General features: G+C 38.0%; 1 protein-coding gene across 1 annotated transcript; it reads right to left on the reverse strand.

The window, feature by feature from the left end:
* Positions 1 to 32,542: 32,542 nt before the first annotated feature.
* Positions 32,543 to 33,545, reverse strand: LOC145051873 (uncharacterized). Its single transcript, XM_078999705.1, has 2 exons — positions 32,795 to 33,545; positions 32,543 to 32,708 (listed from the first exon to the last, which is right to left on the reverse strand). Exons 1-2 carry the CDS (start codon positions 33,282 to 33,284, stop codon positions 32,683 to 32,685), a joined length of 516 nt encoding a protein of 171 aa, XP_078855831.1. The 5' UTR covers positions 33,285 to 33,545; the 3' UTR covers positions 32,543 to 32,682.
* Between the last annotated feature and the right edge of the window lie 38,544 nt (positions 33,546 to 72,089).

A 72,089-nucleotide genomic window follows, 5' to 3' on the forward strand; every position in this document is an offset into this window, starting at 1 on the left:
CATGGGTCATGGTTTAATGTGATAGTTGGTTATAGTGTCATGATAACACCCATGGATGACATATATGGGTCATAGGTCAATGTGGTAGTTGCTTATGGCTCATTGGTCAATGTGGTAGTTGCTAGATTAAAAAGCCATATATCAATTGCGTCGGATGTGTTTTAAAACAAATTGATTTTTTTTAATAATGATTTTTGACAAAGTACTCTTACTAATTAAATATGAATCATTGTATATATGAGAACAATTTGTTAATTTTATAGTCAACATCTTGTAGGCGCCATAATTTTTTTTGACTAATCACGTCGTTTCATTTCTTCAGTCTTATTTTAGTCACATACAATTAACCCCAATTTCAAAATTCTGAAAGTAAAAAAACCCTAAAATTGTTTGTACAGAATCGTTATCTTAATTGAGGAATAATATTTTGGAATCCAGTACTTCTTCGAAGATGTAACCAAGAAAGCAAATCAAATCGCTAACTGACATGTCATTGGAAGTGATTGAGAAGATAATAGTCGAGTTGGGAAAATTTTCAGCAGTCGACGCTTTCAAGATTAAGAGTGTGTAAGTTTTGTCTTCGATCCTTCTACTACACGTGCATATTTGATTTGTAGTTATAGTTTGGGGGCGATATTGTGTATCGTTTGTAGTTGCAAAATCTTGAAATGAGGCAGGAAAAACGGAAGAAACATAAAAACAGATCGAACTAGATGGATTACGATTTTGTCGTTGCTCTTACCAGAATCATGAAGTTGTCAACAAATGCAATGAGATGAGAAATCCAAATATTATGTTTAGGGATGGATTTGTATGTTGTTATATGCAAAGTATTAATTAATTTGTTTCTTGTTTTGAATTACTTTAACAAGAAATTATGTGTTAAATGTTTTTTTTTCAGATGAAGTTATTTTTATTGGAAGCTGATTATGAAGGGAAAACGATGCTTGAAGAAGCATCTGCATTGGGACATTTGGATTCAACATTTCTCCTAGGAATGATGCTAATAGCAGAAGGCAAACAGAGGAAGCAAGAAGCTTTGGAAATGTTGAACAATGCTTACCGCATAATAAAAAGGTACTTGGAATCTTAGAGCAATTTGTTCCAAGGTTCATCTCCACTTAAATAGGTACGGGAGAAGATATGTACACTTCCATTGCTTCCATAGAACTTATGTAATGCATAAGTCTGAGATTAGTGTTGTAGACGCTTTTGTGAATGGATACATATGACTGTTTAGGTGTGAAATTTGTTTTTGGGATGCTTGTTTCGTTAGGTTTTCTAAGGAGATTGCGATCATTTATGAGTAGTTTGTTGATATGTACTTTCATATTATGACAATTACTGATATCTACACTCTTTTGGTTTAGCAGATGAATATATAGTAATTTACTTGATAAGTAGTTGTTTTATTAGTAAAGTGTTGTTAACAAGAGACTAAAATAGTAAAAGTTTGGGAATTTGTGTGGCAAAATGAAAGTCAACAAAAGCTTACTATTCCTAACTTGGTCAAGTTTTAATATATATATATATATATATATATATATATATATATATATATATATATATACACACACACACACACAGATTAGTGTTTATATGTTGTTATTAAAATTAAATGGTTGTGATATAATTATCAAATTTTGACGTATATGTTAATTTAGTGTTTGTTCCTATAAAATTAAATGGTTGTGTTATAATTATCAAATTTTGAGATATATGTTAATTTAGTAAAATTTAAATCACCATTTTAGGGTGTGATTGGATTGAAAATACCATTTTAATGTGTAAACATCACAATTTTAATGTTTTTCCATTGGAGTTGGTCTAGTAACTTGAGTATAATATGTGAAACGATTTGTAGTAAAGATACCTTTGAAAAATTTATATTGTACGCATATAATTACTTGAAATCCCATGTATTAATTTGAATCTACATTAACAAAGACAATATTAAAGTTATTCAATTGTGAGAAAAATAAGGCAATTTAGTTCAGCCAGATGACACGTCTTTCTTCTTTCCCAAAGTTGCGGGTTCGAACCCTACTTCCTTCAATCTTCTTATTTAACTTCGTCTTTTATATTTAAATTGTGAAAGTTCCACTTTGACCCATAAAAGGTTATAATGTTTGAATTATTTTTTTTGACACAACTGCCCTTAGCAATCACATATTTGGAATGATTTCAAGGGCACTTTGGTCTTTTTGCATTGTACATCGTGTAGGCACCATGATGGTTCAAAAGTCATGTCGTCGTTTCAGTGCTTCAACCATTCAGAACGTCTCAAATCTTCCCGATGGTAAAACTGCAGACGAACATATAAACCCCCAAATCGTCAATAGGTAATCGCTCTGAAAATCGATTTTCCCTGATAATATTGACGTTGGTACTTAGTCGATGACCAGAGCATCATAAAGTAAGGTTTTTTTTTCCTTACCCTGTTACACCGTTTTTCACATTTACACCTAATTTAAAAAAAAAATTGAAATCAACTAATGCAATGTGTATTTTGTAAGCAGAATGTCGAATACAAGAAGTTGTAGTTCGTTGGATGATCTTCCAATAGAGATTTTGAGTCGGATTACTGTAGTATTAGGATCAGAATATGCAAAAGACGTCATCTCCATGCACATGATTGAAGGGATGGGTCCGAAACATCGTAATGCTGATTTATTTATACGCACATGTGCAGCGCATAATAACATTGTAGCCATGTTTATACAAGGAGCGGTACGTGTAATTTCAGTAATTTTATGTAATTTAATTTCATTTGTTAACTTTTAATGTCATTGATGTTAATGATATTGTTATTCTGTTAACAGGAAAAGTGCTTATTTATGGCAATTTTGATGTAGGAATGACTTTGTTGAGACAACCAGCATATGAAGATCATCTTGAGGCAATTTATTTGCTTGGAACGGTCTACATTTCAAGAGGGCCTCCTCTGTGTGATCAAGGTATGTATGGTATATATATACCTTAAATTTTGTGTATAGTTAATTAATACTTGTTTATAGTTTGGGGTTAATATTTAGTTTCGTGTTGTATAATATTTACTGTTAAGTTGAAACGGCTACATTGGATTAATTGATAGTTTTTTTAATGTATAGGTGTACAACTACTTGATGCATATTTTGATTGGGCAGTTCTGGATCATGGGGAGTACATAGGTGTTGTTAATAGTGTCAGATGAATAACATCACATTCCAATGTGAAGAGGCACTTAATTCTGTTAAATGGGAATTTACGGTAAGACATGAAGAGGATGAGGATCCACAAAGGTATTGCATGGTTTGTCGTTGGTATGTGGAGTACAATAGGTTTTGTAGTTTTCTTAAATATATACACGGTTGATAATGGAAAGTAATAGTTTATTAAGTATATATTAATGATTTTCAATATCAGTGTTTATATTAATATCAGTGTTTATATTATATTGTATGTGTAGTTAGATATACTTTTATTTCGGTTTATGTTGTTATTTTCTAGTAAAATGACATTTTTGTCATTTTATTATGTTATGGTGTTTGTGTAGTTAGTTGATGTTGTTACTTGATTAGTATATATGTTGTGTTGTTATTAAGGAACTAAAAGTGTAAAAGTTTGGAAATTAATGTGGCAAAATGAATGTTAAATTTTTTTTTACTAAGGGGATAAAAGTGTAAAAGTTTGGAAAGTCTTGTGGCAAAATGAAAGTCAACAAAAGCTTACTATTTCTAGTTTTGTCAAGCTTTAATATATATATATATATATATATATATATATATATATATATATATATATAATAGGGTTTATATTATGTTAGTAAAATTAAATGATTATGTTATAAGTATCAATTTTTACATATATATTAATTTACTGTATGTTACTTCAATAACGATGGGTGAAAATTTGATTTAAGTGAACCCTTTAACGTTATATTTAAACTAATAATTTTAGTATTTCATACTACATGAGTTTTAACCTAGCATTGAATAATATCGAGAAAATACTTTGACTTGGTATCCATCCACCACATCGAAATCAAGGGTATTGAAGGTTCCTCATACACTCTTTCTTTGAATCAGTGTTCTACAATTCTTAAATTCAATTAAACCATTGTACAAATATTCTACGCCATTATCAAATCATCGTAGTGATTCATCCATTAAAAAGAGAAAACTTTAAAGATTGGTTCATCGTTCGGTCATTGAAATTGTAAAAAATTATTCAATATAACATAAACATAATTACTTTACAAAGTATTAATTCCTAGCAGAATTGGTAACAAAAGCTGTAACATATAATTGCTAAATAATAAAAATTCCACGAGTTTTATTGTCGTTGCAAATTTTAATAGCTAAATATTTATGAGTTTGAATTAATCCTTATCAATGTTGATATGGAATATAATTTCGTAACAAAATATCGTCAGAAATTAGCAAGACTTTTTGTTCCATAGCAAAACAAGCAAAGGAAATCAAATTCCATAGCAGAATGCCATAGAAAATACCTACAAATGGTACTTCCATAGCAAAGCAACTATGGAATTGGTTTCCGTTGAAAAAGTCTATTGCATAGTAACTATGATAATCAATTCCATAGCAGCGGTACAACGGAAAGTGATTTCGTAAAAGCTTTCGTTGCAAAATTGCTTCGAATGTTTTTTCCAAAGAAATACCGCTATCATAATACCAACGGATATGGAAATGGTAGCATTTTCCCTAGCAAGTCCCATGCTCGCTACCGGAAAAAAAATTCGCAGACAATGTAGTAGCAACCTTGTTATGGAACTACATTCCATAGCACGATCCATTGCAGATTAACAACGAAAATACGTTCCATAGGACCCTTCCCTATCAAAATCGTGTTTTTCTTTTAGTGTTGTCAATTTTAACCAAAAGATCTTCACATATACCTCTCAGGAATGTAATCGTCTTAATTCCTAGATGAATGGCCATCCAGATTGGACCTGGCTCTAAGAGATTTAAGTTCTTGTAGAACGAATATGGCATTAGGTTCACACTAGTTCCTGAATAGGAAAGAGTGTCACTTGTGGCTAGACTCCTGAATTGACAAGGAAGTGTCGAGCTCCCTAGATCTCCCATCTTCTTTGGTAGTTTGTTAAGCATCGTAGCTGAGCAATTCTCGTTCAGTATCACATTCGAGGCCTACTGTATTTTCTTTAGGTTTGTGAAAAGATCCTTTAAGAACTTTGCATACTTTGGCATTTGAGAAACGAATTTTATAAATAGGATATTGATTTGAAGGGCTTTAATGTGCTCCATAAATTTTTTTAATCTTCAACTTGTTTTTCTTACATTGCCCGACTCCGATACGATAGAGGTGGCTAATAGGCTTTTACCGGGAGGATTTTTTCTCTTCAGCGGTTGGCCATGCCATGGCTGGTTCATCGCCATGTCGTGGCTTCTTGTCAGACTTTTTTTCTTTCTTCTTCTTCCAAATACGGCACATTATATGAACTATCATTAGCTAAAAGAATCTGATTAGTGATATATTTACCACTATTGGTTATCACAGCCTTGATGTGAGCTTTCGGTTTCAGCTTCGTGTTGCATGGAAGTGTGCCCGATAGATGCTCATTGAATTATCTCAAAAAGTTTCCTAATTTTTTGCTTGATGTTGTAGATAGAGGTTTCTTGATTTCGGAGGATAACATTAGTAGCATCATGTCTTTTTTCAAATGCAGCTACAAATAGGGCAAGCATTGCTTCAAAATTGATTTTCTTTTTGGGAGCCAGTTGCTCCTTTTGATAAAACTGTGGTCGTGTTACCTATACTTCTCTTTCTTTTCCTTATTGTACTCATCATTTGGCAGTCACTCCTTGTTGGGTTTTCTCCAATTATCATCGTATATGTCCCCACTCGAATAACAAGCTTATGCCTTCCAGTTTCCCTTCTCGTTGGGATCATAATCCTTAGTTAAGTGTGGCCTGCTATAATTATCAAACCTTACTTGTATAGCATGAATGGATTGTCCAACTTTGGTGATCCTCCAATCCATGTTATCGAGTTTTTCCAACACCGCCGCTAAACTCCCGTTTCTTCTATGTAAACTCCGTTTTCCTTTTGTAACATCTTCACGACAGTTATGATATTCTTGTGAATACTTTGTGCATTCTTCAATCAATTCCTTAATTGTGGTTGGATCTTTCTTCATCATGGGTCCTTGAGATTCATGAATTTTCCTCGTAGTCATGCTTATCCCATCATAAATGATGGACACTTTTTGTTGCACATTAAGGTCGTGCTGAAGGCAATTCCTTAGCATTCCCTTGTACGTATCACATACTTCATATAGAGACTTACCATGCTTTTATTGGAAGTTTTCTATCTTCTTCTTGAGTTTGGCTATCTTCAAAGGAGGGATGGATTGATCAATAAGTGCATTACGAAGATTCCTCCATGTTGTGATCGCTCCAGGGGCAAGTGACTTTAGCCAAATTTTAGCCTCTGCTATAAAAGTCATAGGAAGCATTCAGAGTAACACCACATCCTATGAAACATTGAAAACATTGAGGTAGTTTGCAATGTCCAACACATCATGAATGTGTTGAAATGCTTCTTGATGATCTTTCCTGGAAAATAGGATATCCTTGAGCATCGAGAGAAAGTGTCCCTTGAGCTCAAAGATTGTCTTGGCTGGGATTTTCGGTGGAACAAGACCCAATATATTGTCATCACACATCCTCTTCTTGTATTCCTCTATCGTGATTCTTTTGATGTCCTCCATCTCTTCTTCCTCGCTTTTGATCTCGTCTTCTGGGTCATCCTCGGTTTCTGTTTTTTGCTCGTACCGAATTCCTTTCTTGTTGGGAGTCTTCTCAAAGCTTTTGAGTTTGTCTATTTGAAACTGTTGAGTTATGAGCATAACATCATTCCTATGGTGTACTTGCAACCCTAATGTCTTTGATTTAGGTTTTTCTATGTCACACCCCCAAACCTGAATGGCGGAAACATTCAGGGGCGGAGGACGTCATGTACAGTATCACAACAATTGTATAATAGTAATCAAAGCAACAACAACCATTGTATTAATAACATAGTATTTACATTGTTTTCAAAACATTACTTGTTTAACAATAAAACTACAGCAAAAGGGTAAAACGTAATGCTACTATGCTCCATCTTTGTAACGCCTGAGAGGATACCTGTCTACGAACTCTCCTGAGAATACAAGTGGTTTGAAAAAGTGTCAACATTAAAGCCGGTGAGTTCATAAGTATTTTGTTGGAAAAGATATATTTTTTGTTCTTTGAAAATGTTCGTGTGTTCCTCCAGAAAATCCAATATTTTCTTAGTAAAATCGAATATAATCTTAGTACATTGAAACCAAAAAGTATAAGTTTCTTTATATTTATAATCTATGATTCAAGGTTTTGATTCATGTAATTGGTATGAACCATACTGTTACCTCCTGTGATTACTTAGTGTATACAAATTGTATATAATTAAAATCAAACGGACAGTCGATTGGGTGATTCTGCCTGACGCCCACAACCAAACAAGGAACTGGAAGAAAGGTGGAAATCACACATTCTACTGCCTATCGGATCTCCATTATATAAAATCCTAATGTATACATTAAGTGATCATAGACTTTAGTAATAAGAATATTTGATATATGTTATTCTGAACTTCTGTTTGTACCATATCGGTAAATAGTATAAATTTTTTTTTCATGTAATTGCGTGTAAATCTAGAACTTACATACTATCAAAGTAATGTAACATAGTTTTATATTTAAATAAAACCTTTGAAAGTATATTTGCTCTGAAATCTGAATGTAAGGTTAACACTCAACTATGATTATTTTGTAATATATTATTTGTAAATATGTCTTTGTTTTCTCTTTGTGATTTTTTATGACCGTACTGACCCAGTCGGTCCGATTACGACATTTTTCAGGCGTCGAAACGTTAAAAGCATTTGTCATCCCAGGCCTGCTGACCTGACAGTAGCTAATAGTCGGGATGTGGGATTGTCAGTTCCAAATAGATCTATACACAAATATATCGCTCTCCCTACAAGAAACTCTGGTTATCAATCAATACTTTTGCCCGTACTTAGATGAGCACACGGAAACTGCTCACAAATTGCTTCAACGTTTTTACGAGTAATAGCTGAAAACCCTTTTGTTTATATGTTAACATGTACTCTGTAATATAGATCCTTTGTTCCATAAACTATACTTATTATAGTTTATAAATTTCTTTTTCCATGTTGGTGTGAAAATCGTTGCATCTCAACATATTTTTGATAAATCATTTGTAAATTCAATAGTAACTATATTTTGCAAATTTAGTAAATTTCACGTTTAACGGTATATTACGGTAAGAAAATAAATAAGCAATATATATTTTTAAACACAAGCTTTCTTGTGTTTTACTTGAATCCACCCCCCCCCCCTTTAAAACAACTAAAAATCGTGAAAACGTAGGGGTATGAACTCACCTTATGCGTAGTCGTGGTTTGATAACGAGATAGAAACGGTGGATTTCAGGCTACAATACGGGAAAGTGATCATATCCTACGAGTATTTTAACATATGATTGTGTGTGAATAAGATGTCTTAACAACACAAGTATTCTATAAACACTAAATAATTGAATAATACTTACTATAGTATCTTAGGGATGAAGCTTCAATTATATGATCCAGGGGACTTTGGTCTTTGATTTCTTAAGAATGGAAGAAATATGGCTTGTTACATGAGAGAGAGAAGAGAGAATGTTTTTGTTTACTACTTGTGTGAAATGTGAGAAATGGCTCTAAGTTGTGACTTATGTGTGAAGGAACTTATGAGGCGGTTGCATTGATAAATGAATTCTATCACCTTGGTATGCTGAATTAGGATAATATATGAGATATTTAAGGGTGTTTGCGGCCAATTTCCATCTAGAACACAAGGATTTCGAATCTATATCATTGTGTTTACGACCCTAATGGGCTTTGGGTTGTGTTCACGGTTTGCTCATAAATTTCCAAACTGTGAACTACCTTTGGCTTATTCCCAAAACTGTTAACACCCTCTTGATTTGATACTTTAGACCGTGAACCATTCTTCTAGATGTTTTGGATCGTGAACAATATGCAAATAAATTCCTAGGCCATAAACTCAAAGTGGTGGGTTATTTTATGGCTTAAACATTAGTCTTTTAACTTATATTAACTTATACTTGCTTAATCCAACATAGTTTTCAATCTATTCTTAGTTACTAGTCTATAAACATGTCCTAATTGCCATAGGGGATACAATGCACCAAGGATTGAAATGTAGTATCACTTATGTTTGTTTAGGGTTTAGGCTTCACTGGGTCTAAAATTATGAGTTGTGACATTATCCCCCGGTTAAAGGGAATTTCGTCATGAAATTTGAATTCTGAGTGGTCACTCTTTGAACTAAGGATGGAGGTGGGTATTTCTGGTCCTATTAATTTTCTCATCTCTAAGTGATTTCACGTCTTTTCTTGGAGCTCTAATGGACCTTCACTAATAGCATGCGACCTTGTTTTGTTTAATCTGCCTGTCTCTGTTAGGATGGTAAGTTGTACTTAAGATCGGAGAAAATGTGGGTTTGGTTTACTTGTCTTGAATAATTGTATTCCCACCAGTAGTCTTGGGCAACTTTTCCCTAGAGTTCCTGGTAGGACTTATACCTAGGTCAACTATCTCACTTCGTGTGTACAAGTTGTATATAATTAATATTGGTAAGACGGTCGGATGGGTGACTCTGTCCTAAGTCCACAACCAGACAAGGAATAGGAGGTAAGGTAGAAGCACACATCCTAAGTCCGTAGAATCTTAATTATATACCACCCTCACATATACACTTAGTAGTGATAGGCTTACCACATGGATCCTTAGTCTCTATTCTTGAACTTGTCTTGTTGTACAAGTGGTATTCCTGCAAGGTCTGCTGAGGATACCTCGGGAAAGTTAGGGACTTTCATAACATCTTCGGTGTTTTTTGCTTCAATTTTCTTGTCTACGGAGTAACCTAGGAAAACGTGGTACCCCTCGCATGGGTACTTATGACTTTTGAAGCGAGAGATGATATGGAGATTTATGTTAGATATATCGTTATAGGTTGAAAAAGATTTAGTTTGACGGCCGGTTAAAACGAGGAGTCTTTCCGTAGCATATGGAGTTCGTATGGTGAGGACCAAGACAATCCACGTCGAATGACGACGTCGGAATTTCTTATAGTAACAGATGTTAAGTCGATTTGGAAGGATTAATGTCTTTAGTGCCTTCTGTTTTATTCTTGTTATTACTGTTGCGAATATTTTCACCACATTTAGCTAGTATAGGTAGTAAGAGTGCTCCGATAATTACTGATGAAATATCGTAATATGGTCCCTACAATGTCCCTTCTATAATTGCTTAGTGTATACAAATCGTATATAGTTAAGATTGAGAAGACCGTCGACTAAGCAACTCTGTCCTAAATCCACAATCAAACAAGAAACAGAAAGTAAAGTGGAATCACTCACTCTAAGCCTGCAAAATCTTAACTATGTACGACTTTAATGTTACACTAATCCATCACAGTTCACCTGTAAGGATCCTTCATTTTTATACGAATGATGTGTTAATTTATAATTTTGATTTTAATTGTCAAAAAATTGTATAAAATTTTAATGCTTAATTATTGTTATTTGGAAAACATATCAAAAACTCCAGTATGTTCCTCGTTGCTTCCTTATGGCCTTTCGTTAAACACCTCCCTCTCCTCCGCCAGTCCTCTATATTGGACAATCTCTCTTGAAATGTCCCGTTGCACTGTATGCATGACATACTTGACTTGTACTAGCATCAGTGGGTGAGGTGATGTGTTGGACCGGGGTCCTACAAAAATGAGTAGAGTGTCCATTCTTGTTGCAATTTTTTCAATGCATCACCCAACAGACTCCCTTGTGATGGTAGTCACACTTGATACACTTCGGTAGTGTTCCAGCATATCAACTGGCTGGTATCTGAGCTGCAGATGTTGTAGCTGTAGGGGCTACCACAGGTTGATGTCTCTTGGCAAGTCTTTGAGATAATTTGCGCTCCTTATTGTTCTAGAACTTTCGTTTCTTGCTCTTAGGTTTGTGGTCTAGGGTGCCCTTGATAACCGACACTCATTAATTTTGTTGGTTATTACTACAGTTTGAATTTTCGACACTGTTTTGTTAAGGTTGAATTGTGTCATGATAGCTGTTACGGCGGCTTGGAATGTAACGAAGTCTATATGTAGAATCGGGGTTTCATCGGTTAACCAGTTATTTCCATGTGAAGACATGATTTTGTTGCATGATTTGAAACGAGTTTGTAAGTAACCATGGTCGTTGCTAGTTGTAGTTTATTTATTTAGATATACATATAAAATTTCTCGTTCTGTTGTGCGATTCTCAATGTTTCGACCTACATCCCTATGATATATTCATGGTAGTGAGTAGAAATAGATATTGTACAAAGGTTAATTTCACTCATCCTAGTACTACTCTCGTCCAAGCACGCTTAACTTGTGGAGTTCTGATGTGATCCGGTGTATTAGTGTTGGTATGATCGCACCCTATAAGTCTACAGGAAGGTATCTTTCTACCATAATGTTTAAAAGAATAAAACGGTAGTAAGTCTTTAGTAGTGGCTATAGCTCGTGTGTCGATTGAACTATGTTATCTTGGTTTTGTGTCTATCATGTTCTGACTTTTATAGACTCTTGTAATCAATTCATAACAGACATCTATATAAAATATACTTATGAATTTTTAATAGTTATCATCCTTATACGAAATTTTGTGACTTGATGTACAAGTATTTTTTTCTACGAAAGAAGTGATAAGCCTAATACATAGTGTGAGTAGTATTATCACTAACTCACTAGTTATATTTGTTTATAAATTACTATTGTAATGTATAGAGTGTTTTCTAGTTTGTTCTTGATAAGGTAAGGTTCGTTAATGATCTTTCTAGTGCCTTTCTCTTCGTTCAGTTCTCTGATAGTTAGTTTTGTTTACTTCTTTTTATAGTTTATGTTAGCATATTTCATTCACAATTTAGATAATTTCCATGCATATTTTCCCTTTTGTTATTTTATGACTATTTCGGGTACTTTCGAATCTTGTGAGCATAATTGCAGGTTTTCGGGTCTAGCGGAGCGGGAGTGTTCGGGACGTATGGGAAGCGATGAGATTTGGTAGACAAAAATGATGTTAGGCTTGGTGATTGTGGAGATGATGCATGGAGCGAGCTTGATGGTTATTTGAAGGCTTGGAGAGAAATAAACTTTAAATTTGCAAAACGCGGGAGTTTATTCGAGCGTGCGTAGATTATTAACCGGGCGAGTTTGGAGGATTTGGAGAGGCCAAATTGGGCTTAAAATGAAGAAAAACTTGAAGAAAATGGGCTAGGAGGTGATTGGATTCGATCTGGGCTAGTGCGATATGCTTTGGAGGCCCAAAATCTCAAAGAAGCCCATGTCAGGCACCACCCGCACAGCAGCACGCAGGTCGCGCAAGGCTCTGCAGGGGTAATTTCGGAAATCCATTTGGAAGGCTATTTGAGGAAGGTTGGTGCCCATCTTTTGGAGACTCTTGGACATCCGGTTTTTGGAGATTCTCTCTGGGGTTTTGAAGACTTTTGAAGGCCAAGAACATTTGAAGAACATCATATTTTTTACCTCTTGATTCTTGCTTAATGTTTGGTACAATTTTCTCTAACTTTGTTTCTTTAGGTTTAGCCATGCTTGGCTAAACTAATCTTGGTTGACTTTTGGTTAATCCTTTGAACTTTTGTTGAATGATGAAGAATCCATGAACATGTTCTAAAATCTTTATGGGAATGTTTTGTGTTTTAACATCTTACCACTACTTGTATGTTTTAGTTCATGAGTTTAAATGTGTTTATGGTGATTAGTTGGCTAATTTCTTGATTAAGTAAAGGATCCTCAAATTAGCAAGCAACAAATGATTTTTGTGTTTTTTTTGCTTCACACAATCATAAAAACATTTCCTCCAACATGGTGGTGAAAGCATTTGACCCCTCTTGGATTTGGTGACTTTTTGGTTCTTAATGCTAGTTGACTCTCACTAATTACATGCTATTTGGAATTAGTGACTTTGACTAAGGAAATTGTTATGAGATTCTCTAGCCATTTCAACAATTAAGAAAAGTCTAGGTAATCTCAAGCTCCTTGGATTACTATAGCCAAATTACGGATTTAAATCAAAGTATTGCACCATTGGATTCTAATGATATGTTCATCAAAAGTCAAAGTGAGGAAACTTTAAGTCAAAGTATTGCACCCTTATTGATTTTACATCAAACTCTTATTTTTGTTGCATTTGTCTATTTAAATCATAGTTAATTCTAGTTTGTTTCAAGTATTTCAAAACACCAAAACCCCCCATTTTATTTTTATTGTAATTTTACAAGTATTTTTACAAAGAGATTTTTCATAGAGTTATAAATTGAACCAATCTCTGTGGATTCGATCCTTTTACCACTATACATTATTTTAGTGTGTAATATTTAGGGTTATTATTTGTGTTGGCCTCTACAACCACCAAATTTTTGGCGCCGTTGTCAGAGATTGGTTTATTTTTAATCAATTTGTTTCTCTATGCCCAGATCTCAGCGTACAGGTGACTTGATTTACAACCCAGAAATCGAAAAAGAAGCAACGCGTTTGGCGAAGGAAAAACGAGTTGAACGTGGTCAAACTTCTAACCCCCATGGGGACCTGGAGGTTGAAACCGCTTCATTAAGTGATATAGAACCCGATTCTAGTCCCGGCCCTCGCCAAGAAATTCCCGAAACCCCACCCCTAAAACAAGATCCACCCATTATTGAACCAATTGCAATGGCGGACGGAGGAGAAGTTCCCGAGAGAAACTTGAGGCAAATGATGGAGACCGATGTTACACAAACTCCAACCGGTATCAATTACCCGGTTTTGGAAGGAGGTTCGGAATTGAAGTCAAGTTTAGTCCATCACCTACCAACTTTTCATGGATTGGAGAACGAAGACCCGCATAAGCACTTGAAGATGTTCCACATTATTTGCACTAGTATGAAGCCACAAGGGTCAACCGATGACCTAATCAAGCTAAGGGCATTCCCCTTTTCATTGGCCGATAGAGCAAAAGATTGGTTATTCTATCTTCCAACGGGGTCGATCAACTCATGGACCGACATGGAAAGAGCTTTCCTTGATAAATTCTATCCCGCTTCAAGAGTCTCAAGTCTTAGAAATGAGATTTGTGGAATCCGCCAAGGTTAAAATGAGACTTTCCATGATTATTGGGAGAGGTTCAACAACTTGTGCTATAGTTGCCCACAACACCAAATTCCGGAACAACTCCTCATTCAACACTTCTACGAGGGATTGTTGCCAATGGAGAGAAGACTAGTTGATGCCTCAAGTGGTGGAGATGTCTTTAGTAAAACCCCACAACAAACAAGACAACTTTTCAACACCATAGCCGCGAATTCACAACATTTTGGCCCTCTCCAAGATATGAAAAGAGAAACACAACACAAAGTCAATGAAGTGGGAACATCAAATCTCGAGTCTCAAATCAAAGATCTAACCTCCGTTGTCCAAAAGCTATCCATGGGACAAACTCCACAAGTGATGGTTTTTGGAATATGTGCAACAATGGGATATCCTACGGATATGTGTCCCATCCTTCAAGAAGATGCAGAGCATGTGAATGCCATGGGAGAGTTCCAAAACTACCACAACAAACCATCCGGTTACCAAAATGCATATAATTCAAGTTGGAAGCCAAATCCCAACATGAGCTACAACCCAAGACCATTGCCTCAAAATGCATTGGTTAGACCATCCTATCCACCACCACAACCTCATTACCAACATCAACAACCACACTATCAACCCAAACCGCACCCTCCACATCATCATCAACAACCTCCTCAATCTCAACCAAGTAGCTCCGGAATGTCTCTTGAAGACATTGTCAAATCTCTAGCCACTAGTACCCAACAATTCCAAAAAGAAACAAGGACTATTATCTCCAACCTTGAAGCACAAATGGGAGATATAGTTACATCCATAAGCAAGTTGGAATCCCGTGGTAAACTTCCTTCTCAAACCGAAAAGAACCCAATGTCAATGTGGTGACCTTGAGAAGTGGCAAACAAGTCGGAGAAAGTAGTTCGAAGAAGAAGCCGAGGGAAGAAAAGGAAGAGATAGAAGTTATTCCCGTTGAAGTACATATAATCAAGAATGAGGCACAAACCAGAGTTCCAAAGAAGACTGCCCCTCTAGTAACACCAATAGCCACTCAACCACCGTTCCCCTCCCGACTTGCAACTTCAAAGAAGAATATGGAGGAGAAAGAGATTTTGGACACCTTCCGAAAGGTGGAAGTAAACATCCCTCTACTTGATGCAATCAAGCAAATCCCGAGATATGCAAAGTTCTTGAAAGAACTTTGTACCAACAAGAGGAAGTTGAAGGAAATGAGAAAATTTTGATGAATGAAAACGCATCCGCGGTTTTACAAAGGAAACTTCCACCCAAATGCAAAGATCCCGGGATGTTCACAGTTCCTTGCAAGATTAGAGATGTCACTTTTAGTAGTGCTATGCTTGATCTTGGTACCTCTATCAATGTCATGCCCTATTCGGTGTATGAATCATTGAATGTCGGACCCTTAAGTGAAACCGGTGTCATAATCTCTCTTGCGGATAAATCAAGTGTCTTTTCTAGAGGTGTTTTAGAAGATGTCCTAGTGCAAGTAAACCAATTGGTCTTCCTGGCGGATTTCTATGTGATTGATCTAGATGAGCAAGTGTCCTCCAAATCGGCTCTAATCTTGCATGGGAGACCGGTTTTGAAGACAGCTAGGACGATAAGTTTTAATATTTATGATGTCATGAGATATCCTAGTGATGTTTCATCTTTGTAATTTGTTGATGTTGTTGAGCCAATTACTCAAGAACTTTTTGAGTTGTCTAACGGTGATATGTTGGAGATGATCTTAAGCAAAGGATTCGATTGTGGGAAGCTAGCCGAACAATTAAAGCTTTATTCTTTGGATCCGGAATTTGAGAAGTTGGTAAATAAAATGGAGATGAAAAAATGCACAAGATTAGATGTCAAGCAAATTGAATTGCCCCCAACTCATACAAAATTGCCTCCATCCCTTGTTCAACCACCCGAATTGGAATTAAAGGTCTTACCTCAACACTTGAAGTATGCCTACTTGGGAAAGAATGAAACCCTTCCGGTTATCATCTCAACTCATTTAACCGAATTTGAAGAAGAGCAACTCCTCAAGGTGTTGAAGGAGCATAAAGAAGCCATGGTTTGGACGATTGCGGATATCAAGGGTTTGAGCCCCTCCACTTGTATGCACAAGATCTTAATGGAGGATGAATGCAAGCTAAGTAGAGACGCGCAAAGAAGGTTAAATCTGCCAATGATGGAAGTTGTGAAGAAAGAGATATTAAAGCTTCTTGATGCGGGGATGATCTATCTAATCTCGGATAGCAAGTGGGTGAGCCCGATGCAAGTCGTTCCAAAGAAGACGGGAATCACGGTGGTCGAGAACAACAAAGGTATGATGGTCCTCACTCGTGTGCAAAACGAGTGGAGAGTATGTATTGACTACCGCAAACTCAATGCAAGCACAAGAAAAGATCATTTCCCATTGCCTTTCATTGACCAAATGTTATAAAGGTTGGCCGGGAAATCTCATTAGTGTTGTCTCGACGGGTATTCCGGTTTTCACCAAATCCCGGTGGCACCGGAAGACCAAGAAAAGACGACATTTACATGTCCATTTGGTACTTTTGCATACCGGAGAATGCCATTTGGATTGTGTAACGCCCCGGGCACTTTCCAACGTTGTATGGTTAGTATCTTTTCGGAAGACGTTGAAAACATAATTGAGGTTTTTATGGATGATTTCACGGTATATGGCAACTCTTTTCAAGAATGTTTGACTAATCTCACAAAAATTTTAAAAAGATGCATTGAAACAAACTTGGTTTTGAATTTTGAGAAATGTCATTTCATGGTGATTCAAGGTCTCATTTTGGGTCACATTGTGTCTAAAAAAGGAATTGAGGTAGATAAGGCCAAAATTGATGTTATTCAAAGCTTACCTTACCCGACTTGTGTTCGGGAAGTTCGTTCTTTTTTGGGCCATGCAGGTTTCTACCTAAGGTTCATCAAGGATTTTTCAAAGATAACAAGACCAATGTGCCAACTCTTACAAAAGGAGGTCGATTTCGAATTCAATGAGGCGTGCAAAGAAGCTTTTGACAAGCTCAAAGAGTTGCTTACATCCGCTCCCATCATGCAAGCACCAAATTGGGATCTCCCATTTGAGATCATGTGTGATGCAAGCAACTATGCAATAGGCGCCGTTTGGGTCAAAAGAATGGAAGGGCCTCCCACGTGATCAATTATGCATCAAGGACACTAGACAATGCTCAAAGAAACTACTCTACCACGGAGAAGGAGCTATTGGCCATAGTGTTCGCCTTGGAGAAATGTAGACAATACCTACTTGGTACCAAGGTCATAGTGTATTCGGATCACGCAGCTCTTAAGTACTTGATGACGAAGAAAGATGCAAAGCCGAGACTCATCCGGTGGATCCTACTGTTACAAGAATTTGACTTGGAAATCCGGGACAATAGCGGATGCGAGAACCTCGTTGTCGATCATCTAAGCCGGATCACTTCAAATGAAACTCCTCTCCCATTGCGGGACGAGTTTCCGGATGAGCATCTCTTTTCCCTTACCCAATCTATTCCTTGGTATGCCGATATCGTTAGCTTTTTGGTCACAAAAAGGTGTCCCGACACATTCACACGTGCTCAAAAAGAGAAGTTGAAAAGTGATGCAAAATACTATGTGTGGGATGAACCTTATTTGTGGAAACATTGTCCCGATCAAATCATTAGGCGATGTGTACCCCAACAAGAGCACCAATCCATTTTGCAATTTTGTCATGAATTTGCTTGTGGGGGACACTTCGGACCTAGCTGAACTTTGAGAAAGGTCCTTGAGTGTGGATTATTTTGGCCAACCATGTCACGCGATTGTTATATGTTTTGCAAAAGTTGTGAGCGGTGCCAAAGGACGGGAAACATTTCGCAAAAGAACCAAATGCCCCAAAATCCAATCCTTGTTTGTGAAATTTTTGACGTATGGGGGATTGATTTCATGGGCCCATTTCCCGTCTCATTTGGCAACGTTTATATTTTACTCGCGGTATGGGTTGAAGCCAAAGCCACAAGATCGGACAATGCCAAAACGGTTATCGAGTTTTTAAAGTCTAATGTTTTTGCAAGATTTGGTGTGCCTAGGGCTTTGATTAGTGATAGAGGGACGCACTTTTGCAACAAAATGATGGAGGCTCTATTGAAGAAGTATCACGTGACTCATCGTGTCTCTACTGCCTATCACCCTCAAACGAATGGTCAAGCGGAGGTCTCGAATCGTGAAGTGAATTCTATTCTAGAGAAAATGGTGAATCCGACAAGGAAGGATTGGAGTTTGAGACTTGACTATGCCTTATGGGCATATCGGACCGCTTATAAGACCCCGATTGGAATGTCGCCCTTCAGATTAGTTTTTGGAAAATCTTGTCATCTTCCCGTCGAGTTAGAGCACCGAGCATTTTGGGCGGTCAAGAAATGCAACTTCGACATTGACGAGGCGGGAAGGCATAGGAAACTTCAAATCCAAGAGCTAGAAGAATTGAGAAACGAATCCTATGAAAACGCAAGGATTTATAAGGAGAAAACGAAGCTCTTCCACGACAAGTCCATCACCCGGAAGAATTTTGAACCGGGACATAGGGTCTTACTTTACCATTCACGGTTGAAGTTATTCCCGGGAAAATTAAGATCAAGGTGGATTGGCCCATGTGTTGTAATAAAGGATTTTGACCATGGAGCGATCGAAATCCAAAGTGAAGAAACGGGACAAATTTTCAAACTCAATGGGCACCGATTAAAGCCATTCTATGAAGATTTTAATGCAAGTGTTATTGAAATCATCCACTTGGATGTCCCAGTGTGTTGAACCAAGCTAGAAGGACGTCTCGCCTAGACGTTAAAGAGGGGCATTTTTGGAAAGCTTTATGCTTTCATGTTTCTACGTTTGAATAAAGAAGTTTTGAAAATGTTTTGATGCGACGTTTGAAGTCATTTTTGAAGAAATCAAGAGTTTCTAGGTGTTTGGGGCCTTCCGAATCAAGAACTAGTGAAGAAACGGAAGAAAACGGAGAAAAATCGTGAACCGGGACCAGAACCATGCGCGACCCGCGCACGGGTGCGCGGCCGGCCTTCAACTTGCGACATAAAAATAGAACCTAACTGCATATGTTGCGCGACCCGCGTTCTGCCTTGACGACCAACCCTTATTTTGCTGACCAGCTTTGACTTTCGTTGACCAGGTGGTTTAATGAGTTGACCAACGTTGACCGGGTGTTGACCACACTTGAATATGGATTGAAAACCTCCAGCAACTCTTCTTCTTCACTTCATTCTCTCAAACACCCACCATTCTCTCTTAAACTCTCAAGAACACATAAACCCACTTTTCACAAAAATTCGATTTCCCGGAGTTCCACCGGTCGGAATCCGACGAGACCACCGTCATTCTTCACCATTTTCCGTGCTCTACAAACCCAACCGGAAATTTACTCTGATCCATTGCTGAGTTTGGGGGCGCCACCACCACTCAACTCGCCGCTTTCCGGCCATTTTCCGGCCAACTCCGACCACCTCTCGCAATTTCGACACCACCAAAGTGTTTCTTTTTCCAAGCTCTTTACATCTAACTGAACAAAACCTCAAAATCTCACCAAAAATTTTCCCGGGATTTTTGAGCCACCACAAGCCGCCGCCAGATTTTTCACACAAATCAAGTTGAAAATATTCCTTCAGTGAACAAGTCTTGCATTTTGGCACCCACGAATAACCAAAGCTTGGGGTGCACGGTAGCGGATTCTGGGTTCAAGTTCAATTTTGGGACAATTCGGGTATTTTCTTTCCTTGGTTTTTATTACATTGCATTGTTTCAATTCGATAATTGCATCCATTTATGCTTTGGAAATTGCCTAGGATTGTTAATTGTTGTCCGGTTTATTTGGAAACATTGATTTGATAATGGTTGACATTGGTTAATTTGCTTGGAAATTTGTTCAAAAAATTGTTTAAACTTTGTTTGGGATTTTCTCATTTTGTCTCGTAATGCTGCCGAATTTTTGTTGGGATTGTCAAATTAACCGAGTGGTGTTGTTGAAACCATTTTAAATTGTCAAAAGTTGGGTGATTATTTCTTGGAATTTTTGTGTTTGGTTTAAAGATAGTTGCATTGATTTGAGAGTGGTGAGGTGAGGGATTACGTTGGTGAAGTTGTTTTTGATATTGTAGGTTTTGAAAATGGGCAAAACCGCAGCTCGGACATGCACCCATGGATCATCGATCAATCCTAACACGCAAAAGGATGTCGCCGGTCCATCACGCAAAGCAGCCGGTAAATGAAAAAAAGAGGAGAAGAGGGAAGCGATCCTTCCCTTACAAATGCTGAAATCAAAACCTATCGCTCCAACTTTCGGGGTCGCACAATCCGGCCGACAAAATTCTACCATAGAAAGTCCATGAAAAAGCTTGGGGTGCATGATGGTGTATACAATTTGTTCCTACAACTGGGTTGGCGTGGTTTTCTTCGACTTTGTGAGAGAACTTACGAGGAACCCACAATGGAATTTCTTAGCACATATGCACGAGATGATGAAACGAAAGACCTCACATTCCAGTTGAAAGGGGAGCATCATAGGCTCACTTACGAAGAGCTTGATTCCATCATGGGTATAGACGATCCATTCCGCATCAGCCCCCAAAATCAAGAGTACCAAGATTTTTTGCGTTACCTGGATGCAAACTTTTGGATGCAAATTTCCGGTCTCACAACCTTTAACCCAAGCCGACAGCGAGCCAACCACATCGTTCACCCCTGCTGGCGAATTCCTCACCGAGTTCTCACAACGAGTATCTTCGGGCGCCTCAAGCCCGGTCAAATCAACAGATGTGAGCTATTTTTCCTCCGAAGCATGAGGCGTGCACTCCCCCTCAATTTTTCAGGCTTCTTTTTAGACAAATGCGACTCCATACGCCAACGTTCCTCGTGGGAAATTTTCATCGGGGGACTTATCACGATCATAGGTCAAACCGTCGGCCTAGACTTCCCGGCTCCCGAGTACATACCTGTCGACACCCCACCGAACTTCCTGCTAGACTGTGACGCTCTCATCCGGATGGAGATGTTGCTCGATCGGGGAACCCGCACGTACAGTTGGTTAGACTCTGACAAAGCCCCGATTTACATCCTGCCAAGTTGGATCGATTCTTCATTCGATACAGACGACCCCGACACTTGGCTTCCTCCAGATCAGTTGACCCAAGCAGGTGTATTCCTAGAATTCGGTGATGATGAGGGTGTCGACGAAGAGTAACAAGAGGAACAAGAGGAAGAAGATGACGAAGAGGACGACGAGATGCCCGAAGCTGAGGACCATTTTGACCAGCCTTCGATGCAGCAGCCGATGTTTCAGCATGATCAATTCCAGGCCCCTCCACAACGTTTTGACCAGCCGCATCAGCAGGAGGGACACGAAGTCCCACCATATTTCCCCCCTACGTTCTTTGACCAATTTGCCACAATGTTCTCCACGGTGCAACGCATCGACGCCCAAACGCAAGAGAATACGAGAGCCATCCAAGATGTGGCGAGTCGTGTTGATCGATTGGAGCAGTCATCCCCTCCCACTTCCCGCCAGGTCCAGGATATGTGGGACTACCACTATCGTCACGGGCATTTCCCGCCGCCCGACCCCTCGATTTAGGTCCTTTCTGCCCTTTCCTCAAGCATTGAGGACAATGTTTGTTCTTAAGCTTGGGGTGGGGCATTTCCCTTATCTTTTACTTTTTCACGCATTTTTAACTAGGTTGCATAACATTTTAGTTTTAAGCTAATTTTCATTTATTTTTTATTTATATAAAATTCCAAAAAGATTTTATTTTCTTCTTTTTCACCTTTTATATTTTTGCATAGCATTTAGCTTAGGGCATTAACATTCATGCATTTTTATTGTCTGTTTATTCTCACCTCCTTGGATGCCATGGAACAGGTTCGTAGTTATTGTATCATGATTAGTCCAGGATCTTGTTGCTATCTCACCTATCGAACCGGGACCATTAGCTGCAGTTTGGGATCAGATGCTGGTAGCTTAAAAGGGTAAGTGATCATGGACAGGTAGTTTTCATGAAGAATTATGCATACAATACTAATGACTGTAGGATATACTATAGCAATGGATGTCTTAGCCTTGCGGTCACTACCACCGAGAGGATCACACTTGATCATGTTTGAACCATTAGGATGAAGCACTAATGCTTGTCCCCGAGTAGAATCCATATCCGGTCTTTTTACATCACCATATCTTTTTGCAATTTTCTTAGGATTTTAGAGAAGTCTGTTAGTCCGCATGTGCACATTTTCATTTAAAAAAAATTCACAAGTTTGAAGAGGAGCTTCACGTGGTCATTTTCTCGCTTAGACCATTCGGATTATATTACTACCCTTTCGGTTCCACTCACACACTTTAGGAACCAAATTTTGAGTCAAAGGGTTATCTTGTTAAAATTTTCGATTGTTATTACATTACCTTTAAGTATGGTAAAAAAAAAAGGCAGGCAAATTCCCAGCTGCAGAAATCTGAGAAGGGTGACCGGTTCAATTATTGAACTAAATTTTCTAACATTTTGGTCACCCGGCGTTTGATATTCATTTATTTAGGTATGTTTTATTGTATATAGATCGAGTTTTTTTTCGCAAATTGGTGATGTTAGGGAGATTGTCGAGTCGGATACTACGGGAGGTTTAGGCCAACACCAAGTGAGCTGTTTCCTACAACGGTGCCCGAGCGATTAAACCTAGTTACACATGAGAGAAACCGGCAAACGTGAGATCAGAGTGTACATTTAAAGAAGAGCTCCACCCGAGCTCATCCAGCTGCTTTCTCCTTACTACAGATATTCTTCATTGTATGCATGTTCCATTGAGGCTGCGACTGCTCATCCCTCCTTACTCACCTAAAGGAGTTGTCCTGGCTATGGTTTATGGTACCATTGTCATCGGATGAAAAAATTGTGAGGTAATAGCAAGATCAATTCTGAGCATGTTGACTAACAGTGATCAGGTTCTGCGGCTCTATCCATTCTTTTTATTTTCTCTAGGATAGTTCATCACAAGTTCATTTTAGTCTTGTCTTACTTGAGGACAAGTAAGGTTTAACCTTGGGGTGATTTGATATTTAGTTTTGTTTACTTCTTTTTATAGTTTATTTTAGCATATTTCATTCATAATTTAGATAATTTTCATGCATATTTTCCCTTTTGTTATTTTATGACTATTTCCGGTACTATCGAATCTTGTGAGCATAATTGCAGGTTTTCGGGTCTAGCAGAGCGGGAGTGTTCGGGACGTATGGGAAGTGATGAGATTTGGTAGACAAAAATGATGTTAGGCTTGGAGATTGTGGAGATGATGCATGGAGCAGGCTTGATGGTTATTTGAAGGCTTGGAGAGAAATAAACTTTAAATTTGCAAAATGCGGGAGTTTATTCGAGCGTGCGTAGATTATTAACCAGGCGAGTTTGGAGGATTTGGAGAGGCCAAATTGGGCTTAAAATGAAGAAAAAATTGAAGAAAATGGGCTAGGAGGTGATTGGATTCGATCTGGGCTAGTGGGATATGCTTTGGAGGCCCAAAATCTCAAAGACGCCCATGTCAGGCACCACCCGCACAGCAGCACGCAGGTCGCGCAAGGCTCTGCAGGGGTAATTTCGGAAATCCATTTGGAAGGCTATTTGAGGAAGGTTGGTGCCCATCTTTTGGAGACTCTTGGACATCCGGTTTTTGGAGATTCTCTCTGGGGTTTTGAAGACTTTTGAAGGCCAAGAACATTTGAAGAACATCATATTTTTTACCTCTTGATTCTTGCTTAATGTTTGGTACAATTTTCTCTAACTTTGTTTCTTTAGGTTTAGCCATGCTTGGCTAAACTAATCTTGGTTGAATTTTGGTTAATCCTTTGAACTTTTGTTGAATGTTGAAGAATCCATGAACATGTTCTAAAATCTTTATGGGAATGTTTTGTGTTTTAACATCTTATCACTATTTGTATGTTTTAGTTCATGAGTTTAAATGTGTTTATGGTGATTAGTTGGCTAATTTCTTGATTAAGGAAAGGATCCTCAAATTAGCAAGCAACAAATGATTTTTGTGTTTTTTTTGCTTCACACAATCATAAAAACATTTCCTCCAACATGGTGGTGAAAGCATTTGACCCCTCTTGGATTTGGTGACTTTTTGGTTCTTAATGCTAGTTGACTTTCACTAATTACATGCTATTTGGAATTAGTGACTTTGACTAAGGAAATTGTTATGAGATTCTCTAGCCATTTCAACAATTAAGAAAAGTCTAGGTAATCTCAAGCTCCTTGGATTACTATAGCCAAATTACGGATTTAAATCAAAGTATTGCACCATTGGATTCTAATGATATGTTCATCAAAAGTCAAAGTGAGGAAACTTTAAGTCAACCATCTCTCCCTTATTGATTTTACATCAAACTCTTAATTTTGTTGCATTTGTCTATTTAAATCATAGTTAATTCTAGTTTGTTTCAAGTATTTCAAAACACCAAAACCCCCCATTTTATTTTTATTGTCATTTTACAATTATTTTTACAAAGAGATTTTTCATAGAGTTATAAATTGAACCAATCTCCGTGGATTTGATCCTTTTACCACTATACACTATTTTAGTGTGTAATATTTAGGGTTATTATTTGTGTTGGCCTCAACAACCACCATTCTCTCTCGGAATCCTCCTCATGAACCCTCTTTTGGGTCTTCCTCAATTCTTCTGTTGGCTATTGTAGTGGAGTGGTTACATCTACCTATGTTGTTCGTGCGAGAATATGAGTGTCTAAAGAATCTATGAGATTAATAAAACATTTTTATTAAAATATTTTTTTACGAAAATGATCCTTACCAAGTCTTTCTATAATCACCCAGTGTATACAAATTATATATAACTAAGATCAAATAGACCTTCGAATCAGTGATCCTACTCTAAAACCACAACCAAACGAGGAACAGGAAGTAGAGTGAAAATCACAAATTCTAAGTCTATGAAATCTCAATTATATATAACCTTAACGTATACACTCCCTAATTATAGACCTACCAGTAAAGGTCTTTTAGTTTTCACATGAGTTAGTTATTGTACTTAAAATACTCATATTATGTTTGATTCTAGAGCTTCTTGGTATACGAAGTTGATAAGTTTTTAGACTTGTTGCTATTATATAGTATCATAAAATACTCCTATAGTATTTTAAACTTTATGTTTGGTTCTAGTATTCCCTTGTATATAGAGTTGGTAAGTTTTAGAGTTGTTGCCACACCATTATCACTCCCAAACATATGTTGGTCATATCTAAAATAAATATTGTTGATCAGGCTATATTTATCCCAAATATGATTACATAATTGTCTAGGTTTGACTATCCAACATCTAAATACTTTTGTTTTATTCTTCTTGTGATACTTTTCTAGTATGTAAGCATGATTTTACGTATACTTTTATAAAAATATTATTATATTTTAAAAGAATACTTTTAGTTAGAGCACTTTGGCCCATTGTATTTATAGTTGTATATCTTTTATAGGTTGATATACTAAGTTCATTATAAACAATGCTCTGATACCAATCTGTCACACCCCCAAACCTAAATGGTGGAAACGTTCGGGGGCGGAGGACGTCATGTACAGTATCACAACATTTGTATAATAGTAATCAAAGCAACAAAAACCATTTTATTAATAACATAGTATTTACATTGTTTTCAAAACATTACTTGTTTAACAATAAAACTACAGCAAAAGGGTAAAATGTAATGCTACTATGCTCCGTCTTCGTAACGCCTGAGAGGGTACCTGTCTATTAGCATTCCTGAGAATACAATTTGTTTGAAAAAGTGTCAACATTAAAGTTGGTGAGTTCATAAGTATTTTGTTGGAAAAGATATATTCTTTGCTCTTTGAAAATGTTTGTGTGTTCCTCCAGAAAATCCAACATTTTCTTAGTAAAATGGAATGTAATCTTAGTACTTTGAAACCAAAAAGTATAAGTTTCTTTATATTTATAATCTATGATTCAAGGTTTTGATTCATGTAATTGGTATGACCCGTACTACTACCTCCTATGATTACTTAGTGTATACAAATTATATATAATTAAAATCGAACGGACAGTCGATTTGGTGATTCTGCCTTAAGCCCACAACCAAACAAGGAACATGAAGAAAGGCGGAAATCACTCATTCTACTTCCTATCGGATCTTCTTTATATAAAATCCTAACGTATATATTACGTGATCATAGACTTTCGTTATAAGAATATTTGATATATGTTATTCTGAACTTCTGTTTGTACCATATCGATAAATAGTATAAAGTTTTGTTTTCCATGTAATTGCGTGTAAATCTAGAACTTACGTACTATCAAAAAATTTAATATAGTTTTATACTTAAATAAAACCTTTGAAAATATATTTTCTCTAAAATCAGAAGGTAAGGTTAATAATAAACTATGAGTAATATATTATTCGTAAATATGTCGTTGTTTTCTCTTTGTGAGTTTTTATAACCATACTGACCCAGTCGGCCCGATTACGATGTTTTTCAGGCGTCGGAATGTTAAAGACATTTTTCATCCCACGCCTGTCGACCTTACTGTAGCTAATAGTCGGGATGTGGGATTTTCAGTCCCAAATAGATCTATACACAAATATCTCGATCTCTCTACAAGAGACTCTATTTATCAATCAGGACTTTTACCCGTACTTAGACAAGCACACAAAAACTTCTCACAAATTGCTTCAACATTTTTACGAGTAATAGCTAAAAACCCTTTTTGTTTATATGTTAACATGTACTTTGTAATTTAGATCATTTTTCCATAAACTATACCTATTATAGTTTATAAGTTAGTTTTTCCGTGTTGTTGTGAAAATCGTTGCGTCTCAACATATTTTTGATAAATCGTTTGTAAATTCAATAGTAACACTATTTTCTAAATTTAGTAAATTTCACATTTAACGGTGTATTACGGTAAGAAAATAAATAAGCAATTTATATTTTTAAACACAAGATTTCTTGTGTTTTACTTGTACCCCCCCCCCCCCCCCCTTTAAAACAATTAAAAATCGTGAAAACGTAGGGGGTATGAACTCACCTTATGTGTAGTCGTGGTTTGATAACGAGATAGAAACGGTGGACTTCGGGCTAGAATACGGGAAAGTGGTCATATCCTACGAGTATTTTGACACACGGCTGTGTGTAAATAAGATGTCTTAACAACACAAGTATTCTATAAACACTAAATGATTGAATAATACTTACTATAGTATCTTAGGGATGAAGCTTCAATTATATGATCCAGGGGACTTTGGTCTTTGATTTCTTATGAATGGAAGAAATATGGCTTGTTACTTGAGAGAGAAGAGAGAATGTTTTCGTTTACTGCTTGTGTGAAATGTGAGAAATGGCTCTAAGTTGTGACTTATGTGTGAAGGAACTTCTGAGGCAGTTGCATTGATAAATCAATTATATCACCTTGGTATGTTGAATTAGGATAATATATGATATATTTAAGGGTGTTTGCGTCCAATTTCCATCTAGAATACGAGGATTTCAAATCTATATCATTGTGTTTACGACCCTAAGGGGCATTGGGTTGTGTTCACGGTCATATCTTGGCCGTGAACCCTTTTGCTCATAAATTTCCAAACCGTGAACTACCTTTGGCTTATTCCCAAAACCGTGAACACCCTCTTGATTTGATACTATGGACTGTGAACCATTATTCTATATGTTTTGGACCGTGAACTATATGCAAATAAATTCTTAGGCCATAAACTCAAAGTGGTGGGTTATTTTATGGCTTAAACATTAGTCTTTTAACTTATATAAATTTATACTTGCTTAATCCAACACAGTTTTCAATCAGTTCTTAGTTACTAGTTTATAAACATGTCCTAATGGCGATATGGGATACAATGCACCAAGGGTTGAAATGTAGTATCACTTATGTTTGAACATACAACTATGAATACCAAAGCAATAAACCCTACTCTAGCATGCTTATTTCGAAATTGACATAATAAACAAGTTTGCATGATTACCTCAACTTATTATGTAGTAATAACAAGAACTCCTTGACCTTTGAAAGCTTAGTGCCCCAAGTGTTGCACCTCTAATAGAGTCACAAACACTCTTGCAACAAGATGACTTAGTAGAGGGGAGGAAATCGCCTAGGTCTCTCTTAAAATACTTAGTGGCCGAAAATCCTTAGTAAAGGGTTCCTTATATAGCTGTGGCTGCTAGGGTTTTCAGGTGGAAACCCTAATACCTGACTTAGGCAACAAGCAGCCCATTAACTCTTTTCCTTAAATCCCATGGACAAATTCTATAAGGCTTCCTTATGGAAATTCGTCCACTCCACTCTATGGAGTCCATCAGCCCATTTATGCAACTATCAATGATTTGCCTAACTGTCCCTCAATTATTTAATCAGTCTCTTTTGACCACTAAATTAATTCCAAAATGATTTCTAATCAATACTAGTTAAATAATATGATTTCCAAATAATATATTAATTTTGTAATATATTAATAAAACCATTTAGAGTACCAATTCATTATTCACATAATAAATTCTACTCTCTCTCCTCTTGTCATCCTATCAAGTTACATGAGTGAAGGCAACCAAAAGGACCATGCTCCTAATCAAATCAAGTACATACCAAAAATAGTTATGGGCTTAGACACCTAATCCAATAGTCTCCCACTTGGATAAGTCTAATAACTATTATTGTAAGTATGACTTCAGAATCTGATTAGCAATCATAGCTTTCAAAAGACGTTGTCGAACTCTGATCTTATCAGCAACGCGTCCTTTAGATAAGGGATCATATATTCCTCCATTCTAGATATCGTATGACCTGAGACATAGATTATAATCATTCTCTCTTTTCATGTGTTGTGTCCCGATTTCCGATTTATGACGACTGACAAAAGACTACAATTAAACACATCAACTAAGTCCAGACTTGGCCAAGTGCTTAGGGTGTCATCACTAAATCATCGAGGGACCCAAATATATCGCTTTTATCTCAATTTGGGTAAAAGGAACGGATAAACGTCGATTCATATGCATGCACTATTTACTAATCAAATCACACACAACAATATGTTTTATAACATCAAGTTACTGATGTGTTTATGTATTATCAATGTGCAACTGAGTCGTAAACAACAACTTATATATCTTCGTTTCAAGAATATAAGATATTCTCATCTCACAATCACTTAGGATAAAATCCTTGAAGTGATTCAAGTGAGCGTGGGTTTAATCCAATACTCAAATCTTATTTCAGTAGCACTCATGAATACTGCAGCAAACTTGTGTTATGTCTAAACACTTAGACAATCTACATTCAGATTCATGACAGTCTTACCTCATTACCTACTTACAAAGTATGATTGACTGTGGATGTTTGAATAACCTAGTTATTCTGGAAGTCAAAACATGCGAAGTGAAACACAAGAATAATTGAATCCAATATGGCCTCAACACTTTAGTATAAATAAAACACATTTTATTTAATCACCATATCGATTACACATTATTCATTGTATAATGTTTCGAGTAATCAACTTAATACTTGAATTGAAACAATAGTCATCCCATGCTCCATGCATGCACACTATGTTTATCTATGGTCCTTACTTTGTGAAATAGATCAATTGAACACATTTCCAATGATGCTCATTTCATAATTCCGAATCCTTATCACAAGTGTAAGAATACCAAATTCTTGCTATGTGTTAGATTCTAACATTTTACGCAATGATCCTATTGTAATGATATAGCACCAAAGTTACAAAGACTTTGTCAATGATATTACAAAGCGCTCTATTGGAGATTGTTACAAGACAAATCCACAGATATGAAGTCTCACATTCAAAGTACATTACTTTGAACATCCTTCTTGCATAAAAGTTTCTAATCTACATAGATTCTTAATATCCAACTCCCATTATGGAAACATTTTCATATTTGCCATATGACAACTCATTCTTAATAGAATCCTATCTATTCAGAATAATGAAAATATGGTCCATCCATTACTATACTTCCAACTGCCCACAAGCAACAAATCCTCAGCAAACCTTAGATTGTCCTTGATAGTTGTTTAACTTACTTTAGTCATATCCGGTTTTGGTCCTTTTCCCTCTTAATGCACTAGACATTTGGAATAGACACAACGATCGAATATTACAACATATGTAATCGATCCTATACCCGAAGCGTATGGGATATGATACATAAAGATATGATACTTTACCAGTCTCTTGCTATAATATTGACATATATAAAATTTCCTTATGTTGAATTCTTTCAACATAACATTCATATATGTCCTTTGACTAAATTTGATTAAAATTTCTTGATCTAAGCTTTTAAATTTGAAATGAAGTATAATATTCTCTCCCTTAGTTATAGCAAAACAACTTTTCAACCTCAACAATTTTGCAAAATGAAACCTTTTGTTTTTATAATTAACATTGCTAACTTGCAACAGTTAACATAATAATCATGCTCCCACTAACATGATAATTAAACTCTTATTAGCATAACACTTATGCTCCCACTAGCTTTGACATGTACTCAGAAATTAGGTGAACTTCTAGAAATCAATATTTATTGATTTCTTACCAAAGTTCATATTTTTGATACGTGATGATTTAATAAGACTTTATCTAAGCTCATACACCTTTTATTAGAAAGCTCATCTGTGTGTCTAACAATTTCAGAACTTACAACAAGAAGTCTTAAATGTTAAACTAATTAACAAATCTCACAATTTGAACTATGAAGAGGGATGTCGTAATCATGATTGAATTTGAGAATGCAATTTACATAATCACTATCTCCTTAAAATCTTCCTAGTGAAAGCGTTTCCTCATAATCATTTTCATGAAGCGGAGTGAAACCTTATCATTTAGATTTTACAGTGTATGTGTTCCTATTCATGTGAATTTGTCATAACCATAATCATAAGACAATGTTTGTGACAAATCCAAACTCATACGGATTGAACTTGTTTAATCTTCATTTCTTGCCATCTGGCAGCACAAGGGCCTACCATGTCTTTCAAGTAGTTGAACAGCTCACCCATACAGATCAACGAACTTTCATTGATTAAGGTGTTTTGCCTCTATGCATTCAAACGAGAACTCATAAAACTCACATGCATAGTCAACTCAACTAGAATGGCACAAAAACAAGAATGTGTCAACATGATAGGTTATAAACCTCAAGTCGTTTGCTAGTGATAGACAAAAGGTTTATTCTTGATTAGTTCCTGAAGCTATTCAAGACCATTAAGACTCCCACTGACCTCTTGACATATAAGATTCTCTTGTCAAGAACCATTCCCTGACAAACAAATATTCAAGAGTTAGTGCGGGTTCTTATCAAGACAAACGCTTCACACAATTGGTCTTAGTTGGTCTTTGTCTTTTCCAAGACATCACAACTTACCTATTTTAAATGTACAAGAGTAAGAAAAATTTCTACTCCACGTTTGATGAGTGTTATAAACCTTCTTAAGATGATGTCACTCAAGTCACAATCTTGGAGTACGACTCTAAGACCTGATTTTGGAACGAAGTATGATTCACCTTTTGATTTAACCATTTCAACAATTCATGATTCCTCTTCTTATCCATACTGGTGTGCTAAGGTGTTCTTAGACGATCAATTATGACATGGTTTCATAATCACTAAGTTGATCATAAAATACGATACTTAAGTACTCTCCCTTCTTTTCAGATTGGAGAAACTTTTATCTTTCTGCCTAATTGATTCTTCTTATTCGTTCTGCTATACATTGAAACTTTTTCAATGATTTAGAATTACACTTAATCTTGTAAGCATAACCATATTTACTAAACTTTTAGCAAATCATGATGAATATTCTTATCGTTCTTTGTGGTGGACTTGACCTAGCGCACAACAATGCGTACTAGATCCCCTAGTCCTTCACTTGACTCACATTATTTTTTGAACAAGGATTTAGTCTTAATTTCCCTAATACGAAGGTTCTCATTCATTATACAATACAAGTTGCATGATTCCAAGTTTCTATCCAATTGAAACTTGGGTGATGAGAATCTTCCTTATTTGGTAAATTTTTGATACTACCACAAATAACATAACTAAGAATCACATCCATTTTCAATATTGCTAACAATAGAAACATACAAACATCAACTTTCACAAAAGTCATTGCAAGGATATAAATAAATAAGACAAAAAATAAAATTTATTTTATTTATAAAACACGGAAAAACATGTCCTTACAACGCAATTACAAATGAAAACTATGTTACTAAATATTTCTAAGCAATCTATCCTAACTCTTAAACAGCAGCTCAAAAATCCGATCTTCGAACCATGCGTCGAAATCCATCTCTTCATGATCAAACTTAGCATGCTCTTCCTTTAAGCTTCCTTTCTTTTCTTCGATCCTACAAAACATCAAAATTCAATCTTATCACATCATGTATTAAGAATCTACTATGAGGAACTTGATAGAGTTAGATAGTGGACTTACCTGAAGCACAGTCATACATCTTGACTCTCCCATCTTCGCGATCCTTTAGGTAGATACGGAAGCTTTGCATCCAATGCCCTTTCTCTTGGCAGTAGAAACAAACGGACTCTTTCGGAGTAGCACATGGGACAATCTCAGATTCAGCCTTTCTTTTTACCATCCGGTCAAACGGTTTGACCTTAGCTGATCCTTTTCCATTATGAAGAGAAGACTTTTTTGGACTTCCAATTTTATCATCTTCAATATCCATGGAAGTTTGGGAGGCTGACCTACCAGTCAAAGTTGTTTTACCAGTGCGCCAAATCATTGTTGATTCAGCAGCAATAAGCAAATAGGTAAGATCTATGAGGGTCACGTCGTGGTCCATCATATAGTAATCCTTAATGAACTCACTATATGACTTAGGAAGTGATTGAAAAAACAAGTCAACAGCCAACTTCCTTGAGACATCGACACCTAACATTCCTGGCTTGTAAATATGTAACTTCATTTCCAAGATGTGAGCACATATAGACTTTCCATCTCTGTTTTTGCTTGCCAATAGGGCTTAAGTGACCTTGAACTTTTCAAGTCTTCGAACATGTGGGTCAGGGAGAATTATTGGAAGAGGTGGAGGAAGTGAACAATTATTTCCATTTCCACGATCCAATTGTGGAACATCACCTTGACGTCGAAAGCTTTTTCCAAAAGGTTTGGGAAGACCATAGTTGTTAGAATTTGACATCTACAAAACGGGAGAAATTCAAGTTAGTTGATTCAATCCTTAACAAATTAAATATTAAGGCTAGGACCCAACACAATATTCTACAAGTAGGAAGAGGGATGTCGTAATCTAGTTGCAGAATATTTGAAGGTAGGTAAATGACGATTTACCAATTTCCACTAGGAAAAACGAAAATGAAAATTAGGTTTTTAATGAATTGAAACTCATAGATATTTTAAGATTCATTGAAAATTCCAATGGCATGTTTAATCTCGATTATGCCCTTCAATTTTGTGGCTGGGATACCGAGGATCACAAACAAGGTGTGAATAACCATGCAAATTAGCTTGGTACTCTCAAAGACATATATCACCTAATCAATGTTCCAGTTAACCACACACGCTCCATCGATTTATGATAATCTACGAGCTACCCATTGCAATCTTTCATTGGTCCCATATTAGTGTGCCGATTAACCAAGCACGCTCCACTAACGACCAACAAGGTGCAATGTGCAATTTCATGGATTAGCACCAAATTCACATTTTTCTAAAGTAACTAAGATTTGGGAATTTATAAAAGTGTTTAGTTACTTCGTACTTCATTATGCTTTTAATGGAAGGTTGTGTCCTATCCTACCCATTCGGCTAACAATCCTCCACTAGTTAAGGGTGTGATGGGTAAGAGTAGATACTCAACGGCCCTCTATTAGTCTCTGTCACGGATTATGTTGCATGCTTCAGCAACAGAGACTCCTGAGCTAATCTTTCACAAACACACTCTCTGTATCTATCTATCTATCTATCTATCTATTTATCTATCTATCTATATCTTTCTCTCTCTCACTGTCTCTCTCATCTCTCTCCCTTTCTCTCTCTCTCTCTCCCTCTCTCTTTTTTCTCTTTATCTCTCTCTCTCTCTATCTCTCTCTCTTTATCTCGACCAATGGAGCATAATCAATATGGAAAATCTCAGTGAACTGCTCCCAAGTCACAACGGCTTGATCTGCAGTAGAAAACCCTAAGTGGGAAACTTCCACCAGTCCTTCACCCCCAAGTGAAGAAGTTTTAGTGAAAACTTCACTTTTTGGTTCTCTGGACATGAACATGTGTAAGAAAAAACCCTCAACATCATATTTCCATCTCATAGCAACAATCGGTCCCTAGAATCCATCAAACTTTGGGGGCTTCATGTTTCTGAACTCCTAGTACTACTTAGACCCTCCTCCCTAAAGTCCTGCAACTGCAGTGGCTATAACGATAGCAGCCTTAATGACAACAACATAGCGCTCATCGAAATCTCAATCAAATGGTCTTAAAAGATCCAAACACCTCCGAGATGGTCTCCCTGACTGCCAAAGTCACTTCAGTAGTGATCATCTCATGTTGTCATCACCCAAACCTTGCCCCTTTGAGCCATCTACACCTGATCTTGAATCTCTCATAGTCACCATACTAAAAATAAACTAGAACACGTGAGAAAATCACAATAAACTCTAACACACCTCTACTCGATTACTCATCCCTTGTAACCCGTGACTTCCTTGATATGCATACAGGTTATGTGCTTCCAGTAGTACAAGCCAATACTACGTTCCACACCCACCCATACTTGTCTCAAAGGATCACCACAAAATTCCTGGTCCAATAGGTCCGGAGCAACTAGGGTACGAATACACCCTACAATCACTCTCTCAAAAGAAACTAGCAATTCCTTACTTTGGCTAGCATTATAATAATCACACACCTAACTTATGAAACCTCTACTAACACTACGGTTTCCTTTGGCATGCTAATCATACATAACACCAGATTCAATAGACAGTCGAATATGTTATTCTACCCTTAACCCACAACAAAACAAGGAATACGAAATAGGGATAAATCAAGTATTCTCATGCTATAAAATCCTAGTTATGTACAATCATGATGCATACACTTCGCAATCACACCTATAATGTCAGCTACATATGGAACAACAAGAAATCCCCTAGGCTATCAAGCATCATAAATCAAGCAATTCCCTCGTGTAATTCCTAAAGATCCCTAGCCTATGAACTAGCGTGCAATTCTAACACTTTAACATATTAGAAATATACATATAACAAGTGTGGGCATCTTGGGGAATAACTTTTTCTTGAGCTCTGGCTGATTGTACACATCGTATACTCCTTTTTAATTGTTTAGAAATTATTTACGAAAACACTTTTGGTCAACCCAACCACAATATATCGACATATGCAAAGAAATAAATGATAACCAACAAACACATGTAATCATAAAGATCTACCAATCTAACATATCACTATAGCATACCAACATCCTACACACAATGATACACACTATAGTATAAGTATAGTGAGAAAACTCACCTCACAGTCTAGCAGATAAATAATATAGCTCACATGAATCCAAAAATTGGTATTGAGTCACCTATACAACAAACAGGGACCAATCCTCAATATACATCAAAAAAATCCCTCAAGCTGGCTAAAAGTCAATGGTTAATGGTCAACGGTCAAAAGTCCATCATATCACCACCACATCGTTGCCACGAATTTGCCACATTGTGGTGACCTCACGACAAAACATTTGCGAGGAATACCTACCGCACGTCATGGTGGGTAAACCTCCATGTCATGGGAACTGATCTGACTAGCTTAATTCATTAAGTTCTTAATCCTTCAAGCTACACATTCATACTTTCCAAAAGACTTTCTTACACCCCATGAGTCATAAAAAAATTGTTTCTTTATAGACATGCATGTTCAATGCATGCCTTTCCCAAGCTAGGTCACAAAAATGGAGAAAGTGCGATCAAAAACCTCAAGCATGGGATCAAAACTCTATATTACTCCAGATCTAGAACAGTGAACTACAATGGGACCTCATGGACCCATAAAGTTGCCAACTTTATGGAATCCATTCACTCAAACTTTTCGAAAATTGGAGAAAAGAGCATATAAGCCTAGCTCTAAAGGAATAACACATAAAGATTGGAACTTGAGGACTTACAATGGTCCATAATATATGTAATGAGTTGGCGAGGAACTTGTTTGTTTGATCTATGCTCAAGGAACATCTTCTTCTCCTTCAAGACACCAAAAATCAACACTTAAGCTTCATGGTCACAAAATGGAGGCTATGGTTTGTTTAGGATGAAAGGGGGTGATAAAGGTTGAGGGTGTGCAAATCCTAGCCATCACATCTCTTAAATAGGACTTAACACCCGAATAATTAGGGTTTTGCATGCAGGTGGTTGACACTTCGTGACCAATATTTTGTCACACTGTGACACTCTAAAGGAATACACATTTTTATCTGTCACATCGTGGTGCTATCACCACCACGACGTGGCCACCATAAAATCTTATATTTAAGTCTTGAATACCCCAAACTACAAAAATAATTATAGCTGAAACTTTGTGTTACGTCGACCTCCTTCTATATCGACAACTTATTGTTTGGATATAGGTTGACAAAAACAATTCCGTTTCACTTATATCTACAACATCACAAATAAAAACTAGAAATTATTTTTATAAAATCTATAACAATGACTTGTTGTTGGTATAGATTTTCACAAACCAGAGAATTTTTTTTATTTGCGTGCTCCATCTACTATGACGACAAGTCGTCGTCTCAAAATGTGAAGTCAATGGTGCTTGGTGAACCCTATGCCGATGTGTAGCGTTGGCACAAAGGTATTTTTCTTGTATTAAACAAAGATTGTATTTTCTTTTAAAATTGACATTTCACGAATCTTCCAATGCGGTAACTTATGTTTTCTTTGGTGTTATTTGGAGATTTTAGAAAAATAATCTTTCTGATATTTGTACTATAACGAAGGATGTTATGTTTCCTAATATTTTTTTGAATCATTTTTCTTGGATTTCTAGTATATGCGTTAAAAAATGTCGTCTACATTGTTCGTTTCTTAACTTACAAACCCGGACTTTAGTTTTTACCAAGAACCAAGTTGTATTTTTTAGACTAGTTTTTTGTTGGTCTTTTCTATAAAGAATTTTGATGTCGTTAAAAAAAGACGTTTAACATACGATTTTTGTTTATCGTCTACATTAATTGAAATAAAAATAACCTCGAATGTAAACGTTTTTTTCGCTTAACATGCATTCAAGATTCACTAATTGTTCAAACAAATACAACTATTTTTGAAAATTTGTATGACAACAAAAGTCCATCCATGTCACTAATATCAAATAAGGAAAGATATAACTTTTAACAATTGCTACACTTACAATGGTCAAAATAAACGTCAGGCTGCTGCGAAATGTTGTCGCAGAAAAATACTATCGATATTCAAAAAAAAAATTTAACTTTTAATTATAATAAACATGTTATTATAAATTTTGTTTAATTATAAAATAAAACAACCATGTTAATAAAAGTAATTTACCAAAGGGACTTTGGCCTAATAATAAGGAGTGACTCTCTCAAATGAAAAGTCATAGTTCAAATCTTACTAAGAGACATAGATGGTGTTTAGGATTATATTAGGAACATGATAGTTTGCCGTTTAAAAATAAATAAATAAATAAAGGTAATTTGTTCTACTAAAATGGAAATAGATGTAGAAAACATTTATATATGTATATGTACGATTTGAAACATTAGATCTTCAACCAATACCAAGTGTTGTTATCAATTGATAAACCCGTTTTGTATATATAAACTTTACAACTTACGATAAAAAAAAAAAAAAAGATAATAATAATAATAATAATAATAATCAAAACTTATACATCGAATTTGACGTAAACATCATTTTTAACGTCGTTTTATATTTCTTAAAATAAAACAAACGAAAATGGCATTTTGAATAAAAATTGCAGTTTTTATTATTAAATAATTTAATTAAATTTGTATTGACAAAAGGAAGAGGGTATATATATATATATATATATATATATATATATATATATATATATATATATATATATATATATATATATATATATATATATAGTATGACAAACAGTGAACAAAGAAATTCAAACTCTTTTTTATGGACTGTTTGACACCAGATTCATTGCATGGTTTGAAGCAGACGAAACGAAGACGGTCTATGGTGGGACCTTGTATCGTGTAAAAGCCAAGGAAAGAAGAACAAACAAGATTAACACCGGAATCAAGAGTAGCAACTGTGGAGGCGGTGGAAGTGGCGGCAATATCAACGGCAGGACAAGCAGCAACCCCGTGATCACCACCATCACCACCAGTAGTGCTTTCCAACTGAAAGACCATTCTAACTTCATCTCCAACCTCTTTTTAAGCTACGAACTAGTAGTTCTCTTGTCTGCCGATTATTGGATATGGTGGCTTGATACGCCTCACACCATCATATATATATTCAGTTGTTCTTTTGACTATGTTCGGTGATTATTTAAATAAATGCATGAACGATTGTCGTTCGGTGAGAGAGAGAGAGAGAGAGAGAGAGAGAGAGAGAGAGAGAGAGAGAGAGAGAGAGAGATATGTTTGTTAATAACCTTTTATTTAGACTTAAAGCCCCTAACGTACTTCGGTTCTGGCTCTGATTGATGTCATGTCATTAGGTTCATGTCATTAGGTTAAATAAATGAAACTAAGGCCATCCACAATGGGAGTTGTATAAGGGTTTAATAGATTAAATGTAAATATAATATAGAGGAAAGAGAGTGTAGAGTTTAATGGCCATTGAATGGTGCAATAGAATTATAATGAAAATTAATGAATTTTTTAATAATTAAATTGAATGTGTATGTTCTCTTTCCTATGTGGCAATCCATACAATTTTTCATGAGTTTAATGGATTGGAGATGGCCTAATGCTTCAATCGTACATAGTAAATATCATATATCCTTATAAGTACCATAAAAATTATTTAAGTATTCGAGTTTTTAAAAAAATAGAAAAAACTCGAATCTAGTGAGGACGATGAGTTTTATTGTGTTCCACTCGAGTCCTTAATGGATCAGGTATTATTGCAAAAGGTCAAACATTCTTATCTTTCAAAAGGTTTTAGCCTTTAGTTTTTACACTCCCTCATTCAAGATAAATTTTATAGCTTGCTGTCTAAGATTTCTCTTTAGTATTATAATAATCATTTTGACATAGATTTTAAGTTAAGAAAGCATACATCAGATTTGACTTATAAGATTTGAAAAAGTATGGAGGCATGTGCCTTGAAATTTAATTAAACACATTGTCCCCAAAAATGAAAAAACGAATAAATAAAAAATTCAATGTTTATGGTTTCTAAAAGTGGTATTGCAAAGTCAATGCTATTAACCAACGGCATTGCTTTTAACGATACATTGGTCATTTTTTTAATTTACGACCTATATTCCCTTCACAATTTTTAGTTCTTAAAACCGAGTCCATAAAACTCAAACACATATATAAATATCAGTTGATTAATATTGATTGATTCCTAGGCGACACTACAGAAATCCAAGGTATTATCGGTAAAGCTAACAGTGGCAACATTATTGCGTGTCACCTCTAATAGTGTCTCTCACCACTATTGGCGTCGCCGATAATACTCTAAGACCACAATCTACGGTCAACCTTTCTGGTAAACCTCATCTGTTCGGCGACTGTTGTTGTCCAATTTGCGTAAATCAATATTGGCGACAGCCTCTTTTTCTCTCTTTTTTTGTCGTCGCTATTTCCTATCTGTCGCCGCTATTACTTGACACAGATTAGTTGCACAACAACTGACCTCTTCACTTTCAGCTTCCATTTGCTTCTCTTTTTTTCTTCCTCATCTCTCTGACGATTCTCACACAATCGACCAATTCAGGTGAAAGGAAGATCACCATGCCACCGGAAACACCCCACTCTGACATTACCGACGAAGGAGACTAGCGAAGACACCAATGATGGTAATGCATCTCCGGAGACGGTAGTGCATCTCTTTCCTCATTTCTCTTTCTCTTTCTCTTGTAACGTACATTTCCAGTTTATATTTGAGATTAATTGCAAAAAAATGGTGATTTTAGTTTTTTCTCCAACTGCTGCTGTCATCGCACAACAAGGAATCAAGGCAATGGGGGCAACATTTGTCGTTCCTAAAGCCCTTAAAAATCGTCCCTAAAGCCTTCAGCGACGATACGTCGTCACTATTGTCGCGTAGCTGTTACACAACAGTTGTCACTAATGTGGATGTCGCCCTTATTGGTGTCGTTCCTATTGACATATGTCGCCCCTATTGCTAATTAATTTTTTAAATAAAAAATTACTGAATTCAAGATTACTATATGATTATGATGTTCATTTTGAAGGGAGTTCATCCATGTTTTGCATATATTCATGGTTCAAGATTACAAAAAAAAATGACCATAAAAAGAAATAGCAAGCACAAAGTAAATAAAATATATTGACATTTATCTAACAAAGTTTACATCATTTTTTATATCTAAAAAATCCACAAAAGTTGACATTTATCTAAAATTCTCTTTCTCTATAACTTTCTTTGTAATGAAAAATTTATTTCTTTAACTCTCTAACATTCTCTTTCTTAGTAACTTTCTATCCACCAGTTTCTTAGATGGAAAACCATGTGAAGGTGGTGCTTGAAGGTGGCTGATGGTGGAGATGTAGTTTGATGATGGTTGATGGCAAAGAATGGTGGAAGATAGTGCAGCTATAGTTTTTCTATTGGTGTTTGATTATGGAAAATAATGGTAGATGATGAGGTGTTGCAAGAACAAAAGTAGTTCTAGTGGTCGTGGATGGTGGCCAAGTTTGGTTGTGGTGGTGGTGGTTGTAGTTATGTTGAGAGAGAGAGAGAGAGAGAGAGAGAGAGAGAGAGAGAGAGAGAGAGAATGGTGGCAGATGGTACCCAAGGTAAACTCATCAGATCATGAAAACAAAGGTGGACCGTTGGATTATCAATAAGATGGAGGGTATGGATTACACAAGAAGAGAGCACACAGACCGTGAGCAATAGTGACGACACTATTAGTGACAACGATAGTATTAGAGGCGACAATTGCAAAACATTAGTGAAGATATGACAAACGTAGGGGGAAAATATCTCGGATTTTTTTCGTCGGCATTAGTGACGACACCAATAAGGGCGACAGGGGCATTAGTGATGACATTCCCAGTTGTCGCCACTAATTCCTGTGTCGTCCCTATTGGTGTCGTCACTAATACCCAGATTTCTTGTAATGTCGGCAGACTGTTGTCGTCGCTCGCGACGACTACCACCACCACTTCGCTACCTGTTTATTTCTAGCTACCACAGGTTCTATTTACTATGAATTTCAAGATTAATTGCAAAATATACATATTGGTATATATTAGGTGAAAATTGGTATATGTGTATATATTTGATATATGTATATGAATGTATTTACATTCGGCGTATGTACGTGCGTATAACATGTTTATGAAAGTATGTGTATTTGGTGTGTGTATGTGTAGAATATTAACAATGGTAAACTACTATAATGGGAAAAAAATAATAATAATAAATAAACATATAAAGTAGGATGATATTATTGAAAATCATATTTAAAGTAAACTACTATAATGGAAAAAAACTAGGATGCTATTATTGGCAGTGTTATTCAAAATAATCTACTACAATAGAGAACAACATAATATAATTGTTTAAAATACAATACTTTAATTTAAAATAAAAAAAACCCAAAATAAAATGTTATAAATAATATATATATATATATATATATATATATATATATATATATATATATATATATATATATATATATATATATATATGAAAAATTACAATGCTAAAATAGAAAAAAAAAAATAACACAATATAATATTTAAAATACAATGCTACTATAGAAAACTTAAAACAAAATTAAATACCATAAATAACAAAAATATACAAAAGTAGGATGTTATAAGTAACCAAAAAAAATCTTTCAAATTCTATTTATTTGCATATCTTCATTGTAATCATCATAAGCTTCGAAATACCTGTCTAAAATTGATTTGGAAATTATTTTCAGACTGTCACCGTTTTGGGGCTACTTTTTCAGTACTTTATCTCATTTATAATGTGAACATTATTATATGAATGTTTATAAGATAAATTCGGTTGTCATTTTCCCTTTGCTCTTTCGGTGTGTGTATGTCTATATATATATATATATATATATATATATATATATATATATATATATATATATATATATATATATATATATACATACTTGGGAGCTAAAAGAAAATGTTGCTTAATTTTTCCTAAACATATAACCATGTAATGAATGTTCACATAAGATAAAGTATTCAAAAAGTAGGTTTAGAAGCCTACCCTTATGACTACTCTATCAGTTTCTGAATTGTTGTTCCCGTTTCAGGGGACACTTTTTAAATCATCTACTTTTTGAATACTTCATCTTATTTTTTATTTTCGTAGAGTAAACTCTAAACCCTAAATTATGTTTCAGCTTCATCATGTCTATTAATAAAAGTTGGATTGGTAATCCACATCAAAACTATCCCGAGTTCGAACTAGGACTCAACTCTTTTATTGAGATGTCCAAGTCACACTGGTAAAATTAGATGTGCATGTGAAAAGTTTGATAATCATTACTTCAAGGTAAAGACAATAGTGAAATATCATATAGTTATAAATGGTTTCAATAAGTCGTAGAAACCATGGATCTATCATGGGGAACCTTTAATTTCTTCGGTTGTAGATGTCATACCACCAAGTAACCAAATGGATGATGTTATCAACAATTTCATGTGCGAGTCAAGAGAAAATGATACCAACCTTGATGAATGAACCTCGAATATAGGGGGTAGCGGTGTGGATGGTCATTTTGTATTGTTGTTAGAATAAGTGCAAACTAAATTGTATCATAGTTGCACTTGTTCTTCCCTTTATTTTTTTAGCAAAGTTAAAGCATATCAAGGTGAACAACAAATGGACGGATATTATATTTGATTAACTCCTTGAGTTGTTGCAATCAACATTTCCCATAGAAAACTAGGTTCCCTTTAACATTATCTAGCCAAAAAGAAACTAAAGAAGATTGGTCTGAGTACGAGTCAATACATGTGTGTAAAAATGATTGTTTGCTCTTTTGGAAAGAACACGAATCATACACATCATAAAGCCTTAATTAACAATTAAGCTAATAACTATCCTTCAAAGAGTCTTGGTCCACATTTAATCTTCCTTTTGAGAAAAACACCATTTTTCCCTTCCAAGACTAAGTCCCAATACAATGGACCAAAAATGAAACTAATCAAAAGTCAATGGTCAACCCTCAATTGACCTACGCTCGGCATGGCATGTTGCTCTACTCTCAGTGTAGAGCTCTAGGCGGGAAAACAGGGAAATCACACACTACGCTCAACGTTTAGTAAGTTACACTCAGAGTAGCCCCTAATGACCAAAATTCTATTAAACTCTTAATACATAAAGTTATCCCTTCAAACTTTGATATCTTAACCGAATGGATATCTTAATGGATAAAGGCTCTAACTTTATCCATTTTCAAGGCTAGAAAGAGCATAAAACCCAACCCTAAGTTCATATAGTCAACTTATGCTCGAGAACTCATATATAGATGGATAAGAGTGCCCAAGCTCTCATTTTTAGGACTCTACAACCCTAAAAACATTAGAAAGTTGCACTCAAATGATATGGAGTAATCCATAGTTACATGGACCAAGATAATAGGGACAAAGTGCATAGTATTTTATATTCCACTGGACCTATCATGAACAAGCATCAAGATACAAGCTTTATACCTTCTAGAGGTGGATGATGGGTTGCAAATTCTGGATCTACACAAATTGGAGCTTTCAAGTGGTTCCATAAAGCACCTTCTCCTTCCAAAAGATCACACAAATCACTCCAAGGGCTCAAAACTCACAAAAGGTAGCTAAGGTTTCAAGGTAGAAATTTAGGGGAGTAGAGGCTAAACATGGGGAGGATCCCAAGAAGTTAGAGCCTTTAAATAAATCTCATAGGTTTAGGTTTTTGTACAGCATGGCTATGCTCGACATAGCCTACCCTACGATCAGTGTAGATGATTAAACCCTCGTCTAATATTCATTCACCTACACTCATTATATGGGACTATCATACACTCAACTTAGTGCATAACCTCCCAAATTTGAACTTAATCACAAAATAATTTCAAAGAATAACACCTAGAATATATGGATGTTACACCTACTCATCACCCCAAAACAAAGCATATCGAGATAAGGCATCACATCATCAAGACAACATGTAAAAGGGAAAGATTGAGCTGATGTACATTTTGACTGGCAATAAACTTGTTGATATCTTCACTAAGCCCTTGGATGAATAGAAGATAGTGTTTTTCACTAGTAAATTAGGCATGTTCTCTGACTTGATGTTTCCTGTTTTAAGTTTTTTGTATACAACTTGTGTTTTTTGTAGTTTGTGACTAAATCTCTCTAAGTATCGCATCAGTAAGACCATCTATTGAGATATCATTGAGCTATCCACTCATGGTGTTTGGATAGCATGTCTAAAATTTTAGTGTGAGAGAGTCTGGTCCTTAACAAGAAAATTCTTAGATGGATGGGATGTTTATTGTGTAATTATATATCTTAAAAATAAAACTTGCCCTTGGAAACATGTTTCTGTATGCATCAAGTTTCATGTTCTGCTGATATACTGAGCATAACCCTATAGATCACCCCGATAGCACAGTCTACATGCTCAGAGATACTTGTCTGGTTCTTAATGAGAAAGGGTTTACTTTCTGTCCTTGACCCTGTCTTTTTTTAACCATAGATTGGATATAACACACCCTGTATTTGATGTCCCTAACCCCTTTCTATTTTAACCATGTATTTTTTGGATTAGGTGTCTAAGCCGATAACTATAATTGGTATGTACTTCATCTGATAATAGCATGGTCCTTTTGGGTTGCTTTCACCATAGCAACTTGACAAGATGACTTTTGGAGAAAGAGGTTGATATATGATTTATTGATATATTATAAGAATAATGTATTAATTGAGAAATCATATTGTTTAATTAGTATTAATCAAAACTTAATTTGGAATTAGTTTTAGGATTAAAGGTCCTGATTAAAAAAACGGGGACTGATATTGCAAATCATTGATAATTGCAATGTTAGGCTGATGGACTCCTTTAGAAAGGGAGTGGATGAAATCTATAGGAAGCCCTATATAGATTTCGTCCAAGGCTTCTAGGAAGCAGGTCTATAGACTTCTTAAGGCCTAAGCAATCAGATTAGAGTTTCCACTTGAAAACCCTAGTAGCCTCAGCTATATAAGGAACCCCTTGGTATACAATTTTCAGCCTATGCATTCTAAAAGAACCCTAGCTGAAAATAGAAGAGCCTCCATCACCTCTCTCCTTCATCCTTGCTAATGGTGTTTGTGACTCCATTAAAGGTGTAACGCTTGGGGCACTAAGCTTTCAGATGTAAGGATCAAGCAATGAATACTTGTTATTACTAGATAACAAGAAACGTATTCTTCTAACCCTAATAATATATAGATTTAAATTTTATATACACTAGATCTAGGGTTATTCGTTTGGAAAATCTTATTTGCATGTATAACTTGAGAAAAACCTAGACCCAAAGCAAGTAGGGTTGCATGTACACATAGGAATGTACATATACTCAAAACCCATCAATATTTGGATATGATATCATAAAATATTTCACCCTAATGACCGTGATGTTTTCTATTATAACCATAGTTAATTTATGGCATCTATTTAATTGTTTAGGAACCATTGTATATATTGTATGAGGTATAACAAAACAAACTGATATCAAGGATCCGATGTATTCTAAACATACAGTAAGTAAGCATCAAAAAGCTTGCATTAAATAATAGTTGTACTACACCATAACGTGAGTGAGACATAAAATATCCAATCTTATTCTGCTGTAATACGATGTATTATCTCATCGGTTTTTTTTTCTTTTAGGATTTACCTGATCAGTGTCATTTATCAGAGACATTTACCAATGGTAATGTTTAGGATAAGAATGGCAATGTTATTTGGGGATTTAGGAATTACAGTGCTTCTTTCTATCATGATAATTACAAATCACATCATCCATTAAGGATATTTTTCTAAAATTATTCAATCTTGAAAGTATAAAAGGCAACTATATCTCCACCCTTCACTTACATTCCAACTAAAGGTACATGTAAATCTCCCAACACACCATCAAATCCTATTGTGATAAATGCTACCAAATTCAAAAATAAGGGGTTAGAAGCTTTTGTTCAATTTTTTGAAAGGTCATCCTTTACGATATGCTCTTACCGGTTGTGTGGTTTCGTTCGTTCTTAAGCATGTTTGGGAGTTCTACTATGCATTAACTTATGATTAGCAATCAGATACTATTCAGGTAACCATCAGAAACATAAATTATGAAGTTTTGTTCACTGTGGAAGCCATTAGGGATGCTCTTCGACTTCCCAATCTGATCCAATACTCAAATATTCCTTCAAAAGATCAGTGTAAGCAAGTTTTGGCGAATGTGGGTTATGATCCCTCTAAACAAGATAATCACCCTGGCTTGGTCCTCTAATATTTTCTTCCTGAAGGGTGGAAATAGCTCACATGTGTTATTGGTAGGTACCTAGTGCATAAAACTGGAAGTCTGAATCTGTTAAATATGTTCTAGATGCAAATTTTGTATGCAATATTGAAAAACAAGATCTTGATTTTGCTTAAATGGTTTTTTTTATCAACTTATCATCTCTATCATTAGGAAGAAAAGGTCTTTATATGTCCCTTGTCCATGTTGGTTTTCACTTGTTCTTGAGGACTTTAACATAGGGTATGTTAGAGACAATTTTGTTTTATCACCAAGTCTTTCATGTCTACGAAGTTAGTTAATGTAACACCCAAACCCAATGATCCTTCAATCACTCAGTGGATGGATAAGTAGTTGTTAAACCACTATCACGCTGATATACGTCCCTATACTTCATTAGGCATCCAGGAAGCTTTATATCCTTCTGATGAGCATATTTAATGAAATTGTAACATTATTTGAGGATGATGATTACACTACAAATGAAAAAGAGTCAGATGAATTCCAAGATCAATATATTAATATCGTTGAGAATGTAGAAGTCGTTGACTCTGAAGAATTCTATCATCCTTCCTCTGATTCTCCATCCATCACCATTATGTGTAATGTGTTATGATGCACTGATCCTATTGTTGCAACCGCTTCCATTCCATCTACACCTTGTCCTAACAAGCGCATATATTTCTATCATCCCCATCCTCTTCACTTCAAGATATCCCTCAACAACCTGATATAGCTGGACATCTTTTTTGGTTTGATAAGTATCCTTACAATGGTCTACAACATGGGGAATCCTAATTACTTCATCATATTTCCATAAATGCTAAGTGTAACACCCTAAACCAGGTATGGCTTGAAACCCTCAAATAATTTACATTTTTACATAATTGATTCTTTAAGTACGATAGACGTACTCATGTGTACGCTTAGCGTACTATGTAGGGATGGTCGCAGAGGAGCTGGACGTACACTGGGCATACCAGAAGTACGTTGAGCATACGTGTCGAGGGTGAAAACGCTAATTTGTGGACTTATGACCTATTTAAACGCACTGAACTCACTTGAGCCTCACCCTCATAACCTCTCTTCACCTTCAAACGTTCCTGGAAGCCCTAATATCCTTTGTGAGTGCATTTTGAGCCTTGAGAGTGAATTTATAGTCCTTTTAGTGTTCATACAAGAAGAAGAAAGTGGTCAAGGAAGCTTGGAGTGTAATTTAGCTTCAAGAATCTGCATATAGACGACCTTGAGGAGTTCCTGGAGGTAAAAAGCTTGGATCTTTCCACTTAAATCTCTAGATCTAGCTAGGGTTTTCTAGATTTGTCCCTTTGGTTGATTTGGACCTCCATTTGTGAGTTAAGCAACTCCAGAAGATTGGAATGACAGATCTGAGGTCCCTTGGTCCTTTAGTATCATAAAAATGGAGTCTTGGTGGGAGTTTTGACCTCATGAATAGGTTAAGAACCTTGAAAAGGTCTTAATGGTGGTGTTCGGTGCATATGTGGCATGCAAAGGCATAAAGTTGCCAACTTTATGCCTTAGGACGTCTTAACAAACTTAGATCTGACTTTTAGATGTAATGGAATCGAGTATTAAGCACTTAATGGAGAAAGTGCTTAATCTGGTAGTACGTTGGGCGTACCCCAATGTACGTTGCACGTAAGTCCCAACCCCAGTACATTGAGCGTAAGCAACTCAGATGGCCAGATCTGTTTTGGGCTTTTGGTTATTGGGCTTGGTTGCATTCTGGGAATTATAAGCCATTTTATCTTTTTTGGGTCTTATTTGGCCAAATAGGCACGTTAATGATTTTAGATATGGACTTTGGGCCCATTAGCAAGGAATGGAAGGATTTGGGGTTTGGGGTTTCCTTTTTATTAAGTAAAGTGCTAACATTGGTTAATATTATTATTCAGTGCGGGAGGTTACGAATTGTTAGGAGAGCAGCTTTGCATTCGACAGACAATGTGAGTCTTCTCACCATACCCATGGGTCTAAGGCACCAAGTCCGACCCATTATGTGTTTATGGTATATATGTTAGTCTTTCTGTGATTTGATATGTTATATGATTGTGTGTCATTACATGGAAGACCGCGGGGGAGCCCGTGGCATTGGATGTAAGACCATGTGGGGTAGCCCATAACATTCCTAGATAAAGACCATGTGGGGTAGCCCATGACATTGGATGTAAGACCATGTGGGGTAGCCCATGACATTCTTACAGGTTTTATGTAGGCATGGCTTATGTGATATATGTAGCTTTAATAGCTAGCAGGATATGTGTATGTGGATTGTGTGTGGTATGCTCTGGGGAACTCACTAAGCATTTCTCTTATAGGTTGCTGATTTGTTTCAGGAACATCTGAACCCAAGGGCAAGGGAAAGGCGTGATGGCGTGGCATGCACTCTATCTCTCTTTCATTGATATGTTCTGGGGACATTCTGATGATTTAAATGAAGTTGTAATGAATGTTGATATGAAAACAATTACGTTGGGATTTCATGATTTATGCAAATGTGTTTTATTAATTAAAAATGAAAAAAAATATATTTGTAAAATTTGGGTCGTTACACTCAGCCTAAAGGGAGAATGGTCCCACTTAACCTTATTTACAGTCCCAAATCTTCACAGCTCTTCATATGCTAATTGAGGTGTATGATGTTTTCGCTCAGTGTATGGGACGCATGGAGATTGATATTGTTGTTATCAAAAGAGCAGTTATTCTAACAAAACCACCCATTCCTCCTAGCCAAACACCACTACATCTACCATACAGACATCAAAAAATTCCACAAGATCCTCTACTACTACCCCCACTACATGTTAATCATCCATCTCATGATCAACAACAACCTCCTCCTATAGCTCCTATAACTCCTGCTGATCCTTCATTTACCGAGCCTCCAGTTTGTGATGATTTTAAAAAGGGGAGAACTCACATGTTGATACGGTTAATGAAGAAGAAAAGATTGATATGGTTAATGATGAATAAACTGATCCTCTTGATGAAGAAGGTTCTAGGAACCTGACTTTATGGGTGACTCTATATAGACTCATGCAATTCCCGCCCATATCGCAACAGTCTTTCCAAAAGGATCACATGCTGAGGGGTAGTCTTAGCCTCAGGATGAGAAACATGTTAATAGTAAAATTGAGTCCGTTGATGATCAGCTCATGTCAAAGAAAAGTAAGTCAAAAGCAACTACTTATGAAGCCGCTACTTTTTTTACTATAAAATGACAAAAAGCCCCTACATTTACTAAGCTCTCTAGAGTAATTAAAGATTAGTAATTAACTATAAAATAAGCAAGGGCTTTTGGTGCAGAGCATAATGTAGTAGTGCATAATAATGTTATTCTCATGTATAATTATGGTTTTGTTCCAAAAGTAGCTTCTATTGAAGGAAGTATGGTTGAGCACAGGGAAGCACTTCTATGATTCAATGCTAGAGTTCAAAATAAAAGGGAGTTTAATAAATTCTTGATAGAAATGATCGTTTTATATATATATATATATATATATATATATATATATATATATATATATATATATATATATATATATATATATAAGAATTTCTCTAAATGTGATTGTGAATGTTAAGTGCACTAAACCTAAATAGCAAAAGATTCTTAAAATGTGTTTGACCATAAGAGATTCTAAGGGTGAATAACTTGGAAAATTTCTTATATCCAGTCTTGTCAAATATGGATACAGTGAGTGGTCATAAATTAAAGGCATCATCAAAAATCACAAGGGTATTCATGCAAAGGAACCGAAGCTTGCTCTTACCTTAATGATCAACAAAATTAGGAATCTCAATTTAGTTCCTCTTCCAGATGCAGCTTCTACTTCAATAGTTCCAAGTGCCTCTAGTTTTCAAAGAAAGTCAAAACATGCTAAGTTTCTTTTTCCTTTTTGAAATTTATATATAAATAATGTTATGTAATTATGAGTGGATCCTATTCAACATCACTCAATAAGAGAACCAGATCGTAGAATTTTTTATGTTAATGATAATAATCATATGTGTTTTCAAGGATCTGATAATCTCTACAAAGATCCTACAAAACACTTATTCCATCTAAGGCTAGAATGTGAGGACAAACTAGAAGCTGACAGCTATCACCGGTTAGTGTCTTACAAGCTAAATTAAAAAAGAGAAGAACTTGCTTGTGATGATTTTTAATGGATTTAGCAGGAGACTATTGTGGAAGCTGATAAAGTTTGTCTTCAAGACTTCCAATTAGATTAGGTTTTCATATCATCAGAATAAGGGAGATTATAAGGTCGAACCTTATAATCTGATGTGTCAAATAGTGTCATGCTAATTGTTGGATAGCATAATCAGTCGTTGTTCAAGGTCTTTCACTACAACATGACAGTTACTTTTGCAACAAGATTCCAGATTCGTTATCTTAATGATGGGATATTCTTTTGTATAGTATATATCTTGTTGTATTTGAGTCCCTGATTTGTAGGGATTTTATTCTAAAATACTCTTACCTTAGTATATAAGTTATACTAGGATTGCATGTAAAACATGTCGCTTTGTTCATTCTCTCTTTGAAAAAGTTATTAATCAAAATTGGTTTTTGATTACTTATTGGTCTTCATTGCTTTATAATATGCCATTATGTTCTTACAAAGTTTTTTGATGGTGAGGCACATGTTGTTGAAGAAATTAGTTCATCCAATGGCACCAATTACTTGGGCATATGAGTGAGAAATGAATGAAGATGCTAGCCTCCAAAATATGACTTTCGGATCTAAAGAATGTGACAATGGATTTTTGTGAGTGATTTTTTCGTGGTAAACAAAAGAATGTTACTTTCATAAAGATGGTACATCCACCCAATACAGGTAAATTGGAGCTTGTTCATTCATATGTTTATGGTCCCACTTCATTTTGTTCAGCCCGAGGATCCCCATATTATGTTACCTTCATCAATGATTGCACAAGGAAAGTTTGGGTTTCTATATTAGATTAGAAGTCTGAAGTTTTCAGTGCCTTTAAAATATGGAAAGGCATTGTGGAGAATGAAACTAACTTTAAAATCAATTGTCTTAGATCCAATAATATCGGTGAATAAAGTAGAAAAAGAATCATAGACTTTTGTGGTGACCATGGAATCAGGATACATAATATTGTTTTGGAAACACCTCAGAAAAGGTTCGATTGCAATTCACATCATCTTTCTCGATTTCACACTTACGAAAGTGCGTCATGGATCAGGAGGCGGTAGTACCGTTGGATGGAATTCAGATCGGGGAGCGTCTGGATTATGTGGAGAGGCTCGTGGCCATTCTAGAGAGGGGTAAAGGTTATACGGGTCAAGGAGGTACGTTTGGTAAGGGTACAGTGGGAGCGCTAAAGAGTGTCCGCATGGGTGTGGGAGTCGGGGGCAGAGTGCAGGAGCACGATCCGAGGGTGTTCACCGCAACAAACTTCGAGGACGAAGTCTAGCTTAAGTGGGGGAGAATTGGAACGCCCCGATTCTCGAATACCAATATATGGTTATAAAATCTCATGAATTCAAGATCTACTCGACGAGTTGGTTGCCTGACTCGTCGAGTAGCAGCGGGTTTGGGCCACGTGTTTAAGTGACCAACTCGCTGAGTCGGAAGAGTGACTCGACGAGTTAGAGCTGGAGGGTGAAACCCTAATTTCCGGGGTTTGGCACCCTATTTAAGGGATCATTAGCCTCCCTTAGTTCCTTTGCAGCCTCTTGAGAGTCCAAAAACCCTAATTCGTATGTGTGCTCCATATTAGTGTAAATTGCAAGACTGGAAAGAAGACCTTGATGCAAGCAACTTGAAGATCAACAAGTTGGAGGCAAGAACATTGGTGGGTCTGAAGTCTATCTCAGCTAGCTTCATTTGAGGTATCAATTCATGATCTTGGCCTCATTCCTTTCTAAATCTCTTTGGACGAAGTTTGGGCTTCTTGGCTTGGTTGTGAAGCTATTCTTGGGTATGAGCTCAGATCTGAAGTTGTAACGTCAAATCTGAACTCTCTTTGATTTGTAAGTCCATAAAGTTATCAGCTTGGGTAAGTATGGACCCATCCTTAAGTGTAAAACCCCATTCCAAGCTTGGTTTTGGCATTTTGAGTCATTAGAGCCTTGCATGCATGTAAAGTTTGCAACTTTACGTGATAAGCATGCCTTGGGAAGCTGGATCTGTAGTATGGAGCCATAGCAAGGATTAAAAAGCATCTGTATGGATGAAGGAATGAAGGGACTCGACGAGTCGCATGGTAGACTCGGCGAGTCACATGAATATGGTCATGAACTCGACGAGTTGGATGAACAACTCGGCGAGTCTGATGAAGATTGTCTTGGGCTCGGCGAGTGGCATGGTGACTCGGCGAGTTGGCAAGTTATGCAAGGAACTCGGCGAGTAGCTGAGGGTACTCGACGAGTTGAGGTCAACATGGACTGTTGACCTTGATAGTTGAATTTGACTTTGACCAAGGGTTGACCATTTTGACTTTTGAGGATAATTGGCAAGCAGGTATTTATGAATTGGATCTTTGATGGTTATAGTGTTGGAGTTTGGGGCGGTGTTTCGGGAGCGTGATTTCATGATTCAGTCCGACATTTACAAGGTGAGTTATCCTCACTATATCAACAGGATCTAAGGCACCAAGGCTGGCGCTTTTCTCAGATTGTATACTTGTATTTGTTTGATATGCTTATTGATCTGTTATATCGGCGTTCTGGTAAATTATGACGGTATTATGTTAGTGACATGGTTTAGGTCGGTATCCTGGTTAGGATTGTTGTTATGCTTGGTGATCTGTTAGATCGGGTTGACTGTTATATATCCATGCTAGTGTTATATGATATCAATGTGCACATGATTGTCCTGGTTAGGATGTTGCTATGTTAGTGACCGGTTAGGTCTGTACCCGGTTACTGGGATGTTGCTATGATTAGTGATCTGTTAGATCGGTTTGACTTTTATATGATATGAGTTAGAGTATGATACTTACGTGCACATGTTTGTTTCGTTGGGGGTTGGGTTGAGGCGGTCTTGCTTTGTGCTATAGGCCAACATACCTGGTGAGCAGCTAGGATAGGCTGTAGGCCCTGCGAGGTAGTCCATTCATGCCGAAGGCTCGGGAGCGGTCCAGTCAGGTTGAAGGCTCATTATGCATGATATTCGATATTTGTTGATAAAGTATGATTATGATTATGATTATGGTTATATGAGGTTGTTATTTTGGGGGTAACTCACTAAGTTTTCGGGCTTACAGTTTCAGTTTATTGTTTCAGGTTTAGCGGATGGCCGCGGGTAGGAGAAAGCATGACCGTACACTTCCTGTAACACCCAAATTTTCAAATAATTTTTCACATTTATAAAAACATGTTTTCATTCATTATTGTCATAAAAACATCATTGTATCACATAATCAATTCATAACATCACATCCCAAGATCAAAATATGTAAAAGCTCCTCGAGTGTGTACTGATCAAACCGGCGCCTTCCCGCGATCATCACTGGTACCTAAAACACATAACAGAACAATGTAAGCATAATTGCTTAGTGAGTTCCCCAAAATACCACACACAGCACATATTAGCCACTCGAGGCTACAACTCTGTTTGACCCTCTGGTCAATGTGTCTTAGTGGGACCCTCCAGTCCTATAACTCTGTGGGCCCTCTGGCCCTAACTCTATGCACCTTCCGATCCTAACTCTGAAAACTCTGGCACATACAAAGCATAAATCACATAGAAATCACATCACGCAAAAAAAATACAAAATACTCTGTCACATAACTCTAATTACCACTCTAGGTAAAGTATAGTGAGAAGACTCACCTCGGGTAACTCGGTAAAATCTCGAACTCTGAAAAATATGATCTACCTTTCACCTAATCATATGAAATAAACACTCTAAATCAATACATCCCTTAAGGCTAGGCTATTCCCTCTCTTAGTACTCTCAGAAGTGTAAAAGATTATTTTACCCCTCTCATGGCCCTAAGACCTAAAATTGACCAAACCCTAAAAGTCAACAAAAGTCAACTCCCCAGGTTACGCTGCGCGTACCACACATGTACGTTGGGCGTACCCAGTGTCTTCACAGAAAAAAGGGTGCACGACCCCTTACGCCACGCGTACTGGGATTACGCCCCGCGTAACTCCCATTTTTAGACTCTAAGCATTTTGGGGTCTTAATCAGTTAAGACCCACGTCCAACTTCTAGATCTGACCATTTCTAACCCTCTTAATCCATAAAGTTGGTGACTTTAAGACTTTGCATGGCTGGACAAGTCACTAACACCCATAACATTCCATTTCCCAACTCTAGAAAGCTCATAACTCAAGCATGACCTCATAACAATGACCAAGATGGCAACCTCATGGATCTATAACACAAATACCACTGAAATGGGACAGGTCTAGGTCCATAGAGTACATTACACTCATAAAGTCTCCACATTTGGGACTTTTAACCCTAGAAATGGTCCATGCAATCATCTAACCAAATAAGGAGGAAAGTTTTGAACTTTATACCTCCAAATGCAACTCCTTCCTCTGTAGATCTCAAATCCAAACTTGCACTTCAAGCTCTAGCCTCCACAAGCTCCTCTCCTTCTTCTTCACTAACACACCAAGGCACTTGTAGCTCCAAAACACTCACTCTCAAGCTAAGGATGATGGGAGGCTCTCTTAGGGTTTCACTCACTGATATGGAGGCTGAGAAATGAGCCTTAGCATCCATTATATAGTGCACAAGTCAAATATTAGGATTTGCGTCTGGACCCATTACGCCCAGCATAACCCTAGGTACGCCCAGCGTACCCAGACGAGTCCACATCCAAATTAAGCGCATACTCCCCAGCGTAACCCTAGGTATGCCCAGCGTACTCCCCAGTACGCCCAGCATACTCATTTGTTACAAGAACTCTTTCAAGGGACCACTTTTGACAACTTGACAAAATGGAAGGATATAATAGATTTACCTGGATTTTGGGATGTTACAATTCTCCCCCACTAGAACCAGACTTCACCCTCGAAGTCTCATGCCGAAAACAACTCCGGATGCTGCTCCCGCATCTCTGACTCCGGCTCCCAAGTCAGCTCGGACCCCTTCCAATGTTGCCACTGGACCTGAACCAATGGCACCTCCTTGTTCCTCATAACCTTGACCTTCTGGTCCAAGATCGCGATCGTTCTCTCAACATAATTCAGACCCGCGTACACCTGGATATCCTCCAATGGTACCATTGCCGACTCGTCAGCTATACACTTCCTCAGCTGAGACACGTGGAAGGTATCATGGATCTGGCTCAACTTTGCAGGTAGCTCCAAACGATATGCTACCCTGCCCACCCTCACGATCACCCTAAACGGTCCAATGTACCGGGGCCCCAACTTGCCCCTTTTCCTGAATCGGATCACTCGTTTCCAAGGAGACACTTTCAGGAGTACAAAATCACCAACCTGAAACTCGAGCTCGGATCGACGCCTATCCGCGTAACTCTTCTGGCGACTCTGGGCCGTCAGCAACCTCTGTCTAACCTGCTGTATCTTCTCTATCGTCTGAAGCACTATCTCAGTGCTACCCATTACTCGCTGCCCTACCTCTCCCCAACAGATGGGAGTCTGACACCTCCTCCCATACAACAACTCAAAGGGAGGCATACCAATGCTCATATGGTGGCTGTTGTTATAGGAAAACTCAGCCAAAGGCAGATACGTGTCCTAACTCCCTCCGAAGTCAAACACACATGCCCAAAGCATGTCCTTGAGCGTCTGAATCGTCCGCTCTCTCTCTCCGTCCGTCTGCGGGTGGTAAGCGGTACTGAAACGAAGCCTAGTACCCAACTCCTCATGGAACTTCTTCCAGAATCTAGAAGTGAAACGCACATCTCGATCTGACACAATCGAGATCGGCACACCATGTTGCGATACCACCTCTCTCACATACACTTCTACCAGCCTCTCTGCGGAAGAGATCTCACTGATAGCAAGAAAATGAGCGCTCTTTGTCAGCCGGTCGACGATCACCCAAATTGCATCGACGCCTCTCGCAGTCCTCGGCAATTTGGTGATAAAATCCATGGAAATATGTTCCCACTTCCACTGGGGAACCTCGAGTGGCTGCAACTTGCCATGTGGACACTGGTGCTCGGCCTTAACCCTGCGACAACTCAAGCACCTTTCTAGAAACCACACCACATCCCTCTTCATATAGGGCCACAATTAATCTCTTTTCAGGTCCAAATACATCTTAGTGGCCCCTGGATGGATCGAAAACCTCGACTTGTACGCCTCCTCCATAAAAATGGCACGTGCCCCTCCGTCAAATGGCACCCAAATCCGACCCTGGAAGGTCATAAGCCCCGGCTATCGGCAATGAACTCAGATATCTAACCAATCACCCGCTCTCGCTTGCAGTTCTCCAGTCTCATGGCCTCCACCTGGGCCTCCCGAATGGTATCCAACACCGGAGTCATCACTGTCAACCTCATACAAACATCTCGCAAAGGGGCACTCTCAGCCCTGCGACTCAAGGCATCGGCTAACACGTTAGCTTTTCCCGGGTGGTACAGGATCTGACACTCATAATCCTTTACCATGTCCAACCATCTCTTATGACGCATGTTCAGGTTGGGCTGATCAATCAGATACTTCAAGCTCTTGTGGTCTATGTATATGGTACACCGAACCCTATACAAATAGTGACACCAAATCTTGAGGGCGAACACAACAGCCCCCAACTCCAAATCATGAGTAGGATACCTCGTCTAATGAGGCTTTAGCTGCCTTGATGCGTATGCTATCACATGCCTTGATGCGTATCCTGAATGAATATCCGATAATATCCGGCCAACCCCAGGAAACTCTTGATCTCCGAAGGGGATCTCGGCACCTCCCAACTCATCACCGCCTCAATCTTGGCCGGATCGACCAATATCCCATTCTGGTTGATGAGGTGTCCAAGAAACTGGACCTCCCGTAACCAGAAATTGCACTTGGAGAATTTGGCGTAAAGCCTCTCCGATCTCAGAACTCTAAGGATCTCCCTCAAATGCTCCTCATGCTGCTCTCTGGACCTCGAATACACCAATATATCATCAATGAACACGATCACCGAACGATCCAACATTGGCCTGCACACCCTGTTCATTAGATCCATGAACGCCACCGGTGCTTTGGTGAGCCCGAAAGGCATCACCACGAACTCGTAATGCCCGTAACGAGTCCTGAACGCTGTCTTCTGGATATCCTCATCACGCACCCTCATATGATGATATCCAGACCTCAAATCAATCTTGGAGAACCAAGACGCTCCCTGCAATTGATCGAACAAATCGTCGATCCTCGGTAAGGGGTAACGGTTCTTGACCGTCAGCTTGTTCAACTCCGGATAATCAATGCACATCCGGTGTGAACCATCCTTTTTCTTGACAAAAAGGATCGACGCTCCCCATGGCGAGCTACTCGGTCGTATAAACCCCTTTCCCAGCAGCTCCTGAAGCTACGAGGATGCCTCCTACATCTCTAAAGGTGCAAGGCGATAGGGCGCCTTGGCGATAGGCGCTGCCCTCGGAATCAAATCGATACGGAACTCCACCTGCCTCTCGGGAGGCACACCCGGTAACTCCTCGGGAAAAACATCCAGGAACTCACGCACTATCGGGACCTCATCGACCGACCTAGGTCTCTCTGCACCTACCCTCGTATCCACCATATAAGCCACATACCCACTACAGCCCCGTTGTAGATTCTGCCTCGCTCTCGCGGCTGAACAAAATGCCGACCCAGAACGGGTACCCTCGCCATAAACCGTAAGAACTCCCCCACTAGGGTCTCGTATGGTCACCAGTTGTCGCTCGCAGTCGATAACCGCTCCAAATCTACTCAAACAGTCCATGCCCTCAATGACACAGACATCACCCATAGCAATTGGAACCAAATCAATCGGAAACTCCACACCGAAGATCTCGAGTACACATCCTCGAATCACATCCGTGGCATACACAGCTCTCTTGTCAGCTATGGAAACTCGCAAAGGTCGACTCAACGCCTCTAGACAGATACTGATGTGCTGACTAAAGGCTAACGACACAAAAGACCGACTCGCACCCGAGTCAAATAACACCAAAGCAGGTACAGAACACACAAGAAATGTACCTACGCGTATCACAACATAAGCATAACACCACAAACTCAAAATAAATAGAGGAAATAATACATACCAGCCACAACATCGGGTGCAGTGCGGACCTCCTCCGCTGTCAACTGGAAGGCTCTCCAGCGAGCCTTTGGCGCCTCGGCCTTCACTGGCCGATTCTCTATAACTCGAACGGCAGCTGGGGCAAATCCCTGTGATGCTCCCTGTGCTGACCCCCGCAACTGTGGACACTCGGCCTTCCGGTGTTCGGTCTGGTTGCAGTGAAAACAGACTGCAAATCCCTTGGGGCAATCCTTGGCCATATGCTCCTCCTTGCCACACTTGTAGCAAGACCCTGCTCTGCACACCCCCTCATGACTCTTGCCGCACTTGCCACAAGTGCAGCCCTTCTGGTTCCCAGATCTCGAATCGGCGAGCTTAGCCCGCTTGGCAGCCGGCTGGGACTGTACCGGTCGCCGATCCCTCCCCTGAGACTCTGCCTCCTACCTGGCCTGAGTCTCTAGCTCAATCTCCCTCTTCCTAGCATTTGCATGAAGCTCGACAAATTTCCGGTACGTCGAGTTCGCCACGAACTCGCGGATGTCTCTCCTTAAAATACTCAAATACCAACTCATACGTGCCTGCTCGATAGACACGTGCTCAGGGCAGAACGTCGCCTTCTCATGGAACATCCTAGTGATCACAGTGACAGACTTAGTACCCTGCTTGAGGGTCAAGAACTCCTGGGCCAAACGCTCCCTTTCCACCGGGGGAACGTACTCATCACGAAACATAGCGGTGAACCTCTCCCAGGTCACCGCAGCAAGCTATGCAGAAGAATAGTGCGCTGTCACAAACTTCCACCAGTCCTTCGCCCCCAAGCGAAGCTGGTTCAACATGAACCAAACTCTTAGATGCTCCGGACATGAACATGTGTAGAAGCACCCCTCAGTGTCAGAGATCCACCTCGTCGCGGCTATCGGATCCTGAGTCCCATCAAACTCTGGTGGCTTCGTGTTGCTTAACTCCCGGTACAGCAACACGTTACCCCCCTGCGTCGTGGCAGCAGCAACAGCAGCATCAATAAGAGCAACATACCGCTCATCAAAAGTCTCAATCAATATGGTCTTGATAGACCCGAACATCTCTGGAATCTCAGCGCGGATGGCAGCAACCACCTCATCATGAATCATCTGGCGGAGCTCCTTATCGCTCACACCCCCCTCACTAGTCCCTCGCCTGTGGAGTGTCCCAACCATGATGTCTCTCTCCGAAATACAACACAAGATATCAGAGACTCGCTCGAGCGTACACACACTCGATATCCCAATCCTACTTGATCCCTGGTACCCTAAGGAGTCTTACTTGGGTTGTGCACTGATCCGGTGCCTTCGGTAGTACGAGCCCAATACTACCGTCCACACCGCATCAATATTCATCCCAAGTCCTCCTCCTAGGATCCCAATTCCTAAGTACTCTACTCTCTATACACAGTCTACCCTCTAGCAGATCTCTCATAAGCTCCTCGTTGCCATCTATTCACTCTCAAGCATCTCCTAGCAGCAAAATCCCTAGGCTAAGGCATCACAATTCAGGCCGTTGTAGCCCTAATAAGAATACCTAGCATACTCTAGCATGCATATCATATCATAACATATCGTATAAATCATAATGTAAGGGTATTTTTGGGAAATCACCGTTCGGGCGCTGGCTGATCGTACACACTGCTCTGCTCTGCTCTTAAAAGAAAACTTGTACTCTTGAGAGAATTTTGTGAATTTTATTTTGAAAATCTCTCAAATCCACAGTTTGAGTTCAGATACGCTCGAAGGTGCGCCCGAATCCCTCAAACCAAGGCTCTGATACCAACTTGTAACACCCAAATTTTCAAATAATTTCACATTTATAAAAACACATTTTCATTCATAATTGTCATAAAAACATCATTGTATCACATAATCAATTCATAACATCACATCCCAAGATCAAAATATGTAAAACCTCCTCGAGTGTGTATTGATCAAACCGGCGCCTTCCTGCGATCCTCACTGGTACCTAAAACACATAACACAACACTGTAAGCATAATTGCTTAGTGAATTCCCCAAAATACCACACACAGCACATATTAGCCACTCGAGGCTACAACTCTGTTTGACCCTCTGGTCAATGTGTCTTAGTGGGACCCTCCAGTCCTATAACTCTGTGGGCCCTCTGGCCCTAACTTTGTGGACCTTTCGGTCCTAACTCTGAAAACTCTAGCACATACAAAGCATAAATCACATAGAAATCACATCACACAAAAACATACAAAATACTCTGTCACATAACTCTAATTACCACTCTAAGTAAAGTATAGTGAGAAGACTCACCTCGGGTAACTCGGTAAAATCTCGAACTCTGAAAAATCCAATCTAGCTTCCGCCTAATCATATGAAATAAACACTCTAAATCAATACATCCCTTAATGCTAGGCTATTCCCTCTCTTAGCACTCTCAGAAGGGTAAAAGACTATTTTACCCCTCTCATGGCCCTAAGACCCAAAATTGACCAAACCCTAAAGGTCAAAAAAAGTCAACTCCCCGGGTTACGCTGGGCGTACTCAGTGTCTTCACAGAAAACGGGGTGTACGACCCCTTACGCCGAACGTACTGGGATTACGCCCCGCGTAACTCCCAATTTCAGACTCTAAGCATTTTGGGGTCTTAATCAGTTAAGACCCACGTCCTTCTTCTAGATCTGACCATTTCTAACCCTCTTAATCCATAACGTTGGTGACCTTAAGCCTTTGCATGGTTGGACAAGTCACTAACACCCATAACATTCCATTTCCCAACTCTAGAAAGCTCATAACTCAAGCATGACCTCATAACAACGACCAAGATGGCAACTTTATGGATCTATAACACAGATACCACTGAAATGGGACAGATCTATGTCCATGGAGTACATTACACTCATAAAGTCTCCACCTTTGGGAATCTTAACCCTAGAAATGGTCCATGCAATCATCTAACCAAATAAGGAGGAAAGTTTTGAACTTTATACCTCCAAATAAGGAGTCCGCGTCCAAATTAAGCGCATTAGTACGCGCAACATACTCCCCAGTACGCCTAGTGTACTCATTTGTTACAAGAACTCTTTCAAGGGACCACTTTTGACAACTTGACAAAATGGAAGGATATAATAGCTTTACCTGGATTTCGGGATGTTACACTTCATCGATTGATGATTATGATTTCTAGAACTCTGATGTATAAAATATTTTGGAAAAAATTTGTAATAACTGAATGGTTTCAAATGATTTAAAAATTTTAAAATTTGCTTGAATTTCATGGGTGTTACAAGTTGGTATCAGTGTCTTGGTTTGAGTGAATTGGAGGAACACTCGTGTGAATCCAGTCTCAAATCAAGGAAAGATTTTCCAAATGATTTTAAATGGTTTTCAAAATAAGTAAACGAGGATGCAAAGTGTACGATCAGCCGGAGCCAGTAAGTAGGCCCCATAATACCATACGGTTTTTTGATATTGTGATATGTTAGAACAGCATGGTAGTACTAGGCTAGGGATCTTCAGGAATTGCATGATAGAATTGCCTGATTGCATGATGCCTGTTAGCCTAGGGTTTTCCTTATATGAGATTGACATCATTACTGTAGTTACTTGTGTATGCATCACAGCTGTATATAATTAAGATCTTATAGCCTGAGAATGTTTGATCTGGCCTTATGTTCTGTTCTTATTGATTAGGGCTTAGGGTAGGATTGGATATTCGAAAGTCTATAGGGTCAAGCATTACGTATGGCTAGCATACACTAGTGTTGCAGGGGTTGGTGGAAGTTTCATGGATGGTTGGGTAGTGAGAGGTCGGGAGGCCAGTTATGAGATATTTAGCATTCCTCTAGGAGTGAGGATTTATCGCTCGCTATGTATATGTATATTTTAGGGTATTGTGGTGATACTTGAGACAAATATGGGTAGGTGTGGAAGGTAGTATGGGCCCGTACTACTGAAAACATAGGACCCATACGCATAGCAAGGAAGTCACAACCACTGGGGTTTAGTTGGAAGTCGGTTCCCTGTTATGGTATGGATTATTCGAGATGTATTGAGATCGGATCCGGATCAGGATCGAGAACTGGCAGCCAGGATAGGCCAGTATTATCAGAGGATCATGTCAGGGAGATCATCCGGGAGGAGGTGATTGAGATCGTTCGGGGATAGATTCCGAAGATGTCGGGTCTATTAAGACCGCCATGGTTGAGTATTTCGACGAATGCTATGCAGCCATTTCCGAGACTATTGTCGCGGCAGCTTTAACAGCTGTAACGACGGCAAGGGGAGGAGCTGGCCGAGCTTCCTAGTTCTGGGACATACTCTGTGAGCAGAGGGTTGCAGTTATTTGGGACCGGGAAAATGATTTGTACTCGCTATATTTCCACGGTTTGAGTGAGAGAGGCTAGCAAGTACATTTGTAGATTTGAGGCTCGGGGGGGGGGGGGTTACTCGAGGTCGGAATGTGAGTCGCGGGAACTCCGGAAAGGAGTGATGTATATTTTCAGCTGGGGTTTTGCAAATGGAAGTGGAATGGTTAATTGATGGATTATATCGTCGTATTGTAGGGCAAGGATTGTGCCCTATCAGTTTTTTGAGCTCGAAGGAGTGAGTGGGCTTGTGACCCGGGGGCCGGTTGTCTTCCAGCTTGGGATCCGTTGGTTGCAAAGGTTGGCAACACTATTTCACCGCCGGTGAGCGCAGGTGGGTCGACGTGGCATAAGTAAGTGTGGAGTCCGGATTGTCTTGGATCGCTTGTATCGGACGATAAAGATTGATTGTGCGATCTAATGCATTTTTGGGATTGAAGATTATGTCTTGGGAGTAGTTGTAGCCCGGTTTAGGGCAGAGATTGTTTCAGCTGCTGCAGTTTAATTGTGGACGTTTGAACTGGTAAGTGAGTCAGGGTGCGAACCCTGAAGAGAATGATTCTAGATCCTGAGAGTGGGAAGTTTATTAGAACACCTTTGGAAAAAATGGGTAATACGTGGGAAGTCTATGGACAGGGTTTCACAAGATGGTTATTCAGCATTGTCAGGACTCAGTGGTCTTAGCAACCGTTCGTGATTGACGGACAAAAACGCCAAGGGAAATGGTTCGTTGTTGGGGTATTAGTTGGAGCATTTACCTTTTGGTCTTCAGGACATGAGTATGGGGTTGCTCAAGCATTAGTGGTTGACGGTTTCTCTAGGGTTCAGCAAGTTTTCATCTGGTTCTTGGAAGTGTGTGATCAATCGGGATGGGCTAATGATGGAGCACTAGTGGGAAAGAGTTGGTTGTCAACGGATCGGTCGTTGGGAAGTGAGAAGGACTGAAAATCCTACAGTTTTCATGTATTATGAAGGCTTAGTCGAATCTAAGTGGGGGAGTGTTACCCCGAGATGCGGAAGTGGGAGAGGTTTTGAAACGGGGATAAGTTTCACAACCCGACTGGGAGAATGGAGGCCCTAGTGGCTGCTTGGTTTGAGGGTTGTGTTGATTAGGGGGGAGGGTGTTCAGTAAAACTCCCCAACATAAGAAGCACGTCTTCTGGGTGCTTGATAGCAGAAGTTGGGGAAACAGGTGGGAGTTCTCGTTAAGAGTTGAGTTCGGTTCGAGTATTCGGTCAAGGGCGTGCTCGACTCTAAGGGTTTTTGGATTGATAGATTGAGGGTTTTGTTAGCTGCCAGGGCTCAGCAGTGTATTCAACACAGGAGTGCGGGATATTTAGCGTATGTGGTAGACACGCGGGTCAGGGAGCAGACCACGGATTTCCGAGAGGGTGGACAATCGGCATGAGACCTAGGGTTAGGCTGGGGATATAATCCACAGAGTAGATCCGGAGTTCGAAGCCTAAGTGGGTGAGAACAGGATGCATGATAGAGAGCATCAGGAGGGGGTCGAGGAAGATGCTCAATGGTTTACTGCGGTCTGGATAGACTGAAGGCTAGTAGGGCGTACCAGTCAGACATAAGGCTCGAATGACGGTCCAGACAAACTGAAGGCCTGGTATTGCAGTCCAGTCATGCTGAAGACTCTATATATGTTCGTAGATCTATGTTCAGGTATTAAGTAGGCTGCTATGCTATATCAATCAGAAGGTCTATCCCCAAGTATTGAACATGTTGCTGGAGTAGGCTGAAGACTCCGGTGTATTTTTGGTTGATTGAAAGTTATTATTAGTGGTCGGACGGAGCTCAAAAAGGTCTTGGTGAACTCATCAGTTCGCAGTGTCTCCAAGGTTTCGTCTTCTGGGATCGGGTAATACTCCGGTGGGGACTGAGAGTGGATCCGTATGGGTATTCGACAATTTTGGGAAGGTTTGGGATTAGAATATCCTGTCATTTGGGTTTTGGGAACCGGGTTAGATCTTTCTCATGATCGTTTATGGCACTTGGATAGGGTTGAGGTGGTCCTGCTCTATGCAGTAGCCCAAGATACCTGGTGTGGGCCGATTGTAGGTTATAGGAATGGAGGCTCAAAGGGAGCGGTAGGGTTGAGGCGGTAAGCCAACCAACCCTGAGAATTTCATCTCAATAGTTGAATTGACTAGACATGATTGGCATTCCAACCAGAACAGGTGATATGGTTAGATATGAGTGTCGTACCGGTTGACCGGTAATGGTAGGTATGTTGATGATTGTTTGAGTTATTGTGATGTGTCTTGGGTTGGTTTCATCCGTGATAGAGCCCTAGCGTGTCTGAAGTAAGGACAGAGCCGGTCCAAATGGTGGGCAACCTGGGCGACCGCCCAGGGCCCACATCTCCAGAGGCCCAAAATTCTTGGGCTATGTAGTGCATATATATATATATATATATATATATATATATATATATATATATATATATATATATATATATATATAAATTATTACCTAAATGATTTTTAGGGCCTAAAGTTGGTTCAAACTCAAACTAGCTCAAAAGATAAACAATTTGGGTTGCTTGTTATTGCTAATTTAGCGCGTTTATAGTGAAGAATAAATTATATTTTCTTTAATCTTTATTATATTTGTCTTTAAGGGGCCCTTTTTTTCTTTTTGCCCTGGGCCCCATATACATTTGGACCAGCCCGGAGTAAGGACAAGTTGGGTCACCAAAGACCAGGTAGGATGGGAGGTTGACATGGGTCATGTAACGTTCATTATGTTGGCAGGAATTAGTGGAAGGGTGTGGAAGCAGGTCCAGCCAGTCGGTTTTTTTTCGGGAAGACACGTGGGACTGTTGTTTGCGTGTGTTTTGGTTCAGTAATCGGTGAGGTGTCTGAAGTTCGGGTTGTGGGCAGACAAGCTGGGACCAAGGAGGTTTCGACTTCACTTGAGAAATGTCATATAGTAGCAGGAAGAGTTAAAGTGGGTTTATGACTTGAGATTCATATGTGGTAGTATTTTTTGTATCCTTATGTTGTTTGTTGATGAGAGGAGCGTCGATTAGGCCCTTTGAATGGCGGAGGAAGTGAATATCTGTAGGGTCGGAGTGTTTGGGCAGCTAAAGTGACGACGGTAGTGTCGGTCGGTCATCGGGAGCATTCCAGTCATGAGCTGAGGGCCGGGGAGGGCATACCAGACTCATGTTGTGGGCTCAGAGGCAATCCAGACCTATGATGAGGACCACGTAAGGGTACTCTAGTCATAAGTTGTGGGCATACAGATTGTGTTGGTTATGTCTGTGTAGAAGCGCGTTCAGATTGGATGTATTGTTGAAGGTTCGGGGGAGTTGCACTCGGTTGTGACGAATCTGAGAGTGGTGGATGAGACACAAGGATAGAACCTTGGATCTCCGGTTATGAGTAGACCAGGGTTATGTTCTTGGAGGTTTTTCAATATAGGGTATCCCATCCTGAGGATGACCGGACCCTATGATTGACTGGATCTGATATGTTTGGTATTCCAACCCGAGGGTTGATTGGGCCAAACATGTGAGGGATACGAGGGTATTCCCTCCTAGGGATGATTGGATGATATACCAGCCCGAGGATGTTTGGTCCAGGCATGAGTGTTTGTATTCATTAGTGGATTGATTATGTATGATATTCTGAGAGCTGATAGATGCATTATCATGGCAGCAAAGAGGGTTCGCTCCAGGAAAAAGGAAAAGTTTGGTATCTGATGCTTTGGATCATCAGGATTTTGTCAAGATTGGCAGAGTGGCATGAAGGGTAGACCTTATGAAAAGGTTCAATTGCAATTCATATCATCTTTCTTGATTTTGCATTTACGAAAGTGCGTCATAGATCAGGAGGCGGTAGTACCGTTGGATGGCATTCAGGTCGGTGAGCGCATGGATTATGTGGAGAGGCCCATGGCCATTCTAGAGAGAGGGGTGAAGGTTCTGCGGGTCAAGTAGGTACATTTGGAAAGGGTATAGTGGGAGCACCAAAGAGTGTCCGAGTGGGCGTGGGAGCCGGAGGCAGAGTGTGGGAGCACGATCCGAGGGTGTTCACCGCAACAGACTTCGAGGACGAAGACTAGCTCAAGTGGGGGAGAATTTGAACGTCCCAATTCTCGAATACCAATTTATGGTTATAAATTCTCATGAATTCAAGATCTACTCGACGATTTAGTTGCCTGACTCGTCGAGTAACGGCGGGTTTGGGCCACGTGTTTAAGTGACCAACTCGTCGAGTCGGAAGAGTGACTCGACGAGTTGGAGCTGGAAGGTGAAACCCTAATTTCCGGGGTTTGGCACCCCATTTAAGGGATCATTAGCATCCCTTAGTTCCTTTGCAGCCTCTTGAGAGTCCATAAACCCTAATTCGTGTGTGTGCTCCATATTAGTGTAAATTACAAGATTGGAAAGAAGACCTTAATGCAATAAACTTGAAGATCAAAAAGTCGGAGGCAAGAACGTTCGTGGGTCTGAATTCTATCTCAGCTAACTTCATTTGAGTTATCAATTCATGATCTTGGTCTCATTCCTTTCTAAATCTCTTTGGATGAAGATAGGGCTTCTTGGCTTGGTTGTGAAGCTATTCTTGGGTATGAGCTTAGATCTGAAGTTGTAACTTCAGATCTGAACTCTCTTTGATTTGTAAGTCCATAAAGCTATCAGATTGGGCAATTATGGACCCCTCCATAAGTGTAAAACCCCATTTCAAGCTTGTTTTTGGCATTTTGAGTCATTAGAGCCTTTCATGCACGTAAAGTTTGTAACTTTACGTGATAAGCATGCCTTGGGAAGTTGGATCTGTAGTATGGAGCCTTAGCATGGATTAAAAAGCATTTGTATGGATGAAGGACTGAAGGGACTCGACGAGTCGCATGGTAGACTCGGCGAGTCACATGAAGATGGTTATGAACTCGACGAGTTGGATGAACAACTCGGCAAGTCCAATGAAGATTGCCTTGGGCTCGGTGAGTGGCATGGTGACTCGGCGAGTTGGCAAGTTATACAAGGAACTCGGCGAGTAGCTGAGGGTACTCGACGAGTTGAGGTCAACATGGATTGTTGACCTTGATAGTTGACTTTGACTTTGACCAAGGGTTGACCGTTTGAACTTTTGAGGATAATTGGTAAGCGGGTATTTATGAATTGGATCTTTGATGGTTATAGGTGTTGGAGTTTGGGGGCAGTGTTTCGGGAGACTGATTTTGATTATTCAGTCCGGCATTTGCAAGGTGAGTTATCCTCACTATATCTACAGGGTCTAAGGCACCAAGGCTGGCCCTTTTCTCAGATTGTATACATGCATTTGTTTGATATGCTTATTGATCTGTTAGATCGGTGTTCTGGTAAATTATGACGGTATTGTGTTAGTGACCTGGTTTAGATCGGTATCCTAGTTAGAATTGTTGTTATGCTTGGTGATATGTTAGATCGGGTTGACTGTTTATATGCTAGGGTTATATGATATATATATATATATATATATATATATATATATATATATATATATATATATGCTAGGGTTATATGATATCAATGTGCACATGATTTTCCTGGTTAGGATGATGCTATTTTAGTGACCGGTTAGGTCTGTACCCGGTTATTGGGATGTTGCTATGATTAGTGATCTGTTAGATCGGTTTGACTTTTATATGATATGAGCTAGAGTATGATACTTACGTGCACACGTTTGTTTCGTTGGCGGTTGGGTTGAGGTGGTCCTGCTTTGTGTTGTAGGCCAACATACCCGGTGAGCGACGCGGATAGGCTGTAGGCCCTGCGAGGCGGTCCAGTCATGCCGAAGGCTCGGGATCGGTCCAGTTAGGTTGAAGGCTTATTATGAATGTTGTTCGGTATTTGTTGATATGGTATGATTATGATTGTAATTATGGTTATATGAGGTTGGTATTTAGGGGGTAACTCACTAAGCTTCCAGGCTTACACTTTCAGTTTATTGTTTCAGGTTCAGCGAATGGCCGCAGGTAGGCAAAGGCGTGATCGTACACTTCTTCGATTGACGATTACGATATCTAGGAACTCTGATGTATAAAATATTTTGGAAACTAATTGTAATAACTAAATGGTTTCAAATGATTTAAAAAGTTTTAAATTTCATCGAATTTTATGGGTGTTACACACGGAAGCAGAATACATGGCCCTTCTAGAGGCAGCCAAAGAGCTCATATGGATGAACGGTTTCTTTTCATAACTTGGAATGCAACAGGAGGATTGTGTACTGCATTGTTGTTAAATCTATATTCCCAAGAACCATTAGTGAGTGAAATTGTTAATAATATATGATCCTATAGGGTCACACCTTTATCAAGTTGCCACATTTTGTATATTTATTATTAATATGATTATCAATAAATAACATCAATGCTTGTATATTTAACTAGGTAATAGTTATTGTTTTATGAAAATAATAATTATAAGTGAGTATTACTAGTTATTATTTCATATAGTATAAATTAATAATTTATGCACAATCTTTTGGACAAGTTGGATTCTTTCTCTTTTACCTAAAGCCAAAGTTTATATTTTATGAACTTTGAGTTTATAAAAATCATAGGATTCTTCTTTTTTATTAGGCACGGCCGAAGGTTAAGAGAGGTATGGGAGGTTGTTTTTCAACCTCCCTCCATTTTCCCCCATGCTTCTATAGTAAGGTGATTACTTTGTGTTATTTAAAGGGGTTCCTTTTTCTTTTGCATGGGTATTTAAAGATGTGTATTAGAAACCTTCTTGATTTTATTTCTTTAGTTATTATTTGATTTAAACACATAAAGGCTTAAGACATTCAAGAATATAAGAAGGAACTAGCATTCCTAGTGCCTTGCTCTTGATGGTGGATACACATAGAGAAATTCTACTCTTGAATTTTTATCTACATCAACACCTTAAAATCAAGTGGGTTGACATTCTAAAAAACTCTTTGGTTGTTTTTTTTCATTCTAACCTCTATAAATGGATCATTGATGGTCTAGTTTTTTTATAAACTAAAAATAAACTTGTTATTTTTATAAGATTTCCGTTACGTTTTTTTGTGAAAAACAAACTTATATTTTATATTAATACCCATCAGTGGTATCAGAGTCATCTTTTATATGTTAGAATGATTTTTCATGTTTGATAATCTTTGGTTTTTTGAAAACAAACATGTATTTCTTTTGGTTAAGAAAAATCCATATTTGTCTTCTTTGGTAAGTTCTTTTTTAAAATTATATATATATATATATATATATATATATATATATATATATATATATATATATATATATATATATATATATATAAGAAATTTTCATGCATTTGGGTTATACGTATGTTGCCATAGAAAAGACAAGTAGTTGTTTGTTATAATATTTGATATGTTGTAGTGTATAAACAAGTCATTTGGACCTTTTTGTTGTGTTTGGTTGTTATTTATTTATGCATAAGATGTAAAAGATAAATAAGTATTTTTTTTTTATTTGTTGATTTGTTGTAATAAATTTGTTAGACTAGTTGTATTTCTTTTTAAATGTAACAAGATGAAGAGATGACCATTTTGAATACGATTTTACCATTTAAGACAATTCCCAACCATGAGCTTCTACTCTTGGTTGTGGGGTTAATTATAGCCTTATTGGTTTAAGTGCAATAACCTTTACAACATGAAGATTTGAAGTTCGTTTGGAAGCAAGAGTTGAATTGGCAAGTGGGAGCTTGAAGCCCTTTTGTAGTGTCCCTTAAGTCCTTTAGGAAAGTCTTAATAATTTTTAAGACGGCTTGCAAAAATTATTACTAGATATGACTTGGTTTCTACACATTAAAATGCATGCATGTGATGATTATTTTTTATGTTATGTTTATGTATGAAAATGAGTTTTACATGTCAAACAACATTTTAACATAATATAATATCACTAGAGTTTGAGTAAAAAATATTTAAAAGATAATATAAGTTGTTTATAAATGGATATTTATAAAAACATTTTTACCGATAACAGGTTAAAAATCGTTTTTTTGTTGAAAATAGTTTTATTGTAAAATTTATAAATACCCAACTTTAAAATATTTGAAATGGTTTAAAAGATGTTTAAACATTATGTAAACTCCATGTCTTTATAATAAATAACGAGTTTTTATTAAAAAAAAAACTAAAATTGGTTTATAGTATTATAACGGCAAATAATAAAACTAGTGATTATTTTTTGCGTCAAAATTTAATATATGATATTAGTGTTTTAAACATAACGCAACAAGTTGATATTATATTTTATGCATGCCAAGTGAGATTTAATACATAAGTATCATGATATATTCCATTTTATGCATCTTTTAGGATAGTTTTTATTAGCATTTAGCATCATATTTTGTACATTTACATATTATTAGTTTAAATAATGTTGAGTCCATGTGTTTTATCAGAATTCTCGTACTATTAGCATTTTTATGTCACTTTTAGATAGTTCGAGTGGAG

This window comes from Lactuca serriola, chromosome 5 (genome assembly GCF_051521515.1).
Source record: "Lactuca serriola cultivar US96UC23 chromosome 5, Lser_US96UC23_V15, whole genome shotgun sequence".
Classification (NCBI taxonomy): domain Eukaryota; kingdom Viridiplantae; phylum Streptophyta; class Magnoliopsida; order Asterales; family Asteraceae; genus Lactuca; species Lactuca serriola.

Coding starts and splice junctions, on each gene's coding strand:
- LOC145051873 (XM_078999705.1), bottom strand. CDS start 33,284: ATGAAGTTACATATTTACAAGCCAGGAATGTTAGGTGTCGATGTCTCA. Junction 32,709..32,794: donor GATGTATGACTGTGCTTCAG/GTAAGTCCACTA, acceptor GATGTTTTGTAG/GATCGAAGAAAAGAAAGGAA.